Source organism: Pongo abelii, chromosome 4 (genome assembly GCF_028885655.2).
Source record: "Pongo abelii isolate AG06213 chromosome 4, NHGRI_mPonAbe1-v2.0_pri, whole genome shotgun sequence".
In the NCBI taxonomy this organism is placed as follows: domain Eukaryota; kingdom Metazoa; phylum Chordata; class Mammalia; order Primates; family Hominidae; genus Pongo; species Pongo abelii.
Genome location: NC_071989.2, coordinates 99,423,645 through 99,495,733, shown reverse-complemented (window position 1 = coordinate 99,495,733; position 72,089 = coordinate 99,423,645). Strand labels below are relative to the sequence as shown.

The 72,089-nt window shown below is 37.0% G+C and overlaps 1 long non-coding RNA gene across 1 annotated transcript; it reads right to left on the bottom strand.

Annotated features, from left to right (window-relative positions):
• Nucleotides 1-24,459: 24,459 nt before the first annotated feature.
• On the bottom strand, nucleotides 24,460-70,420 carry LOC134761411 (uncharacterized). Its single transcript, XR_010139995.1, has 5 exons — nucleotides 69,013-70,420; nucleotides 65,706-65,841; nucleotides 30,513-30,550; nucleotides 30,171-30,234; nucleotides 24,460-26,490 (listed from the first exon to the last, which is right to left on the bottom strand). It is a non-coding gene; the product is annotated as an uncharacterized LOC134761411 (long non-coding RNA).
• Between the last annotated feature and the right edge of the window lie 1,669 nt (nucleotides 70,421-72,089).

The window sequence follows — 72,089 nt, the reverse complement described above, 5'->3', positions numbered from 1 at the left end:
ACCCAGGAAGTGCAAGGGGTCGGGAAACTCCCTCCCCTAGCCAAGGGAAGCTGCGAGGGACTGTGCCACAAGGGATGGTGGATTGTAGCCCAGATACTACGCTTTTCCCATGGTCTTTGCAACCTGCAGACCAGGAGATTCCCTCCGGTGCCTACACCACCAGGGCCCTGGGTTTCAAACACAAAACTGGGTGGCCATTTGGAGCTAGCAACAAGCAGTTTTTTTGTACCCCAGTGGTGCCTGGAATGCCAGTGAGACAGAACCATTCACTCCCCTGGAAAGGGGGCTGAAGCCAGGGAGCCAAGTGGTCTTTCTCAGTGGATTGCACCCCCATAGAGCCCAGCAAGCTAAGATCCACTGGCTTGAAATTCTTGCTGCCAGCAGAGCAGTCTGAAGTCAACCTGGGACACTAAAGCTTGGTGGGGGGAGGGTTGTCCACCATTACTGAGTCTTGAGTAGGCAGTGTTCCCCTCACAATGTAAACAAAGCCTCTGGGAAGTTCAAACTGGGCGGAGCTCACCACAGCACTGCAAAGCTGCTGTGGCCAAACTGCTTCTTTAGATTCCCAGTCTCCGGCTAGGGCATCTCTGAAAGAAAGGCAGCAGGCCCAGTCAGGGTCTTATAGATAAAACTCCCATCTCCCTGGGACAGAGCACCTGGAGGAAGGGGCAGCTGTGGGTGCAGCTTCAGCAGACTTAAACATTCCTGCCTGCTGGCCCTGAAGACAGCAGCCAATCTCCCAGCACAGTGCTCAAGCTCTGCTAAGGGACAGACTGCCTACTCAAGTGATTCCCTGACCCCCATGCTTCCTGACTGGGAGACTCCATCCAGCAGAAGTCGACAGACACCTCATACAGGAGAGCTCTGGCTGGCATCTGGTGCAAGCCCCTCTGGAACAAAGTTTCCAGAGGAAGGAACAGGCAGCAATCTTTGCTGTTCTGCAGCCTCCATTGGTGATACCCAGGCAAATAGGGTCTGGAGTGGACCTCCAGCAAACTCCAACAGACTTGCAGATGAGGGGCCTGTTAGAAGGAAAACTAACAAACAGAAGGCAATAGCATCAACATCAAGAAAAAGGACGACCATGCAAAAACTCCATCTGAAGGTCACCAACAGCAAAGACCAAAGGTAGATAAATCCACAAAGATGAGGAAAAACCAGTCCAAAAAGCCTGAAAATTCCAAAAACCAGAACACCTCTTCTCCTCTAAAGGATCACAACTCCTCGCCAGCAAGGGAACAAAACTGGATGGAGAATGAGTTTGAAGAATTGACAGAAGTAGGCTTCAGAAGATGGGTAATAACAAATTCCTCTGAGGTAAAGGAGCATGTTATAACCCAATGCAAGGAAGCTAAGAATCTTCATAAAATTTAGAGGAATTGCTACCTAGCATAACCAGTTTGGAGAAGAACATAAATGACTTGATGGAGCTGAAAAACACAGCGCGAGAATTTCGTGAAGCATACACAAATATCAATAGCTGAATCGATCACGTGGAAGAAAGGGTATCAGAGATTAAAGATCAACTTAATGAAATAAAGTAAGAAGACAAGATTAGAGAAAGAAGAAGGAAAAGGAAGAAACAAAGCCTCTAAGAAATATGGAACAATGTGAGAAAAACAAACCTACGTTTGATTGGTGTACCTGAAAGTGACAGAGAGAATGGAACCAAGTTGAAAAACACTCTTCAGGATATTATCCAGGAGAACTTCCCCAACCTAGCAAGACAGGCTAATATTCAAATTCAGGAAATACAAAGAACACCACAAAGATACTCGTTGAGAAGGGCAATCCCAAGACACATAATCGTCAGATTCACCAAGGTTGAAATGAAGGAAAAAAATGTTAAGGGCAGCCAGAGAGAAAGGTCGGGTTACCCACAAAGGGAAGCCCATTAGACTAACAGCAGATCTCTCTGCAGAAACCGTACAAGCCAGAAGAGAGTGGGGGCCGATATTCAACATTCTTAAAAAAAAGAATTTTCAACCCAGAATTTCATATCCAGGCAAACTAAGCTTCATAAGTGAAGAAGAAATAAAATCCTTTACAGACAAGCAAATGCTGAGAGATTCTGTCACTACCAGGCCTGCCTTACAAGAGCTCCTGAAGGAAGCACTAAATATGGAAAGGAAAAACTGGTACCAGCCACTGCAAAAACAAATCAAAATGTAAAGACCATCAACACTATGAAGAAACTGCATCAACTATTGGGCAAAATAACCAGCTAGTGTCATAATGACAGGATCAAATTCACACATAACAATATTAACTTTAAATGTAAATGGGCTAAATGTCCCAATTAAAAGGCACAGACTGACAAATTGGATAAAGAGTCAAGACCCATCAGTGTGCTGTTATTAGGAGACCCATCTCACGTGCAAAGACACACATAGGCTTAAAATAAAGGGATGGAGGAAGATTTACCAAGCAAATGAAAAGCAAATAAAGCAGGGCTTGCAATCCTGTTCTCTTATAAAACAGACTTTAAACCAACATGGATCAAAAAAGAGAGAGGGCATTAAATAATGGTAAAAGGATCAATGTAACAAGAAGAGCTAACTCTCCTAAACACCTATCCACCCACTACAGGAGCACCCAGATTCATAAAGCAAGTTCTTAGAGACTTACAAGAGACTTAGACTCCCACACAATAACAGTGGGAGACTTTAACACCTCACTGTCAATGTTAGATGTATCAACAAGACAGAAAGTTAACAAGGATATTCAGGACTTGAACTCAGCTCTGGATCAAGCACACCTAATAGACATCTACAGAACGCTTCACCCCAAATCCATAGAATACATATTCTTCTCGGCACCACATAGCACTTATAATAAAACCGACCACATAATTGGAAGTAAAACACTTCTCAGAAAATGCAAAAGAATGGAAATCATAACAAACAGTCTCTCAGACCACAGAGCAATCAAATTAGAACTCAAAATTAAGAAACTCACTCAAAACCACACAACTACATGGAAACTGAACAACCTGCTCCTGAATGACTACCGGGTAAATAACAAAATTAAGGCAGAAATAACCATATTCTTTGAAACCAATGACAACAAAGACATAATGTACCAGACTCTCTGGGACACAGCTAAAGCAGTGTTTAGAGAGAAATTTATAGCACTAAATGCCAACAGGAGAAAGCAGGAAAGATCTAAAATTGACACCCTAACATCACAATTAAAAGAACTAGAGAAGCAAGAGCAAACAAATTCAAAAGCTAGCAGAAGACAAGAAATAACTAAGATCAGAGCAGAACTGAAGGAGATAGAGACATGAAAAACCCTTCAAAAAATCAATGAATCCAGGAGCTGTTTTTTTGAAATGATTAACAAAACAGATAGACTGCTAGCCAGACTAATAAAGAAGAAAAGAGAGAAGAATCAAATAGACACAATAAAAAAAATGATAAAGAGGAGATCACCACTGATTCTACAGAAATACAAACTACCATCACAGAATACTATAAACACCTCTACACAAATAAATGAGAAAATCTAGAAGAAATGGATAAATTCCTGGACACATACACTCTCCCAAGACTAAAACAGGAAGACATTGAATCTCTGAATAGACCAACAACAATTTCTGAAATTGAGGCAGTAATTAATAGCCTACCAATGAAAAAAAGCCCAGGACCAGTCAGATTCACAGCCAAATTCTACCAGAAGTATAAAGAGGAGCTGGTACCATTCCTTCTGAAACTATTCCAAAACAATAGACTCCTCACTAATTCATTTTATGAGGTCAGCATCATCCTGATACCAAAACCTGGCAGAGACACAACAAAAAAAGAAAATTTCAGGCCAATATCCCTGATGAACATCAATGCAAAAATCCTTAATAAAATACTGGCAAACTGAACCCAGCAGCACATTAAAAAGCTTATCCACCAAGACCAATTCAGCTTCATCCCTGGGATCCAAAGCTGTTTCAAAATACACAAATCAATAAACATAATCCATCACATAAACAGAACCAATGACAAAAACCACATGATTATCTCAATAGATGCAGAAAAGGCCTACAATAAAATTCAACACCACTTTATGCTAAAAACACTAAATAAACTAGGTATTGATGGAAGATATTTCAAAATAATAAAAGCTGTTTGACAAACCTACAGCCAATATCATACTGAAGGGGCAAAAGCTGGAAGCATTCCCTTTGAAAACTGGCAAAATACAAGCATGCCCACTCTCACCACTCCTATTCAACATAGTACTGGAAGTTCTGGCCAGGGCAATCAGGCTAGAGAAAGAAATAAAGGTATTCAAATAGGAAGACAGGAAGTCAAATTATCTCTGTTTGAAGATAACATGATTGTATATTTAGAAAACCCCATTGTCTCAGGCCAAAAACTCCTTAAGCTGATAAGCAACTTCAGCAAAGTCTCAGGATACAAAGTCAATGTGCAAAAATTACAAGCATTCATATACATCAATAATAGACAAACAGCAAGCCAAAACATGAGCAAACGCCCATTCACAATTGCTACAGAGAGAATAAAATACCTAGGAATAAAACTTACAAGGGATGTGAAGGATCTCTTCAAGGAGAACTACAAACCACTGCTCAACAAAATAAGAGAGGACACAAACAAATGGAAAAACATTCCATGCTCATGCATAGGAAGGATCAATATCGTGAAAATGGCCATACTGCCCAAAGTAATTTATAGATTCAATGCTATTCCCATCAAGCTACCAAAGACTTCCTTCAGAAAATTAGAAAAAAAACTACTTTAAATTTCATATGGAACCAAAAAAGAGCCGGTATAGCCAAGATGATCTTAAGCAAAAAGAACAAAGTTGGAGGCATCACACTACCTGATCACAAACTCTACTATGAGGCTACAGTAACCAAAACAGCATGGTACTGGTACCAAAACAGATATATAGACCAATGGAACAGAACAGATGCCTCAGAAATAACACCACATATCTACAACCATCTGACCTTTGACAAACCTGACAAAGACAAGCAATGGGGATAGAATTCCCTATTTAATAAATGGTGTTGGGAAAACTGGCTAGCCATATGCAGAAAACTGAAACTGGATACCTTCCTCATATCTTATTAAAAAATTAACTAAATATGGATTAAAGATTTAAATGTAAGACCTAAAACCATAAAAATCCTAGAAGAAAACCTAGACAATACCATTCAGGACATAGGCACAGGCAAAGACTTCATGACTAAAACACCAAAAGTAATTGCAACAAAAACCAAATTGACAAAGAGGATCTAATTAAACTAAAAAGCTTCTGCACAGCAAGAGAAACTGCCATCAGGGTGAACAGGCAATCTACAGAATGGGAGAAAATTTTTGCAATCTATCCATCTGACAAAGGGCTAATATCCAGAATCTACAAAGAACTAAAACAAATTTACAAGAAAAAAAAACAAACAACCCCATCAAAAAGTGGGCAAAAGATATGAACAGACACTTTTCGAAAGAAGACATTTATGTGGCCAACAAACATGAGAAAAAAAGCTCATCATCACTGGTCATCAGAGAAATGCAAATCAAAACCACAATGAGAAGCCACCTCATGCCAGTTAGAATGGCGATCATTAAAAAGTCAGGAAACAACAGATGCTGGAGAGGATGTGGAGAAATAGGAACACTTTTACACTGCTGTAGGGAGTTTAAATTAGTTCAACCATTTTGGAAGACAGTGTGGCAATTCCTCAAGGATCTAGAACTAGAAATACCATTTGACCCAGCAATCTCATTACTGGATATAAACCCAAAGGATTATAAATCATTCTACTATAAAGATACATGCACAAGTAAGTTTATTGCAGCACTATTCACAATAGCAAAGAGTTGGAACCAACCCAAATGCCCATCAATGATAGACTGGATAAAGAAAATGTGGCACATATACACCATGGAATACTATGCAGCCATAAAAAAGAATGAGTTCATATCCTTTACAGGGACATGGACGAAGCTGGAAACCATCATTCTCAGCAAACTAACACAGGAACAGAAAACCAAACACCGCATGTTCTCACTCATAAGTGGGAGTTGAACAACGAGAACATATGGGCACAGGGAGTGGAATATCACACAAGGGGGTCTGTCAGGGGGTGGGGGACAAGGGGAGGAATAGCATTAGGAGAAATACCTAATGAAAATGATGGGATGATGGGTGCAGCAAACCACCATGGCACATGTATACCTACATAACAAACCTCCAAGTTCTGCACATGTATCCCAGAACTTAAAGTATAATAAAAAAATATTTTAAAGATTTACTATAATGCTATAGTAATTTTAATTTTAAGATTTACAATACCAATGTCCTAGCTGGTATAAATAAATGTTTAAATAAATAAATAAACCATTTTTCAGAAGAATTAATAGAGATTCAGAAGAATTAATAGACGAAAATTTAAGATCACCATTAGAACACCACAGTAATAACTGCTTTAGGCAATGTCCACTAATGAATGCTATAATTTGTATTGGATGAAACTTTAAGGAGAAACAGGATTGTTTCACAACTTCTAGGTGTCTTTTCAGAAAATTTATAAGTTACTATGGTGGTCTTAATATATATTTTCAAAAATATTTATACTCCTCCCTGAAGGAGGTGAAATTCAATTCTCCTGTCAAGTGTGGGCTGGATTTCATGACTCACTTTTAAATAGAATATGAAAAGGTTAAAAAATAATAATAATTTTACAGTAGAGAAACCTGGCCGGCAGCACTTTCACCAAGTGCTTATGGTTAACATCATCAGTAATAAGGCATGTGATATTAGGTACCCAATACTGTGCAGTGAAAAGGGCCTACCACCTCTGTGGGATTTTTCCAGTAATGCATAACCTCAAACTAGTCATGAGAAAACATCACACAAACCCAAATGGCTACAAAATATTGATCATTACTCATAAAATGTCAAGATCATTGAAGTGATCATTTTCACTTCTTTTGTGATTCTTCAGTTACTTCAGGCCATCTGGGCATATATGTGCAGGTCACAGGGGATGAGATGGCTTAGCTTGGGCTCTGAAGCCTGACAACTACTACATCTCATTCCACTGAACTATTATTATAGAATTGATAAAATCTTAATCATGGAGTTATTTGGGCCCACAGGATGGGGTCTAGAAATGAAATCAACACAGTGGAAAGTAGAGCCAAGGGATGAAATGAATGAGAAAGAAATACCTGGTCTTGATGAGATTTTTTTTCCTTTTATTTTTTTTTGGGGGATGGAGTCTCGCTCTGTCGACCAGGCTGGAGTGCAGTGGTGCGATCTTGGCTCACTGCAAGCTCCGCCTCCTGGGTTCATGCCATTTTTCTGCCTCAGCCTCCCGAGTAGCTGGGACTACAGGCACCCGCCACCACACCCGGCTAATTTTTTGTATTTTTTAGTAGAGACGGAGTTCCACCGTGTTAGCCAGGATGGTCTGGATCTCCTGACCTCGTGGTCTGCCCACCTTGGCCTCCCAAAGCACTGGGATAACAGGCGTGAGCCACCTCGCCCAGCCCTGATGAGATTTTTAAAGCCAGTTTATTTGGCTATGTCTTACGATCATCATCCTTCTGGAAAACTGACCCCAGACTTCTCAGTTTTATAAGATGACAAATTTGTTTATTCTCATTTTATAACTTTTGGCGGGACTGAAGTTAGGTTATATGCAATCTGCATCAGTGAATGTTCTTTCAATTATCGGTGTTAACATATTGTGTAAAATAAACCTGAGGTAGTTGTGTCCATACTTAGACAAGAGATGAAGTAATAATTTATTTTGAATACATTTGATTTATTCCATATCCATTCCATTTAAAGATGGAGTATAACAACCTCATCTTTATTTTGAGTTGCACACAACACACGAGATATTACAAGACAACCCATAACAAGGGTACCAATAAAGAACAATGCAATCAACCAATGCTGTAGAAGTAATAGGTAACTATATGTGCAACATTCAGTAACTAGAGAGAATATGCTGGGCAGCATCTACAAATGAGCCCCAAATGACTTAGCTCAAAGTCAGGAGTCTTTACAATCTCACATAGGTTATAAGTAAATAAATAAACTTCTATTTCTGAACTAAATTAAAGGAGAAGCCATACAAATTGAGGGTTTATAGAAGCAAGACTTTAGGCAAACAAAACCATGCCCTTGCTCTTATACCTCCACCCATCTATTCCACAGAAACCACATGAATTAAGAAGCACGTGTACATCTCCCACTTGCTTTCTTATGATTCTATGCTTTCAGTTCCATCCAATTCCCTGGTTAATCTGAAATGCCACATTAAGTATATAACTCATAAGGTATAAAAAATTGACTTTTCCATTCTTATGTGTTATTTCATGACACACTCAAAAGAAAACAAGTGCTATTGAGAAAAGATCTCTAAACTGAGGATATATATTACTGGACTCCTTACTTAGAAAACCATAGCAGATAGGATAAGATTACATCCATAGCATGCAGGTGACATGATTGTAAAATCAGGGCCTATTGGATTATTTTCCAAATGAATCAATTTATCATTCTTTAAATTTCTTACTCTCAACAAACTCCTTACCCTCCTCTCACCCTTATTTACCCAAATGGTTCATAAATTAAGTTGCATAGAACTCTACATGGAAGATTTACAAAAGGCGTGATAAGAGGACTGGCAGTGCTCTTCAATTCATTATTTGAGAAGGAAGGGCATGTGGAAATGGCACTGATTTGAATGACATTTGGAGTAATGGCCTGCCATTCTGCTGGCACTTTTAGTGTTAAGCAAGTGATCTGCAAAGTAAAGTGGATTCACAGTTAGAGTCAGCACCAGTGCACAGGTCGCCCGTAAAAATAGAAGATTCCATTATTCTTCAGGCTCCCTAGAGGGAGCAAGGTCTCTAGCATCATTACCAGGACTAAATCTGACTTTTCTACCTCCCCTAATTTCCTCCTAGTAATTATAGGTCAAGCACTCTTTTGTAAATTATAAAACCTTTGTTCTTATCAAAAATGAATAGCTGAGGAAAAAATTATAAAAAGAGTCTAAGGAAAAAAAATTTCAATTAGAAAACCAAGCTAATTTGGTATGACCAAAGACTGTCAGGCATACTGACAGTGCTCTATTATGCAGTCATTTGGGCTCTTTCAAATTAGTTATGTTAATGTCCTGTGAGTGAATGTAACACTTGGATGGGACAAGATTTCTGCAATTAATTTCTGCAGTCAGTGGAGAGACAAGCAAATTTATTTTCCCCCTCTCTGGGAATTGGTAGTGGAGGGTGTGAGGTAGCGAAAGTGCATTTAGGAACAGAGTACAAGCTAAACACAAGCCCTAAATAAAGCAGAAACAATGGGAGCCAATGCCTCCTCATTCATTCAATTGACAATGTTTTGCAGCTTAAACCTGTTTTATTAATTATGTTTGACATTTCCTTAATTAGTTTCATTTACACCAAATCAATCCCTACTGCTGTATGGCATCATTTATCATTTTGAAAAATTTGCATACTGAGTGCTGACTTTTCCTACTTAATTATACATTAAAAGTGTCAAGCGCGCTTGCTGCCTGGCATTATCTGCGGCAGAAAGGTTTGTGGCTGGACGGTGATGGTATTAATCATTAAGAGCCCCCAAGTGCTGCTGGGTAATATCTGGGGAGTAGAGTGGCTCTCATTTTAACACTAGAGAGCAGAAGTGCTTTTGTAAAATGACCCAGAGCAAAAACAAAATAAATGACCTAAAACATCCAGTATACTATAATGCTTTGCTCTTTCAATAAAAATATGCTTTGGTTGGAAGACTTACTATTAACTATTCATTTTCTGTAAATTTAAACACTATGAATCCACTAATAGTACATTTGTGGTCTCTGCTTGGACCTGAGAACAAGATATTTGGGTTGAATGTATAATGGTGGCTTGGTAGTATACTTCCAATATATGCCAACTCAAATGTGTTACTTTACAAATGAAAGCTGCAAAATATAGTATACCATTAATACAATGATTGATGTTGCTCATTTCTTTTCTACTTATAAACTTTCAATGAATAAGCAACTACTTTCCATAGAACACAACTGAACACAGAATGTGGTTTACAATCTAATATTATAACAGAACTTCACTTGCATACCATAATCGTTTTCATTGTTATAAATTTTCAGTGAAAAATATGACTGTTCAATTTTTAAGCACAAAGCATGATTGTGAGCAACAGTAATGAAAGAGTTAACAAGAACCTATTTGTAAATTGTATACCAGCTATGCCTTCCTTCATGTCAGAACCCAAACTTAATGCATTTAATATTCAAATTCATTTTCAAATGCTTGCCCATTAACATAATATATGCCACTTTGCAAGCCTGGTCAGAGAAATCTGTAACTAAATAATTTTCAAGTTTCCTTCATATCAGATGCATTATATGCAGTGTGAAATTATTTCCCCACTCTATCCCTTTGCTTAACAGCAGAAAAGCAGCACACAATATAGTGGATATTACTGCAAGTACATTACATTCTTTAGAAGCTACTATACATGCAGGAAAGTTTATAATTCCTAATTTCAAGTGAGCATTTAATTGCATAGTTTGTGTATAATTGTAAAGTTAATATGCAATTGCAATGCAGCACTATTTAGAACTTAGATAAAAGGAATGTATATGGCACAAATATATTTATGCAAATATAATAAATAACTCATTTGTGTTTTCAGTTAAATGTCCTGTGTTTCTAATAATTTCATCATTAAGTGTACTTTTTTCATATAAAAATTCAGTAGTGAAAATATACATCTAATTTAAATGTTTAATGTTGGAAAACACCAAAATGATCCATGTGTCTGGAGACAATTCAGTTCAATTTTAAAATAAGATTGAAACCAATAGTATAGTTTTTATATACCTTGTGTCTCCTAAATTTTATACCTTTAAATCCATATATATATTTTCTTACCATTTTAAGCCATAATCCTTCATTCTAGGTACAGATTTTAAAAGGGCAAATAGCTTTCCTTATCAGGAAAGAATAATAAAATATCATAAATAATAATGATTATGATAATAAGAGATAATGTTTTAACACTTATTATGTTCCAGTCACTATGCTAAATGTTTTCTATTTATTATCCTAATCCTCACAATAATCTGATGAGACAGATATATAATTACCCAATAATCTAATGAGACAGATATATAATTACCCCACTAAGGCTTTCGGCTTTAAGTAACCAGTCTAAGGTCACAGGTCTATTAAATGGCAAAATTCAGGGTCACAAGATTGCCCCTCTAAAGTCCATGTTTCCAGATTTTGCTGAACTACATCTGCTCATAATCTTCCATGAAGCTCTCAATGCATGTGTGCTATGGTAAAAAGGATACCAGCTTTTTGAAACTGACTGATGTGTTAAATCTATCACTTACAATTACATGATTTTGGCAATTTACTTAAATTTCCTGGGTTCTTTTTCATTTATAAATTGGACACAGAGTAACAATTTCACATAAGTATTAGTCACATCATAGTTGGTAAGTGACAAAGCTGATTTGTCCTTTCCCTATCAGATGTAAAACACCTGTTTAAATTTGACCCTTCAATAAAACTTAAGCTCCACTTTGTTGGTTTTGCTCGCTGTGGTCTCCCAAGGGCTTAGAACAAAGTGGCCACATCCTAGAAATTCACAATTGTCCATGATTGAGTCTGTGCACGGTAAATGTTTTATTCTCTGCAAGTGAACCCCTCTGTCATTATCAAATAATCTTCCTCACCCTGGTTCTCACAATACACCCAGAACCTAGTTGGCTTGAGAAAAAAATTACCTTCCTCTTATCCATTTCTCCTCCACTGCATTCTTACTCTATGTCTAGGGCCAGGGTACTTCTATTGCTCCCTCACCTGTGAACCTGCTTAGTGGAAACTGGGTTAAGGGCAGAAATTAATTTATGTTCCTAATCTAATCAGAGCTAACTCAGAGTTAAACCCAATGAGAAAATCGAGACTGCAATTCTTCACAAACGGCATATTCTGTATTATGTAGCGGTGCAATAGTTTTAATACGAGTTGATAACCTGATCCAAAGACAAAAAAAATTTACCCAGGGCAATTAATATCTGATTACAATATTTTGGAAGGTATTTGAAATTGCAAATGTTAAGATTGTAAAAGTAGATTCTTCCTGGCACTGGATTTTATTTCATGTATTTAAAAGAGAAAGTCTTCAACGTGTGAATTGAAATTCAAATAATCACACATTGAAATAAAAGTATGCATGCATGAGTCACATAAATATAAAGTGAGTTTATATACACATCCCACAAAGCTTTACTTGCTTCCCTATATGGAATAGCTCCAGATACATGTGGCCTTTCAAGAACACACGCACACACACACACACACAACACACACACAACACAAACACAGTGTGTGTGCACATATATATGCATATTATATATACACACACACACGTTTTTTATATATATACATATATTCTACAGTTCAGAGACTCTCTCGTTAAAAAATTAGCAAAACTCATTTACTTGGCTCTTATAGGATTCATTAACCTTTGTCTTCTTTTAAGAAACCAGGAACTATTCTAAAACTGACATTGTCATTAAAAACCAATAGGAAATCACCATTTTTAAATTAAAGTCATTAGATAAGTTTTTCAAGAGTTAAAAAAAGATTGGAAAAAAATTCAAATGAGAAAAATAATTTTGCTTTGGGTGTAAAAAGACCCCAAGAGGAATTTCTCAAGTTTTGTTAGAAAGTACTCTTTTGCGATCAGAATATCGCTGTGAAAATTCAACCTAGAATGTTTTTAAGGGTTTAACTCTTTCATGCTTTAAAATGAAACAACTCTTTAATAATAAGTATATGATTACCATGTTATACAATAAAAGAAAAATAAATATTGCAAAATAGGGCTAAAAATATTTTACAGAGACAGACTTCTAAGAACCACATATTTCATAATTTGTTAATAGTTCATTAATTTTTAATTATAGATTGGTATAATAATTACACTCCCATTATCAAAGAAACACTAATGTCCTTCTTATTTTTTTGATAATATAATCCCTTAAATTGTGATGTAAACAAACTATATAATTCTTCATATGTGAACTATCTTTTTCTATTGTCCAAATTATGTCACATTTATTCTAGCACTTTTGCCTAAACCTATCTAGGCTATGAGTTCCTACTCAGAGAAATGGCTTCTGTTTAGATGATGACCACCTAAACCTAGAAGTGTAAGTGGTAATTGTGGAAGTTTTAAAGAGTGCGAAGTTAACCCCAGCCATAGCTTTATAACTGCCATTCTATAACACACTAAACTTGGTAATATTGAACATGACTTTGGAATACAATTTCTACTATTTCTCTTTCATATTGAGTTAGCCAGAGAATCACATAAACTGTAGCATAATAATAATTCCACTGTCAATTTTCTGTATTTGTCTCACTTACTCCTGTCCTATTTCATATCGTTATCCCTTAATGTCACTAAAATAGCCTTCAAAGAAAACATCCTGCCTCTAGGCAGTTTCTCTGTATTTCTATGTATATATACCCACTACTGGATTTCTTTTTTTAATACCATGATCATCCTGCAACTTCCCATCTCAGAAACACTCCCAACTTTCCTTTTTTCTTTTTTCTTTTTTTTTTTTAGACGGACTCTCACTCTGTCATCCAGGCTGGAGTGCAGTGGCGCGATCTCAGCTCACTGCAAGCTCCGCCTCCTGGGTTCATGCCATTCTCCTGCCTCAGCCTCCCAAATAGCTGGGACTACAGGGGCCCGCCACCACGCCCAGCTAATTTTTTGTATTTTTAGTAGAGACGGAGTTTCACCATGTTAGCCAGGATAGTATAGATCTCCTGACCTCGTGCTCCGCCCACCTCGGCCTCCCAAAGTGCTGAGATTACAGGCATGAGCCACTGCACCTGGCCAACACTCCCAACTTTCCATGTGAATTACCAATTGTTTCATTCTCCAGTCAGCTAAAAACACTCTCTCTTAAATATTTTTTCTAGGTTTCCCACATCACTGAGGCTTTTAATATACATTTGCTCTAGCTCTGAATACTCTGCCATTTGCTACCTGCATATCCAGTTTTACTAATTGTGAAATTCTCAATTGAAAATGATATCTTCTTCCTCTGGTTTCCTATAGCATTGCAAGCACCATATATTAGTGTTTATAATTTACCCTATAGCATTGTTTGTTACAGTTTACTGTTTGCATATGCTCTTCCCCATACTGCATCACGAGTTTCTTGGGAGATGATACTAAGATTTATTTTTCTTCATATATCAGAAATGCCATGGACATTGCAATTGATATGTATGTATCTGTATCCTCATCTACTCTATGAGTTCCTTAAGGAATAATACAATGCTTAAAATAATTTCTGGCTCACAATCAACATATATGAGATTCTGTTTGAAAATTAAATAAAACAAAATTTCCCTTTTGAGCTGTTATTTTTTGCAAGACCAGATAAAACTATTATAGAGAGAAAAATAAAGCAAAGTATATTATAAAATGTTTTGTCCTTCAAGAAACTTGCCATTTCAATAAATCTTTAAGAAATTTTATTTGGAAGTCAAACAGCTACATTACAAGTTACTTTTATTATGTAATTACTGTTATGTAATTTTAACATCTTAAAAGTGGAGTACACTTGTATTCAACTCTTTCAATTAATATTTTACAAGAAAAACATAAAATGACTTTTTTCAGCAGGTGACTTGAAATGTTTACGAATGTTTACTGTCTTAACAAAAGGAGACAAAATCAGACATTTCTGAATACAACGTTTTCAAAAGACACAATAGAAATCAAGAATACAATAACACAATCAGGAAGCTTTTGAAACAATTGTATGTCAAATTGTGTACTCAAATATTGCGTGTCATAATTGTAGGTTATTTAATATGGCTCAGTCTATTTCTAAATTCCTGAGTCTTCAAAAGCCAGGTGTAAGTAGTAAGCAATGAAGTATGTCTCAAGAGGTAAGACTAACCAGAGGCTGGCTGCTTTAATGTCAAGAGTTTTGGCAAATAATGCTTTATTAGACAAGTAAGTAGCTGTCCAACATGAACAAAAACAAAAGTAATGAGAAAATAATGAAAAAAACATTTTGGTAGAGTGCCTTTATTTTGCCTGAATAGCTCGCTAAAAATCTGATATATTTTTTTTTTAAATGAAAGGATAAAATAGCCCTTGTTATTCATGAAGGTTAACCTAACTTTCCTGTATGAAAAAAGAGAAGAAGATTTGGCAGATTAAAAAAGAAAAGAAAGGCAAAATAATTACACAATTAAAAAGTTATCACATTTTTTGCCTTTGTTTTCTTTTAAATTAAGTGTAATTAAAAAGTTTTACTAAATGTAATTAAAAAGTTATTAGCATGATTAATATTAAAGTCAAAAGCTACAGATTAAAAATATTTTAAGATAAAACATCAAGTCTAACTTTTAAATTGAGAATGCCAGCTTTTTCTTTAAGTGTGCATGACTTAAATTTATTTTCATTTTCCAAACTATTCCATCCTCTTAGGACTTTTCTGACTAAGACGAGATTTAAAAATTATTCAATTCAATTGAGAGAGAAGGAAGGAAGAAACCAGCCAGGCAGGCAGTTAGGGGAGTCCTTAGCAAAACTCCTTCAAACCAAAAACAGCCTGAAAATCAAACTGCAGGCCCCAGATAAGGAAAAGCCTTATCCTTGAATGGAAACACCTACTCTGTGAACCCAGATGAACAAATTCCACTCCTTTTTGGACACAGTTCTATCTCCTTGGTGTGCCTTAGTATTTTATTTTTCACGTATTTTACATATGTCTACCTTTTTGTGATTGGCCGCAGTCCGAGTTTCCATTTACACAGGGTGAATCATCGCTTCAGCCCCTGATTGGTTGTGGGCCAAGGTCCCAGGTTAAGCCTTCACCTCTGCCTCCAATTGGTTCTTTGCACTATCATACCTCTTTCTGAGTAGTGCTTTCTCCATGACAGCCTGCAGACAAATCAGCACACTCCTCCCCCTTCCCAGTCCATGAAAACCTTGGACTCAGCCTCATAGCTAGCAAACCTCTTTAGGGTCCCCTGTCTTTGCTGAGACCTTTTCTGTCACTTAATAAATCTGACTCTGCCTTACTCTCTGGTGTCCACGGACATTTTTCTTCTTGGTTATGGGACAAGAACCTGGAGCTTACCATTGGTGGGAGTGAAAGAGCTTTAACACTCCCTCCCAGTCACCAAACAACACGATTGAGAAAGCTGCAACACAATTGGACTAGGCAAAAAGACAAGGTGTTGATTTACTATTAAAAGTTCTCTGGTAGATAAGAACTCTGGAACTCAGTGTCTTCAAGATATTCATCACTTATTATGTGGTGGCAAATATGGGCAACAGTGGCTTTATTGAACTTTCTAGTACTCTAAGTAGCTTAGGCAAAAGTTCTAGAGTTCTGATTGTTATAGTTTGTGTCACATACCCAGTCCTGACTCAATCAAAGTGGTGCCCAGGGTAACATAATGTATCCACTGGACAGGTCTGAGAATTTTACCAGTCTGCAGGCAGGGGCTGGGGTCAGCCCCATCTCAACCATATGAAATCAGTTTGATCCACCAAAAGAAACATTGACATCAACAAGATGAACATAAGAGAGAAATAATTTTTAAAAACACATGGAAATTGATATATATGTATATACATATATACAAATTGGGAAGCTTGAATTCCCAATTTAAAAGTTAGCCTTGATGTTTTATAACCTATTTGTTTTATCTGCACTTTTTATCTTAATATGACTCATGCTTTTATATATATATATATATATATACACACACACACACATATATATACAGACACACACACACGGTATATATACACACATTGATACCAGACTATATATATTTATCAAATATATGTATTACAGATAGATAGATTTTTATATATTTCATTCGTTTGGTGATTATGCACATACATAATTGTTTAATAAAAATAAACATTACATTTCATAAAATACCTAAGACTGTACCCACTTTCCTAAATATATTAAACATATTAATAGTATTTTTGTTTCCATATTACATTTGGCTACGTATTAATATCATAAGCTTACTAAGTTCTGAATATAATTTAGGAGTATTGACCAAAAAAAGTATAGTCTAGTCTGTTATTTGACATGGTTAAGAAATAAGGATCTTGCCAGTCACAGTGGCTCACACCTATAATCCCAGCACTTTGAGTGGCCGAAGCAGGTGGATCACCTGAGGTCGGGAGTTTGAGACCAGCCTGACCAACATGGAGAAACACCATCTCTACTAAAAATATAAAATTATCCGTGCGTGGTGATGCATGCCTGTAATCCCAGCTACTCAGGAGGCTGAGGCAGGAGAATCGCTTGAACCTGGAAGGCGGAGGTTGCAATAAGATGAGATCACACCATTGCACTCCAGCCTGGGCAACAAGAGCGAAACTCCATCTCAAAAAAAAAAAAAAAAAAAAAAAAGAAAGAAAGAAAAGAAAAGAAATGAGGATTTCTAAAATAACATTATCATTAATTTCTTTATGTTTGGGCGGTGAAGTCCTCACCTTGAATCATTGCCCTCTGTTGGCCACTTCCAAGATCCAAGCATGCGTAGATATATTTAGAGACTGGGAAAGTTATATTTGCAAGTATGCACAGGAGAATCCTGGGACATAGTTTAAAGTGCGCCCATTCTGGGGTTCTGCTATATGTCTGGCATGTTCTGCTATATGTCTGCTACATGTCTGGCAAACTGGGGATGGGTGGAGAAAAGTTTTAGTGAACCAGACATGATAAATTTAAGTCAACATCATATCACCAGTCATGCCAGATAAGAAGGCATTCAGTACAAGATGGTCATTCATAATTGATCCATTGCCAGTACAGTTCCTGGATGCACGACCAACAAAAGAAGACTAAAATAAAAATTGGAAACCTGTAACACTTTGGGAACACAGGATCACTCCCTCAGGCTCCTTAACAGTGCCATCAGAAAAATATAAAGAAAGCCCTCCCAATTCCACCATAGGCCACTTCTGAGTTTGGGTCCAAGGCAGTCAACAGTGGAAAGGACTGCTGTGAGCACCTCAGTAAAGCAGAGGAAGCATAGACTTGTGCTGTGCAGTGTAATGTGGGGTAGCAGCAGGGTTTGTAAGGGATGCAAAGAACAGGAAGGCGCTGCTGTTGCCTCCTGGAGCTGTGGTTCAGCGATACAGCACATCAGAGCTGGATAAGTATGTGGAGACCTGAGAAATTCATCCATTTCTGAGCAAATATGAGCTTCATTTGGGGATGTACAGAGATATTTAAGGAGCATTTGCACTTCTGCCACTTACTAGCAGTATGATTTTGAGCACATTAGGAATCTCCTCTATGTCTCAGTTTCCTCATCTATCAAATAGAGATAATAATAATATTGGCCAGGTGCAGTGGCTCATGCCTGTAATCCCAGCACTTTGGGAGGCTGAGGCAGGCCAATCACTTGGGGTCAGGAGTTCACGACCAGCCTGGCCAACATGGTGAAATCCCATCTCTAGTAAAAATACAAAAATTAGCTGGGTGTGGTGGCATGCACCTGTAGTCCCAGCTACTCAGGAGGCTGAGGCACGAGAATCACTTGAACCTGGGAGGTGGAGGCTGCAGTGAGCCAGCCAGTGCACTGATTGTGCCAGTGAACTCTATCCTGGGCGACAGAGCAAGACGCCATCTCAAAAACAAAAAAAATACAAAAGAAAACCAATGATAATATTATTATTGTTGTTGATTTGAGGATTGTTTTAATATACTTGTCAAAAACTCACATCTATTATCTATTTTTATTGCTACAACTATTGTTTACATTATTTCTCCAGTAATTTGAGAAATAATTTTGGGTCTTCAGTACCTTTGAAGACAAAGAAATAGAGTGGAAGGAGCATAAACTTGGGAGTTTACAACTCTGTTACTGTCTATGTGAATTGGGGAAACTTGCATATAACACTTTAATCTCAGTTTTCTTATCTATAAAATAATCATAATACATCTTTTCCCCCAGAATTATTAAGGAAAGCCATGATAAAATAACAAAACTATTAAGTAATACTAATCAAAATTTTGTAAGTACTTATTGTGTACCAAACATTGCTCCAAGGGGTTTAATTCATGAATTCACATAATCTTTCCTCATAGGAACATTATGAAGTAGGTACTGTTATTGTCTCTGTTTTATAGAAAAGGTAACTGAGGTGCAAATCACCATCCCAAGGCCTCACAACTAGTAAGGGACTAAAGTAGGATTTGAATAGAGCTTCTGGTTAAAAAGTAAACAGCCTTAAATGCCATGCAATACCACCTCTCAATGTTTGGAAAACTGTAGGTGTTCAGTAAACAGCAGTTGTCATTATTATTTGGGTCTTAGCATATCCTGACTATTCTATAGATGTTCAGAAATACTTGTCAATAAATAAAAGGTATTGAATTAGAATAAAGTATTGTGCTTTATTAGCCAATGTATTTCATATGTACTCGAAATATTCCATTCATGGTGGACATTTTAAAAATATTTGATAATGCATCACATAAATTTTTTCTCAGTGTTTGTTAAAACAGAATTTCAACAGTACTACTCAGGGTCAGATTTGTTTTCATGTGTAGTCAGTCTTTGTCCATTCAGGCTACTATAACAAAATACCGTAAACTGAGTAGCTTATACACAACAGAAATTTATTTCTTACAGTTTTAGAGGCTGGGAAGTGTAAGATCAACGCGCCAGCAGATACAGTGTCTGGTGAGGGCCCATTTCCTGGTCCATAGGTGGTGCCTTCTCCTTGCGACCTCTCATGGTGAAGGGGCAAATGAGTTCCTTTGGTCCCATTATAAAAGAGCACTAAAGCTATTCATCAGGTCAGAGCCTGTCAAAAAGCCCGGCCTCTTAATACTATCACCTTGGGGGTTAGGGTTTCAACATATGAATTTTGGGAGAACATCAGGAGAGATCAGGTAAACATAATAAAAATAGTTTTTTCTAGGTATCTGCATACACTCAGTTGACTCAATCATGTTTTAATAATGAAAAACATCTCTATTGTATATTTATTTCTTTCTAAAATCATCTTGCATTTATGAAATCTCATAGAAATTGTGGCTATTTCAAAATAATCAGTAGATAAAATTTATTTTGGATCTTTCACTTAACAAATATTCTAATTATTAATTTATGACCATATATTATTATGAGTTATTTTTCTTTTAGAAGTTATAAAGAAATATTAATTGTGCCTAAGTCATCTAAAGATGCTCTAGCTATCAAAATAGAGCATTACACAGACACACATTTTCATGCTAAATTAAGATTAATTGTAATAATGACCTAACTCGAGCTTTAATTTGATTTTAAGAATTATAAATTGCATGGGGCATATTTTAGTTGTTCAGTTAACTCTTTAGAAAATAATGCATGAACCAACTAATGAGTATTATTAGACAATTATTTTTTCACAAATAAGTTGTATACTAAAATATTAAATTTAGAGTTTTTGATGTGAAAGTATGTTTAAATATAGGTATTAGGTAAAAAGTTAGTTGAAAAAAATTAGCCCCAAAATGAAAAATATTGATAGAAACATAATTCAGTATATTTAATTTTATATTATTCATATCCTTAGAGGTTAGAATCCACATAGGTAAAGTTAATCATATGCTGGTCTAAAATAGTCCCTAAAATAATTTTAATTATCTTTAACTTCTTCCCTGCTAATATTTACTCTAATTCGATTTGAATTCTCTTCTCTCTCTTCCTGTCTTACTCAGGAACACATAGAAATTCTTTAACTTTAATTTTTGTCCTAAAGAGAATTACTTCTTATTAACTCTTTAAGCATAAAAAAAATAAATTTTGTACTCATAATACAGCTTTTTTTTTTTTTTTTTTTTTTTTGGCTAACTGCTTTGTTGGCACTAAAGTTAAATAGCCTAATGCCAAATTCTCCGTTTTAAAGCAGCTTGTGCAGATTGCCATTTTTCCTACTTGAATTTAGTTTTTATACTAAAAGGAATGTGCTATTAAAAATCAAAATTGATTACTATTAGATGCTCCTAATACAATTTTGAACTTGAGAGCACCCCTCTCTCCTATCAGCACCACCCTGAGGTGATCCACACACTGACCATGGAATACATTTACCAGGCCCCCATACACAGGCTTGGCATTCTGTCGTAATCATTCTTTTCATAGCACAATTTGTGGGTCTCTGTGAAATGCAGCTATTGGTAGTTCTGCCTGAACTCAAATGAAGTGATATTGAATTTCTATTATGCATGTGCCTTGGAAACCTCACAGCTCTCCATAAAGATTTTATTCACACAGCAGATTTGTTGTGACTTAGATAGTTTCAGACAATTTTAGATTTGAATGGACATGGCAGAATCTGACAGTATAAAAAAAAAATCAGGAGAAAGAAACATGTAGAACCAAATGATATATTAAGCAACCTCCAGAACAAAGCAAAGAGAATACTTGTGATTGTAGTAAACAAAACCAGAAAGTATGTCTTTGAAGGGCTTCTCATGGGGCCTAATCTTTGTATATTGCATGTATGAGCTGGTGATGGAACTTGTCAACTCCTTTCATCCTACAAATTAAGTTTTGATAAAGCCCTCTTCCTTGTATAACCTTCATGTGTTTGAAATAGATTGTTCATAATAAGACACATTCTAGTTTTCATATATTTTCCCAATAGTCTAGGACATAAATACAAAATAGAAAATAAATGCAATTGTGAACAAACATTCATTTCTCAACTAGAATTTAAAGGATTTAATTGGAAAAGGACGAAGAGTAATTTTTGTTGTAAATATAATATATGGAAAGTAAATAACAGTAAAATTAATTCATGGCAAAAGGAGGAAGAGATGAGTTAATATATTTAGGTAAAAAAAAATGTAATATGAAGTTTTCTTCATTAGAGAGTGCACCATGCATCAGTCATAATTTAGGCTCTGCAGAAATAACACTGAACAATGTAGACAATATTCATTATTGCATGGAGCTTATTTCCTAATGGGAGAAAACAGTTAATAAATAAGTAAATAAATTAAAGAAATAATAATTCCAGGTAGTAATAAACACTATGACAAATATAAAATAGAGTCATGGGGCAGAATCTATCTGTGATAGCGGCAGGGTATGAGGCGGGGCTACTTTATTTTTGGTGGTCAGGGAAGGTTTCAAAAAGAGATGATATGTATTAAGCCATGAACAAGAAGGCAATCATAGGTAGGTCTATGAGCAGAGCACACCAGATCCACATAATAACACATGCAAAGTCCCTTTTTAGGCTTATTTTTCCATCAGACGGAATTTCTTCAGACCACACATTTACATTACTTTAAAAATATTTCACCTTTGGAAAAGAAGTTGGACAGAGGGTAAGTGAGAACGAGGAGAGAAATACAAAGGAAAATACCTAGTAGCTATTTTAGGTGTGTCAAAACATGTTTGCCTTGATAGATATTAAGAACTAGATATACCTAAGGAAAAAATCAAGATAAATAGTACATTTAGTTATTCACTTTTGGAAGCTTTAGTTCTGACCCCAAATCACTCAGCCATTTTTTTAACCATGATCATTCTCTATTTTCCCAAGTAATGTTTATGTGTTTGATTTCTATGAGTATTCATTTTATGTGAATTATTTAATATAACCCACCCTGACAACACTTACTAGCTCTGCAAAAATTATCCAAGAACTGTACTCTCAACATTCTCCTTCATTCCCTCTGCTCCTCTCTAGATTAGCTTCCCAAAGTTATGAGACTGCCTTCTTCACGTCACAGAGGAGGACTATATGATGTATTACTTCATACTGAGATGTTAGCAGTTTATTTATCATATTTGAAAAGAAAGTGAGAAAAAGGTAATTGTCAAAACAAAGTAACGTATGTCTACATAAGGTATTTCAAACATCTAGCAACCCTGACAGAAAAGATATTTCTAAGTAAAATATCATGCTACTGCCCTTCAAATCACACCATTATTCAGCATGCATGTAAGCATGACTTTGGGTAGAAATTGAGATGAGCTCTGATCCAGAAGCTTTCAGATAAGCATCATCAGTCTAGAGGACCTCTCAATTGGCCAAGTTTGTAGATATGAATTTTAATTACCAATGTTGGAGGTGGAACCTGGTAGGAAGTGATTGGAAGATGGGGGTGGATTACTCATGAATGGCTTAGTACCATCGTCATGGTACTTTCCTTGTGATAGTAAGTTCTCATAAGATCTGGTGATTTAAAAGTGTGTGACACCTCCCCCTCTTCCCACTTCTGCCATGTGATGTGCTTTTGCCTTCCACCATGATTGGAAGCTTCTTGTGGCCTCCTCAGAAGCAGATGTCCTGTACAGCCTGCAGAGCTGTAAGCAAATTAAACCTCTTTTCTTATAAATTACCCAGTCTCAGGTATTTTTTACAGCAATGTGAAAATGGCCTAATACATGAATTACATGGATCTATGATATAGATTTGAAGTTGCCTTTACAATCAATAAATGTTTATAAACTTAATAGTTTTAAGCTCTTTGAGGGCAAGGAAATACCCATCCCAATCATGTCATATATTCCCCAATGAAACAGCATTTGGAATTGTTAAAGAAAAATTCCACTGGACAAGTTAAATACGTAAAGAAAAATTTAATCAAGACTATCACAATAGGGAAGAGAGACTGAACTCACCTCTGCTGAGACCCTGAAACCAAAGATGGGAGAGACTTTAAGCAGCAGAGTGAGCTAATGGAAAAATATTGGCAGATGTTAGGGAGGAGACTGACCAGTGTGATTAAGCCATCCATATTTGCTAATTGGCATTTATTTAAGTAAGGCTCCTTGAGTCCTACAGAGACGGAGAGATAGGGTGCTCTTTCCTGATAATTACATTTCAAAGGGATGGCTTCCAGGTCCTTGAGAAAGACATTCCTCGATTGTAAAACTGGCAAGGAGTTAGGAGAGGATTTATATATCAAAGAGAAAAAATTTACAATTGCAAATTCCCTAAAGTACATGCTCCAGGAAAAAGATGTTTAGGAATCTATAGTCAGGAAGAAACCTCTCTAAAGTTAAGTGAAACGGAGAGGAAACTTAAGGCCAACTCGGTCAAAATGTAGTACTTTCTCAATAAATATTTGCTGAATAAATGAATGAATATACCTTCCAAATATTTTAGGACTCTAGCCAGACTTTGAAAACTTCTAATCACAACATATCTAAGTCATTATTTTAACATGCCCTTAGCTTATGAATTCTGTAAAATCTAAATCTTTCACACCATTTTATTCCATTTATTATAATGCTCAGCACATAATATATATAGATGGTAATTAATACCTTAAATACATATGTGTTGTCTTTTGGGCTTAAATTTTTGTATTTAGGCCTCATTTTTTCCCTTATCTTACTGTGTTAATTTTCTTTTCTTTTTTTTTTTTTTTTTTTGGCATGGCAGCCAATTGTGAGATGTTTTAGGACTAGGATAATTTCAGTTCTCATTTGAAATGGATTATTTTCAACAAAAGTTAATGGAGAGGAAGAAACTTACTTTGTTAAAGTGACCACTCAATCTAAATATTTTATTTGCCCTTCTCCACTGAGAACTATGCCCGGTTACTTAATGAAATCTCAAATTACCAAATAGAGTACACTCTCCAGGGTCTAGAAAGTCAATAAAATGTAATAATTTGCATTTCTTTTTCAAAAATTCAAAGAATAAATGTTTATTTTGGCATGTCAAAATGCTCTCACAATCTCAATTTATTGTTCTTTAGAATAAAACAATGACCTGATGGCAAGACAGAGTAAATGCTTCAACAAAACCCAAAGAGTAATGTAGAGTCACTTTCCTGCCTGATTTACATGAAATAGAACACTGTGTGCCAGGACCATTGAGCTTTACCCTCCCAGTAGTGCATCTGAGAACAAATTATGATAATCTCAAAATCCTATTGATGCTCAAAGACATTTCATCAACTGAAAAAGAAAATTAAGAGTAAAATACAGAAGATTTTTTTTTCACTATTTAGAGGAACTCAAGTTTATATTAATAGGCCTCATGTGGGGAGTCTTTTGAAGCTAGGGACTTCAAAGCAGATCACAGACTTCCAGTGGGTTAATCACTTAATGCAAGAGTGGGTAGATGGAATTACCACCATTCAGTCAAGCTAAACTTATCCTTTTCTTGGGAGATAGCAAGAAAATGCCCATCTTTTAGTTCCCAACAGTTCTCTAGTTGAACATGTCTGTGAAGTTGCTCTGCTTACAAGTTATCTTATATAAGTCAAAATGGAAAGAAGTTCCAAATGGCTACTAGTGCCATTTGATGCACCATTTCACTTAGGGGGCATTATCTTTCTATTTGCTGCAAACATTAGGTTTTGAGCATTATAACACACTCATTCAACACATAACAGATTACCAAAAAAGAGCAGCAAGATTATATAAAGTTACATTAGAAAGAAAGCTGGACTTTCTGACAACAAAAACAATTTTAGAAAGAACGTTGTACACTGATGCTCTAAAATGTAGAAGTCATCTGAAATGCCTAGAAACAAGTAGGAGATGGAAGGGTGGGTATGATGTCCACCAAACTCACATCCAATGATCATCAGTGAATGTAAAAAAATCACTTCATGTGATCATAAATAAACAGGTGGAAAATCAATAAGCCTGTGAAAAATAATTCCATATGTTCCAGCCTCATAGTTTAGTAAAATGTTAACAAGTAACAATAATAACAAAACGTAATCAGAAAGCCCTTAGACAAGGTCTTGAATGGCGACCAGGTGTATGGGGCCAGACTGTGGGTTGATGCCATCTTTTTTATTTACAAGGATGATTAGGTGATACCTTTGGTCAGATGATCTTCGGGAAGGATGAAATTGAGTTTATTTATAGATCATAAAGACCTGTTGATAATGACTAATAAAAGGAAAGACAGAAGCATACTTTAAACATATTACTGCTACATCTGTAATGGAAATGGAATTGTAATAAAAATGGCAGTTGTGTCACAATGTAATATGCAATCAAAAAGTATATAGATATTATCACTTTTACATATTTAAATTATAAATGTTTATAGTTTATGATGTATAACTGTATTATATTATGTGTAGAATATAAATGAAAAATTAAAGTACAAATAGAGTGGGAGTCCTTTGTCTGATACTCTATAAAATGTTTTTTTGTTGTTGTTAGGGGAAAGATTAAGCTATAGTAACAAAGACCCTCCTTCACCCCCACAAAAAAATTCAGTAGCTTAAGTAAGATAAAAGTTTGCGTACCTCCTACATAATAATTCAGATATAAGTAGTCCTGGCTAGCTGAATGGCTCTTCTCCATGAAGTCATTCAGGGACCCAGGTTTCTTCCATCCTGTTGCCCCACGTGTTGTCCTTATTTGAAAACTCAAAGCTGAGCCCCCACAACATCTGTGTTCCAGCCTGTAAGAAAGTAAAGAGACAACCTAGCATATTCTGACTTAATTTTTAAGAAAATGACCTAGTGATGACACACATCACTTCTGCTTATACCTCATTAATGCAAACTCAATGTCATGGCCACACCTAGTATACCAGTTTGTAGAGTTCCACAGCAAAGTACCACAGACTGGGTGACTTCAATAATAGAAATTTATTTTCTCACAATTCTAGAAGCTAGACGTTTGATATCAAAGTATTTGCAGGGTTTTTTTTTTCTGAAGCCTCTCTCCTTGGCCTATAGATGTCTGTCTTCTTCCTTCATCTTCACATGGTCTTTCCTCTGTGTGTGTCTGTGTCCTAGTATCCTTATAAGGACACCAGTTATATTGGATTAGGACCCATGCTAATGACCGCATTTAATCTTAATTACCTCTTTAAAGACCCTATCTCCAAATACAGTCATATTCTAAGGGAATGGGGATCAGGACTTCAATATGTGCATTTTGTGGGAACACAATTCGGTCCATAAAACCTAACATCAAAGGAGGCTGAGAAATTAGTTAGTAGTTGAATGGTCACTTAGCTAGATAAAACTTCCATTCCATTGCTAAAAGGAGGAAGAGAAAAGTAAATATTGGGGAATATTTAGCAGCATCTGTCACACTATTATAGAATTAATAAGTACAAGACCAAGTTTATATCAGGTAAAAACTCATTAACCAAAAAAAAAAAAAATGGGAAGCATATGTAATTGATAACAAAACTCAAAAGCAATGAAAGGGGATTGAACAAAAGAGAATGGCAGAGGAAATCCACAGGTCAGGGCTTTGGAGGAAGAAATTTCTTTCTGGGCCCCAGGAAAGAAATCCAGCTTCAATACAAAGCTCTGCTTAAAAGAAACTCAATTCCAGCAATAGTGAGACCATTTCAAGTATGAAGAGTGGGACCTAAGACAAATGTAACACCTGGATACATTTCTTAAGCATTAGAAGGCACAGGTCTCAGGATGTTAAGACAGTCTCCTCTGATCACCACAAAAAGTGAATGTTATTTGAGTCATCCATAAAATGAATTTGACCAATTCTATTACATTACTCCCTTTCTAAATTAATGTTTGATCATGCATACATGAAATGTTCCCAAGCTAGAAATTTTTTAAGAGTTTTACTAAATGAAATTAAATCTCTGTGCTTTGTGTAAATTCACCATATGAGCAAACTATAGTGATATGTTATTTACAAAAATTATTGGGTGAACATAAGAGAATGAAAGATGGCAAATAAAACTCCTTTCATTTGTTAATCAGAATATTTTCTAGCTAAATTTTGGTGTTTTCTTTTTGTTTCTTAATACATGCCCAAGTGTGTTCAATAGATTTTTTAAAATTCCTCCACAAGGATAAATCTGAAGTGTAATTCAGAAACCTGCACATAACCTTCAATTTCTTTTCCCAAGTCCCATGGCAATTCTATACCGTGAAACCATAAACACGTGAGCCCAGTTACAAATTGTTAATTTATGAAATTTATTTGGATGGATATTTGACAGTTTCTTTCTGCTGTGACTCATGTTTGAGTACATGCCAGGAGCACCCTTTGCCTTTTACTTTACACATACAGAAAGAAAATGGGAGCATAAGGTACTTTTCCTAAGAAATATTGTGATTAAAAAATAGTTATACAGCAAAAAAACAGTTGCAAACACATAGTATCATTCCTTGCTAATGAGTTAAAAGGATACCACAGTGCACATATAAATCACTATACAGTATCTTGCAGTTTATTTAAATTTATTGTGCCTCATTATAACTGAGCTATGCACCTTTAGGTCTGAGTTGATTAGGAATGCGATAGCTCAGAATAGCTTTTAATTCAGAGAAACATGGCCTGACCTTTACCGTAATCCTGTGTGAAACACACTATAGTTTAGACATTAATAATGATGCAACCTTTTTTTCATACTGGTGAGATGCTACTTAAAATTTGGTATTATTAGTTAACAGGCCCAGGCCAATACATCAAAACCAAATTACCCTTCTGTGTATAACTACAGTACTTAATTCCGAGTTCTTCATCTCTCATAACTATTACTTCCTGTTTAAAAATGCTAAAAACCAAAATGTAATAGTGTCATGTCATAGCAATAAGTCACAGATACAAACCAAAGGCACTGCTCCTCACTCCCCATGGACTGCCACTGTATGCCATTAAGGATTTGTGCTTCATGATATACGTTTTAACAGCGAAGGCATTGCTTGTCTTTGACCTTTGTCTCTCAGTTTAAGAATGCCATTTCTTTAAACCACCTTCCAGTAAGTCAACTAGCACAAATAATAGAATTTCCTTACCATTCTGGTTCACATGCAGTTGAAAATGCAAATCGTGGTTACCAATATTCAGTTTCTTTTAAAAAGTTATTTATATCATTTATCACTACAAATACAGCAAAAACAGCAAATAATAAAGACATTTACAGAGTTTAATGGATCTAATAATTCACCAAGGCTCATAATAGAAAACAGCACTTTCCTATGCCACCCATTCTCACCCCTTTTCACTCTTGTTTGTCATTCCCCAGAGGAAACTCATTTTGGTTCTCTTCAATATTTCCCCCGATATTTAGCTTATATTCCCAAATAACAAGTTTATATTATTAAATCTCAATTTTTAAATTTTGGATATTATATATTGACTTTCTGTAATAAGAAAAATAAGATATAGCCCTTTTGGAACACTGTTGCTTCAAAACTTAAGATTTCCCTTTGTTATCATTCCTGGGGATTTCCCCTGCCATTCTCCTGTGTTCAATTCCCTTTCACAGAATCCCTTTCTTTGAGTTAGAATTTCCCTCATCTCTGAAAAACAGAAAAACAACACAAGGGATTAAATGAAATAGGAGTCTACTTATCATGGACAAAAGAATGGTCCTGCAGTGGAATGGAAACTATGTTGTTAGGAAATAAGGACCCTCAGATTGCATTGCTTTGCCATGCTTGCTTTTTATTTCCTGGGACACTAGGTTGTGATACAAGATGGCTGACGGAGCTTCAGCCATTATGTGTACACTACAGAAAAGAAAGAAGAAAAGCAAGTCAAACTCACTACCTCCACTTAAATTCCATAAGTGGAACTTATTCAAATGGCCATGCCTACCTTCAAGGAAGGCATGATAGGAAATTTGTCTTTATTTCAGTTATTCTGTTGCTAAGAAATGAGAGTGGGCAATATTGTGAGATACCGTACCATACTATATCACCTTTCTAGATTATTTTAGTGCAGCATATATTGAAAAAGCTTTGGGAGAAAAGGTAAGCTAGAGATATATTTCTTGAAGCATTGTCTCTTTTAAAATGTCTTTATTTTCACACTCACATCTGATTGAAAGATTGGCTGGGATTTAAAACCAGATTGTACATGTTTTGTAGAATTTTAAAAGGTATTTCATTGTCTTCTAGCTTCCAGAGTTTATGGCGGGAAGTCCAAGTCTGTTCTGATTCTTAATTCTTTGTTTGTGATCCGTTTGTACCCCTGTCAATGGGCTTTTAGTACAATCTCTTAACTTCAGTATTCTACAGTGACACAATAACATGTGTTATGTGGGTTTTGTTCCGTACATTCCTTATACTCAGCACTGGGAGGGTCTTTCAATCTCGAAATTAAAGTCCTCCCCCTCCTCCACTCCTTTCTGGGAAATGTTTTTACCTTATTTCTTTGACATTTTTCTCACTCCTTTTTATCTTCTTTCTCTCCTTTTGGAAGCTGGACTCTAGAATCGATCAAAATGAATTGTATTGTGTTGCAGTAGAAAACCATCCCAAATATCAGTAGTTTAATACAGCAGATGTTTATTTCTCACTGATACTGTGAGTCTAAGAGACTAGCTAAGTACTCAGCTCCACATCATTCTTACTCAGAGGCTAGGGAAACTGAGTCTCCACCCTCCAAAGGATCTCAGGACTGAAGTAGGGGAAAGGCAACATGGCAAGCCACACTCTGGCTATTCAAAACTTCCACCCAGAAAGAACTCACATCACTTTTACTCACATTTTATCAGTCACAGAAAGTCACAGGCCCATGCTGATCTGCAAAAAAGAGAGGAGGTGCAGTCACACTAGGTCCCTGAAAGAGGGACAGCCAGAATCTTGGTTAACAGCCTCGAGAACTGTAACAATTTCCTGGAAGGATACTCTAATTTACTTTTTATTTTCTCTCTTTTTCTTATTATGGAGACTCAGTTTATAAGCGGTGAACTGCATACAACTTAATTATATATCTTGATAAATGTTTGCATATGTAAACACTGTGTACCATAACCCAAATCAAGATAAAAAATATTTCCAACACCTCAAAGACTTCCTGCTGCCTTCTCTCAGTCAACATCTTCATAGGTAACCGATAATTTGACCTCTATCATCAAAGATTAATTATGCCTGTTTTTGAACAGCATACAAATAGAATCATGTATTACGTACTTTTCTGTGCCTGACTTTTTTCATTCAGCCATATATCTGTGAGATTCATCATTAATATTGCAAATAACAGAATGGTTTTCTTTATAATAGTGTAGCAATTTGATTATATGAATATAGCCCTCTTCATCCATTGAACTGTTATTGGGCATTTAGGTTATTTCTTGGGCTATTATGAATCAAACTGCTATAAACTTTACTGTATATGTCTTTTGGTGAATATATGCCCTCATTTTCACTGCCTTTTCATCCAGAGTGGATCATAGTGAGAGGTGACACCGTGCTGGCAGTCCTCACAGCCCTCGCTCGCTCTCGGTGCCTCCTCTGCCTGGGCTACCATTTTGGTGGCACCTGAGGAGCTCTTCAGCCCACCACTGCACTGTGGGAGCTGCTTTCTGGGCTGGCCAAGGCCGGCGCCCACTCCCTCAGCTTGCAGGGAGGTGTGGAGGGAGAGGCGCGAGCGGGAACCGGGGTTGTGTGTGGCGCTTGCGGGCCAGCTGGAGTTCCGGGTGGGCGTGAGCTTGGCGGGCCCCGCACTTGGAGCAGCCGGCAGGCCCTGCCGGCCGGGCAATGAGGGACTTAGCACCCGGGCCAGCGGCTGTGGAGGGTATACGGGGTCCCCCAGCAGTGCCAGCCTACCGGCGCTGCTCTCGATTTCTCACGGGGCAGGCCTCGGGACCACAGCCCGCCATGCCTGAGCCTTCCCCCGCCTCCGTGGGTTCCTGTGCAGCCCAAGTTTCCCCGACGAGCGCCGCCCCCTGCTCCATGGCACCCAGTCCCATGGAACACCCAGGGGCTGAGGAGTGTGAGCGCACGGCGCGGGACTGGCAGGCAGCTCCACCTGCAGCCCCGGTGCGGGATCCACTAGGTGAAGCCAGCTGGGCTCCTGAGTCTGGTGAGGACATGGAGAACCTTTATGTCTAGCTCAGGGATTGTAAATACACCAATCAGCACCCTGTGTTTAGCTCAAGGTTTGTGAGTGCACCAATCGACACTCTGTATCTAGCTGCTCTGGTGGGGCCTTGGAGAACCTGGGTGTGGAAACTCCCTATCTAACTAATCTGATGGGGACATGGAGAACCTTTGTATCTAGCTCAGGGATTGTAAACTGCACCAATCAGCACCCTGTCAAAACAGGCCACTCGGCTCTACCAATCAGCAGGATGTGGGTGGGGCCAGATAAGAGAATAAAAGCAGGCTGCCCGAGCTAGCAGTGGCAACCGGCTTGGGTCCCTTTCTGCATTGTGGAAGCTTTGTTCTTTTGCTCTTTGCAATAAATCTTGCTACTGCTCACTCTTTGGGTCCACGCTGCTTTTGTGAGCTGTAACACTCACCGCGAAGATCTGCAGCTTCATTCCTGAACCCAGCAAGGCCACGAACCCACCAGGAGGAAGGAACAACTCTAGACGCGCTGCCTTAAGAGCTGTAACACTCACCGCAAAGGTCTGCGGCTTCACTCCTGAGCCAGCGAGACTACGAACACACCAGAAGGAAGAAACTCCAAACACATCCGAACATCAGAAGGAACAAACTGCAGACACGCCACCTTAAGAGCTGTAACACTCACCGCGAGGATCCGCGGCTTCATTCTTGAAGGCAGTGAGACCAAGAACCCACCAATTCCGGACACAATAGGGCATTTAGGTATAGGAGTACTATCAGTTTTCCAAAGCAATTGTACCAATTTGTACACCTACCAGCAATATGTGAGAGTTCTGTGCCTCCGTTTCTCCTCCTTGATGCTTTCATTTTCATATTCTGGCAAGCGTGTAGTGATATACCACTGTGGCTTTAAATTTCATTTCCTTCAGGACTAATGAAGTTGAGCAATTTTTCATAGGCCTACTAGCTAGTCATCAAGGAAATGACTCTAGGTGGGAAGGGGCTTATCAGCTGAAGAGCCTCAGTGTGCAGGATTACTGAAGAGAGAACTATATCTAAATGGCTCTCCTCTTGGTTCTTCCAGTTTCCCCTGAGGAACCTTCCAGTCTATACTCTAGGAGATATAAACCTAGGAGTTGAGTACAGATCCACCATGTTCAAACGTGCCCATTGTTCCTGAACCCAGAGTCCTTCTAGTTTGTCCTCCCAGAAAAATAAACATCCAGACCTCTGCTGGAGTTGAGGAGGGAGTCTCCTGCTGGTGGTTTGGAGTGCAGGTAGAGTAAGTGGCTTAATTGCTTTGTGTTACCAACTTCCAATATTCTTCCTGCTTTTGCCCATCACCATCATATCCCAAATGCAGCTGCTGCCAATCCCCAAATCCTTGGAATAAATCAAATTATTTGTTGATTGATCCTCAGCATGAAATCAGAACTACAATTCAGATTTTTCTAGTCTTAGTGAGTTGCCACTTGTCCATTTTACATATAGTTTAAAATATTATGTTGATCTTTATTACATGCTATTTTCTGTACTCTCAACCTTGACTATTTTCTATTGCCTTATATGTTTCTTAATTTTTTTTATTCATGCCATCATTTTAGTGGTATTTGAGTAAAAAAAACATGTTTTCTACATTCATTGTCTAATTTGGATTCATTCTTGCCTCTCTTTGGCACAAGATAAATTACATTCTAGAAGCAAAACAAAGCAACAAATGAGCTGTTTCTCTTAAATTGAAAGTGAAAAATAATTAATCTTCTTCCCTAAAGTTCAACAGTCTTAGTTTATCTATTTTTTCTTTCACATTCATAAAGCAATTTATATAGGTTTTGAGAAAACCAACTCTCAAATTCACTAAATTAAAAATATGACTTTTCAAATGAAAAGTTGGCAAGATATTAAATAGATTATATTGAAAAAAATCATCATTTTTCTAAACTGCTAAAAATATCATTTTCCTAAGTCTCTTCAAATTTGGAGAGTGGTCCTTAAAATTTCTTTTTTAAAAATAGATTGCGTTATTTATTGCCATTAGATTAAATAAGCCAGTCTAGCTGGTCAGGCAATTTTCTCCTTTCACCGCTACTCCATGTTTTATCCCTTCTGAGAATGTGCCCTTAAATGGAAATTTCCCTCTACAAATCGACAAGAAAATGTCTTAAGACTAATATCAAATAATAGCTGAATTCTCCAACTAGCACCACCAAACAACCATTTGAGATCCATTTTTTATTAAGATACAAATATAAAACAGAAAAAAATTATATAAAGCCAGTGGAAATACCATGTATTATTTAAGCCATGGTTTTCAAATAGAGTAAGAGGATAAGAGGAAGGCTGGTAGAGAAATTCATTGGCTACTTACAAAAAAAATTCTGTCATTTCAGAAATGTATGCCACTACTTCCTCTTTCAGTCACCTCATTATAGGAAAAAAAATTAGTTGCAAATAAGTAACTTTTTCAGATTACACAACCATTTGAACCAGAGTAAAAATAATCTTTTCTAGAAATCCCAGCCAAGTGTATTAGTTTTGTTTTTTCCATTTATGAACTATGAACATTTAACATCAATTTTTTCCTCTTTTTCAATTGCTTTAACTAGTCCTCCCAGAAAAATGTTAAATAGCAGTAATTTGGATAGCTATGTCTTGTACTTGACTTAATAGAAATGTTTATTGTATTACCGTATCAGTCATAATTCTGAGTTTTGGGTTGAGATGTACATGTTTTACATCCTATCAACTTAACTATTACTTTATTAAGAACAGATACACTAAAAAGCCCAGACTTCACCACTACACAATATAGCCATTTAACAAAACTGTACTTATATCCCTTAAGTTTATATAAATAAAAAGTAAATAAAGAACAAAAAATAATTTTAATTAATAATTGATGCTGAATTTTTAGCATCTATGAAAAATGATAACATGATTCATCTTCATATGTTAACTTATATTAATGGAATTTCTACTCTTAAACCATCTTTGTATTTCTGCTGTGGATCCCAGATGGCTGTGTTTTAGTATATTTTTAACATGCTTCTGTATTCTATTTGCTAATACTTTATTAAGGCTACTTTAATTGACATTTATTAGTCCATTATATTCTTTCCTGTGCTATTGTTTTTGGGTTTTCTTATCAAGGCTTTGCAGACTTTGTCAATTTGTAGTCTTTTATACGTCACTCCCTTCCCACCTTTCCCCCGAGTCCCTAAAGTCCATTATGGTATTCTTATGCCTTCACATCCTCATAGCTTAGCTCCCACATATGAGCGAGGACATGAGATGTTTGGTTTTCCATTCCTGAGTTACTTCACCTAGAATAATAGTCTCCAATCTCATCCAGGTTGCTGCAAATGCCATTAATTCATTCCTTTTTATGGCCAGGTAGTAGTCCATCATATATGAATAGCAGCTTCTTTATCCACTCATTGATGATGGGCATTTGGGTTGGTTCCACATTTTTGTAATTGCGAATTGTGCTGCTATAAATGTGTGTGCAAGTATCTTTTTTGTGTAACAACTTCATTTCTTCTGGGTAGATATCCAGTAGTGGGATTACTGGATCAAATGGTAGTTCTACTTTTAGTTCTTTAAGGAATCTCCACATGGTTTTCTATGGTGGTTATACCATTGCCACCAGCAGCGTAAAGTGTTCCCTGTTCACTGCATCCACACCAACATCTACTTTTTTTTTTTATTATGGCCATTCCTGTGGGAGTAAAATGGTATCATACTGTGGTTTTGATTTGCATTTCCCTGATCATTAGTGATATTGAGCATTTTTTCATAAGTTTGTTGGCCATTTGTATATCTTTTTTTGAGAATTGTCTATTCATGTCCTTAGCCCACTTTTTAATGGGATTGTTTGTTTTTTCTTGCTAATCTGTTGGAGTTCATTGTAGATTCTGGGTATTAGTCTTTGGTGAGATGTATAGGTTTTGAAGATTTTCTCCCACTCTGTGGGCTGTGTTGTTTACTTGACTGTTCCTTTCGCTGTGCAAAAGCGCTTTAGTTTAATTAATCCCCTTATCTTTGTTTTCATTGCATTTGCTTTTCGGTTCTTGATCATCAAATCCTTGCCTAAGCCAATGTCTACAAAGGTTTTTTGGCTGGGCGCAGTGGCTCACGCCTGTAATCACAGCACTTAGGGAGGCCGAGACGGGTGGATCACGAGGTCAGGAGATCAAGTTCATCCTGGCTAACATGGTGAAACCCCATCTCTACTAAAAATACAAAAAATTAGCCGGGTATGGTGGCGTGCGCCTGTAGTCCCAGCTACTTGGGAGGCTGAGGCAGGAGAACCCAGGAAGTGGAGCTTGCAGTGAGCCGAGATCGCACCACTGAGCTCCAGTCTGGGTGACAGAGTGAAACTCTGTCTCAAAAAATAAAATAAAATAAAAAAGAAAAGAAAGAAAGGTTTTTCTGATGTTATCTTATAGAATCCACCATGATCAAGTGGGTTTCATACCAGGGATGCAGGGATGGTTTAACATATGCAAGTCAATAAATGTGTTATACCACATAAACAGAATTAAAAACAAAAATCACATTATCATGTCAATAGACACAGTAAAAGCATTCAACAAAATCCAGTATTCTTTTATGCTTAAAACTCTCAGCAAAATTGGCATACAAGGGACATACCTCAATTTAATAAAAGCCATCTATGACAAACCCACAGTCAACATAATACTGAATGGGGAAAAGTTGAAAGCATTCTCTCTGAGAACTGGAACAAGAGAAGGATGCCCACTTTCACCACTTCTCTTCAACATACTGGAAGTCCTAGCCAGAGCAATCAGACAAGAGAAAGAAATAAAGGGCATCCAAATTGGTAAAGAGGAAGTCAAACTTTCACTGTTTGCTGATGATATGATATCTACAAAACCCTAAAGAATCCTCCAAAAGCTCCTAGAACTATAAAATAATTCAGCAAAGTTTCCGGATACAAAACTAACGTACACGAACCAGTAGCTCTGCTGTACACCAACAGTGACCAAGCTGAGAATCACATCAAGAGCTCAACCCCTTTACAATAGCTGCAAAAAAATAAAATAAAATACTTAGGAATATACCTAACCAAGGAGGTAAAAAACCTCTATGAGGAAAACTACAAAAACTGTTCCAAAATTCATATGGACCTCAAAAAGAGCCCTCATAGCCAATGCAAGACTAAGCAAAAAGAACAAATCTGGTGGCATAACACTACCTGATTTCAAACTATACTATAAGGCCATAATCACCAAAACAGCATGCTACTGGTATAAAAATAGGCACATAGACCAATGGAACAGAATAGAGAACCCAGAAATAAACCCAAACACTTAACAGCCAACTGATCTTTGGCAAAGCAAACAAAAACATAAAGTGGGGATGGACACCCTATTCAACAAATGGTGCTGGGATAATTGGCAAGCTACATATAGAAGAATGAAACTGGATCCTCATCTCTCACCTTATACAAAAATCAACTCAAGATGGATCAAGGACTTAAATCTAAAACCTGGAACTATAAAAATTCTGGAAGATTTTAAATAGTGAAGAAATTATATGTTACTTTAAGTTTTGGTATAATTAATCTGTAGGAATATCTTGGTGTGATGCTTTTGGGGTGGGAGTAGCTCTTTGAAAGTGTTGTCTCCAATCTTATATAATTTCCCTTTTTGAGTTTTAAGTCTCTTTTGCTATAAATTTTGAAAATTTTTATTTTCCCAGAAAATTTTATTTTCCCAGAAAATCATCCAGATACAGAAATATATCAGTATAGAGTTGAGCAAAATCCCTTATTATTTTGTCATCATCACTCCTTATTTTGTTTTGAGATTTTCTTTTATTATATATTAAGTTCATGTGTATATTCATTTAATTAACAAATATATATCTGCATGAACCAGAAACTGTTTAAGTAGCTAGAATACAATGATGAATAAAAGAAGGTGGAGAAAAAGAGAGAGAAATACTGTATTTTTCTGTGTGTGTGTGTATGTGTGTGTGTGTAACTTGTGTGGGATAAATAACATATATTTGCAGTGTTTTACATATAGTTTCTAAATTTTCTCAAATGAATTTGAATGTCATCAAAATCTGTAGTACTGTTTGGGGAAGGGAGTATAGACAGGAGAAGTATGAAGCTGAGACAGTTTCTTCTAATTAAGAAACCAAGTCTCTCAGTGTCAAATAGTGTAAATGTTTAATATTTTCTGAATTATCTTTCTTGCCTACTGATACAGTTTGAATAGATGCCCCCCACCAAATCTCATGCTGAATTCTAATCCCTAATGTTGGAGGCAGGGCCTAATGGGAGGTATTTTAGTCATGGGTACTGATCCCTCACAGCTTGGTGCTGTCCTCTTGATAGTGAGGGAGTTATTGTGAAATCTGGTTTTTTAAAAGTGTGTGGCACGTCCCTCCACCTTTCTCTTGCTTCTACGTTCACCATGTGAATGGCTTGATCCTGCTTTACCTTCCAACATGAGCATAATCTCCCTGAGGCTTTCCCCAGAAGCCAAGCAAATGCCAGCACTATGCTTGTACAGCCTGCAGAACTATGAGTCAATTAAAACTCCTTTCTTTATGAATTACCCAGTATCAGATATTTCTTTATAGCAATGCAAGAATGGCCTAATATACCTATCTTTGATATTTTTCTCTGGAAGATACCTATCAGGTGCATCCTCCCTCATAGAAAATATTAAAGATATTTTCTGATATGACTTTTGGTCCTTCTGTGTTTTCTAGAGTTTTGGTATTTGATTCACTCCCTGAGTACAGATGCTGGCACCTGCTAAAATACTGCTGATCCTGCTTATTGTTGAGAATCCGTGCTGTTATCCTTTGCTGAAGTCTGCTGATTAGAGTTGACGAGTTCTGCATAATAAGGGTGTGTGCTTTGGAGATGGAGTTGGGGATTGTAATCTCAATTAGCCTACCTCTTTGCTAATCTGACTCCATTTCATTTCCCTCTGGTGCTCTCAGGTCCCCTGAGTCTTACCTACCAAACCCTCACCCACCAAACCCTCATCCTCATCCCTCTACTTATAGCTTTTACAACATAGTCTACCTCTTTCTTTCAAAAACGTGTAGATCCTCTGAAGCATCTGTAATAAACCTATGTCACTCAAAATGCCATTACTTCCATCTAACTCCCCCAATTTATTGAAGATGTCTTTATTTGGTAAACCATCTAAATCTTTCATTCTAGTTCCATCATTAGTCATGGCAAATTCAGGATCCACAGGCATAACCCATCTCTTTTTTTTTTTTTTTTACAGAAAAATGCAACTTTTATTTAAAATAAGAGGTATAGAAAGACTCCATTTTTTACATTTGCTTAAATGAAGAAAATTTAAAAATGTTTATTTAATTCATTTATGTGGTTAGAGCAACAAAGAATGCAAAACAGGAAGGAAACAGCAGGCCTACTTTATACAAACAACACAAGGAAACTCCTTATTTTTGTAAAACTCTACATAAGAAACCCTATAGCAAATGTCATACTAAAAAGGGAATTTTGGAGGCAGTTTCTTTAAGATTGGCTAAAATATAAGGATTCCTATTAGGTTTACACATATTACTAGAGATCTTGTTCAATACAATAACAGAATAAATAGATATAAGGGCTATAAGCATAAGAAAAGTAGACATATATCTGTCATTACTAAGAAAAAATTTTGCCAAGCAAACTACTGGTCACTTAAAGAAATTTTTCCTCTGTTTCTGCATTTAAATACAAAGCATTGAAGTTACTATTTTTGTCTGTTTCTGGAGAGCTAAAACTGATGTTTGTGCTCTTATTAGGAGCACATTTTTACATGTCTTTGATTAAGCTTATTAATTACGTTATTCAAGTTATTCATGATAATTTTGGTCACTGTAAATCTTTGCTTTTAGAGGGGTAGTTAAGTTTCTTAACTAAAATAGATGATTATATTCCTTTCGGAATTTCTATCACAGTGCTTTTATATGTTCATAAAATTGAGTTGCTATGTATAGCTATGTTCATTGTCATTGATAAGAATTTAAAAATAATACTGTCCTTTATCTAGAAACTATCTTAACAAAAAAGGCAAGACAACTGTTATAAACCTGTTCATAACCTACCAAGGAAAATAAAATTAGATATGTTTGTTGAATTTAGTAAATCTGCATGTTTAAAAGTTCTTCACATATTAAAATGTTCTAACATCCTTATTTTTCTGTTACTTAATTAGGACACATGCTACTATTTCTTTTTCCCCTAAAATTATAATGTATCTATATATTTTGATTTATCCCAATTAACATCTAATTAACCCTTTCAACATCAATTTATAATGTGAGGAAATTTTTCATTGTAATTTCTGCAAATATTTTTTCTAACTCATTTATTTTCCTCACTATTTTGGAATCTACATAAGTTAGAGAAGTCTATGATTTAACTGTGCCTTCTTATTTTGAAGAAAAGACTGACAAATGTAAAAAAAAAACCTTCATCTTACCACTAACTAGTTCTCCAGAAATTATTATTTGGTTATTCAAATTACCTAAGTTTTTTATTTTCACTATTATTTCTATTTTTTTAATTATTATTATTATTATTATACTTTAGGTTTTATGGTACATGTGCGCAATGTGCAGGTAAGTTACATATGTATACATGTGCCATGCTGGTGCGCTGCACCCACTAAGTCGTCATCTAGCATTAGGTATATCTCCCAATGCTATCCCTCCCCCCTCCCCCAACCCCACAACAGTCCCCGAAGTGTGATGTTCCCCTTCCTGTGTCCATGTGTTCTCATTGTTCAATTCCCACCTATGAGTGAGAATATGCAGTGTTTGGTTTTTTGTTCTTGTGATAGTTTACTGAGAATGATGATATCCAATTTCATCCATGTCTCTACACAGGACATGAACTCATCATTTTTTATGGCTGCATAGTATTCCATGGTGTATATGTGCCACATTTTCTTAATCCAGTCTATCATTGTTGGACATTTGGGTTGGTTCCAAGTCTTTGCTATTGTGAATAATGCCACAATAAACATACGTGTGCATGTGTCTTTATAGCAGCATGATTTATAGTCCTTTGGGTATATACCCAGTAATGGGATGGCTGGGTCGAATGGAATTTCTAGTTCTAGATCCCTGAGGACTCGCCACACTGACTTCCACAAGGATTGAACTAGTTTACAGTCCCACCAACAGTGTAAAAGTGTTCCTATTTCTCCACATCCTCTCCAGCACCTGTTGTTTCCTGACTTTTTAATGATTGCCATTCTAACTGGTGTGAGATGGTATCTCATTGTGGTTTTGATTTGCATTTCTCTGATGGCCAGTGATGGTGAGCATTTTTTCGTGTGTTTTTTGGCTGCATAAATGTCTTCTTTTGAGAAGTGTCTGTTCATGTCCTTCACCCACTTTTTGATGGGGTTGTTTGTTTTTTTCTTCTAAATTTGTTGGAGTTCATTGTAGATTCTGGATATTAGCCCTTTGTCAGATGAGTAGGTTGTGAAAATTTTCTCCCATTTTGTAGGTTGCCTGTTCACTCTGATGATAGTTTCTTTTGCTGTGCAGAAGCTCTTGAGTTTAATTAGATCCCATTTGTCAATTTTGGCTTTTGTGGCCATTGCTTTTGGTGTTTTCGACATGAAGTGCTTGCTCATGCCTATGTACTGAATGGTAATGCCTAGGTTTTCTTCTAGGGTTTTTATGGTTTTAGGTCTAACATTTAAGTCTTTAATCCATCTCGAATTGATTTTTGTATAAGGTGTAAGGAAGGGATCCAGTTTCCGCTTTCTACATATGGCTAGCCAGTTTTCCCAGCACCATTTATTAAATAGGGATTCCTTTCCCCATTGCTTGTTTTTCTCAGGTTTGTCAAAGATCAGATAGTTGTAGATACGTGGAATTACATCTGACGGCTCTGTTCTGTTCCATTGATCTATATCTCTGTTTTGGTACCAGTACCATGCTGTTTTGGTTACTGTAGCCTTGTAGTATAGTTTGAAGTCAGGTAGTGTGATGCCTCCAGCTTTGTTCTTTTGGCTTAGGATTGACTTGGTGATGCGGGCTCTTTTTTGGTTCCATATGAACTTTAAAGTAGTTTTTTCCAATTCTGTGAAGAAAGTCATTGGTAGCTTGATGGGGATGGCATTGAATCTGTAAATTACCTTGGGAAGGATGGCCATTTTCACGATATTGATTCTTCCTACTCATGAGCATGGAATGTTCTTCCATTCATTTGTATCCTCTTTTATTTCCTTGAGCAGTGGTTTGTAGTTCTCCTTGAAGAGGTCCTTCACATCCCTTGTAAGTTGGATTCCTAGGTATTTTATTCTCTTTGAAGCAATTGTGAATGGGACTTCACTCATGATTTGGCTCTCTGTTTGTCTGTTATTGATGTATAAGAATGCTTGTGATTTTTGTACATTGATTTTGTATCCTGAGACTTTGCTGAAGTTGCTTATCAGCTTAAGGAGATTTTGGGCTGAGACAATGGGGTTTTCTAGATATACAATCATGTCATCTGCAAACAGGGACAATTTGACTTCCTCTTTTCCTAATTGAATACCCTTATTTCCTTCTCCTGACTAATTGCCCTGGCCAGAACTTCCAACACTATGTTGAATAGAAGTGGTGAGAGAGGGCATCCCTGTCTTGTGCCAGTTTTCAAAGGGAATGCTTCCAGTTTTTGCCCATTCAGTATGATATTGCCTGTGGGTTTGTCATAAATAGCTCTTATTATTTTGAGATACGTCCCATCAATTCCTAATTTATTGAGAGTTTTTAGCATGAAGGGTTGTTGAATTTTGTCAAAGGCCTTTTCTGCATCTATTGAGATAATCATGTGGTTTTTGTCTTTGGTTCTGTTTATATGCTGGATTACATTTATTGATTTGCGTATATTGAACCAGCCTTGCATCCCAGGGATGAAGCCCACTTGATCATGGTGGATAAGCGTTTTGATGTGCTGCTGGATTCTGTTTGCCAGTATTTTATTGAGGATTTTTACATCAATGTTCATCAAGGTTATTGGTCTAAAATTCTCTTTTTTTGTTGTGTCTCTGCCAGGCTTTGCTATCAGGATGATGCTGGCCTCATAAAATGAGTTAGGGAGGAGTCCCTCTTTTTCTATTGATTGGAATAGTTTCAGAAGGAATGGTACCAGTTCCTCCTTGTACCTCTGGTAGAATTCGGCTGTGAACCCATCTGGTCCTGGACTTTTTTTGGTTGGTAAGCTATTGATTATTGCCACAATTTCAGCTCCTGTTATTGGTCTATTCAGAGATTCAACTTCTTCCTGGTTTAGTCTTGGGAGGGTGTATGTGTTGAGGAATTTATCCATTTCTTCTAGATTTTCTAGTTTATTTGCATAGAGGTGTTTGTAGTATTCTCTGATGGTAGTTTGTATTTCTATGGGATCGGTGGTGATATCCCCTTTATCATTTTTTATTGCATCTATTTGATTCTTCTCTCTTTTTTTCTTTATTAATCTTGCTAGCGGTCTATCAATTTTGTTGATTCTTTCAAAAAACCAGCTCCTGGATTCATTAATTTTTTGAAGGGTTTTTTGTGTCTCTATTTCCTTCAGTTCTGCTCTGATTTTAGTTATTTCTTGCCTTCTGCTAGCTTTTGAATGTGTTTACTCTTGCTTTTCTAGTTCTTTTAATTGTGATGTTAGGGTGTCAATTTTGGATCTTTCCTGCTTTCTCTTGTGGGCATTTAGTGCTATAAATTTCCCTCTACACACTGCTTTGAATGCATCCCAGAGATTCTGGTATGTTGTGTCTTGGTTCTCGTTGGTTTCAAAGAACATCTTTATTTCTGCCTTCATTTCATTATGTACCCAGTAGTCATTCAGGAGCAAGTTGTTCAGTTTCCATGTAGTTGAGCGGTTTTGAGTGAGATTCTTAATCCTGAGTTCTAGCTTGATTGCACTGTGATCTGAGAGATAGTTTGTTATAATTTCTGTTCTTTTACATTTATTGAGGAGAGCTTTACTTCCAAGTATGTGGTCAATTTTGGAATAGGTGTGGTGTGGTGCTGAAAAAAATGTATATTCTGTTGATTTGGGGTGGAGAGTTCTGTAGATGTCTATTAGGTCCGCTTGGTGCAGAGCTGGGTTCAATTCCTGGGTATCCTTGTTGACTTTCTGTCTCGTTGATCTGTCTAATGTTGACAGTGGGGTGTTAAAGCCTCCCATCATTAATGTGTGGGAGTCTAAGTCTCTTTGTAGGTCACTCAGGACTTGCTTTATGAATCTGGGTGCTCCTGTATTGGGTGCATGCATATTTAGGATAGTTAGCTCTTCTTGTTGAATTAATCCCTTTACCATTATGTAATGGCCTTCTTTGTCTCTTTTGATCTTTGTTGGTTTAAAGTCTGTTTTATCAGAGACTAGGATTGCAACCCCTGCCTTTTTTTGTTTTCCATTTGCTTGGTAGATCTTCCTCCATCCTTTTATTTTGAGCCTATGTGTGTCTCTGCACGTGAGATGGGTTTCCTGAATACAGCACACTGATGGGTCTTGAGTCTTTATCCAATTTGCCAGTCTCTGTCTTTTACTTGGAGCATTTAGTCCATTTACATTTAAAGTTAATATTGTTATGTGTGAATTTGATCCTGTCATTATGATGTTAGCTGGTTATTTTGCTCATTAGTTGATGCAGTCTCTTCCTAGTCTCGATGGTCTTTACATTTTGGCATGATTTTGCAGTGGCTGGTACCAGTTGTGCCTTTCCATGTTTAGCACTTCCTTCAGGAGCTCTTTTAGGGCAGGCCTGGTGGTGACAAAATCTCTCAGCATTTGCTTGTTTGTAAAGTATTTTATTTCTCCTTCACTTATGAAGCTTAGTTTGGCTGGATATGAAATTCTGGGTTGAAAATTCTTTTCTTTAAGAATGTTGAATATTGGCCCCCACTCTCTTCTGGCTTGTAGGGTTTCTGCCGAGAGATCCGCTGTTAGTCTGATGGGCTTCCCTTTGATGGTAACCCGACCTTTCTCTCTGGCTGCCGTTAACATTTTTTCCTTCATTTCAACTTTGGTGAATCTGACAATTATGTGTCTTGGAGTTGCTCTTCTCGAGGAGTATCTTTGTGGCGTTCTCTGTATTTCCTGTATCTGAATGTTGGCCTGCCTTGCTAGATTGGGGAAGTTCTCCTGGATAATATCCTGCAGAGTGTTTTCCAACTTGGTTCCATTCTCCCCATCACTTTCAGGTACACCAATCAGACGTAGATTTGGTCTTTTCACATAGTCCCACATTTCTTGGAGGCTTTGCTCGTTTCTTTTTATTCTTTTTTCTCTCAACTTCCCTTCTTGCTTTATTTCATTCATTTCATCTTCCGTCACTGATATCCTTTCTTCCAGTTGATCGCACTGGCTCCTGAGGCTTCTACATTCTTCACGTAGTTCTCAAGCCTTGGCTTTCAGCTCCATCAGCTCCTTTAAGCACTTCTCTGTATTGGTTATTCTAGTTATACATTCGTCTAAATTTTTTTCAAAGTTTTCAACTTCTTTGCCTTTGGTTTGAATTTCCTCCTGTAGCTCACAGTAGTTTGATCATCTGCAGCCTTCTTCTCTCAACTCGTCAAAGTCATTCTCCATCCAGCTTTGTTCCGTTGCTGGTGAGGAACTGCGTTCTTTTGGAGGAGGAGAGGCGCTCTGCTTTTTAGAGTTTCCAGTTTTTCTGCTCTGTTTTTTCCCCATCTTTGTAGTTTTATCTACTTTTGGTCTTTGATGATGGTGATGTACAGATGGGTTTTTGGTGTGGATGTCCTTTCTATTAGTTTTCCTTCTAACAGACAGGACCCTCAGCTGCAGGTCTGTTGGAGTACCTGGCCGGCCGTGTGAGGTGTCAGTCTGCCCCTGCTGGGGGGTGCCTCCCAGTTAGGCTGCTCAGGGGTCAAGGGTCAGGGACCCACTTGAGGAGGCAGTCTGCCCGTTCTCAGATCTCCAGCTGCGTGCTGAGAGAACCACTGCTCTCCTCAAAGCTGTCAGACAGGGACATTTAAGTCTGCAGAGGTTACTGCTGTCTTTTTGTTTGCCTGTGCCCTGCCCCCAGAGGTGGAGCCTACAGAGGCAGGCAGGCCTCCTTGAGCTGTGGTGGGCTCCACCCAGTTCAAGCTTCCCGGCTGCTTTGTTTACCTAAGCGAGCCTGGGCAATGGCGGGCACCCCTCCCCCAGCCTCACTGCCGACTTGCTGTTTGATCTCAGACTGCTGTGCTAGCAATCAGCGAGACTGTGGGCGTAGGACCCTCTGAGCCAGGTGCGGGCTATAATCTCCTGGGGCACCGTTTCCTAAGCCCATCTGAAAAGCACAGTATTCGGGTGGGAGTGGCCTGATTTTCCAGGTGCCGTGTGTCACCACTGGAAAGGGAACTACCTGACCCCTTGCGCTTCCCGAGTGAGGCAATGCCTCGCCCCTGCTTCGGCTGGCGCACGGTGCACTCACCCACTGACCTGTACCCACTGTCTGGCACTCCCTAGTGAGATGAACACAGCACCTCAGATGGAAATGCAGAAATCACCCATCTTCTGCGTCGCTCACGCTGGGAGCTGTAGACCGGAGCTGTTCCTATTTGGCCATCTTGGCTCCTCCCTCATAACCCATCTCTTATTTGTCTACTATGTCAGAAATTTTGATCTGTGAAATGTCACTCTCCTCATTGTAATAAATATTTTATACCATTGCACTATTTCTGGGTCTTGTTGATTCTGCCTTGTGTATTTTGTCTACTCAAAGACTTATTTCTGAAAATATCGATCATCCATATTTATATGTCTACCTATGCTTCATTCATTTTCACTATTTTATGGAATTTTATCATACAAATATATGTACAATGTTGTATGTGTCCCTTGTCCCTTACCCTGATAGTGTATTGTGAAAAAGAAATCACTTCCAAATTCTTTACTTGGGACTATTAATCAGATGTTTCCCCTAATTATATATACAGGTTAAGTGTCATATTTTTCTTCCTTTGTTTCCTATTTCCCTTTCTTTGCATAATATAATGTTGAAATTGTCCAAGGTCTTTAGTTTTTATACATTTAAAACTTATAGAGATTTCCCTTTGATCTGCATCCACAGTCACCAAGCAACAATGTTATTATTTTGACTCACATGTATTGGCCTTCAAACAGAGAACTAACTTTGGGGCTCATGAAACTATCCAACACATTTTTCTCATTAAAAATTAAGAGACATTCTAGAGAGGCTTGTTTCTGATAAAGATGATGTAACAGGGACTGGATTTACTCCATATGAAATGACAAAATTATAGACAAAATATATGAAGTAATGGCACTTAAGACACCAGAATTCATGTCAAAAAGAACAGTGAATTGTAAAAGATTATGAAAAGTGGAGATAAGCTCTATATTCCCCTCACTTATTGCCTGAGAAAAGTTTCCAGGCTGCAACTTCAAGTAGATAAATATACATGTAACTGGAATCTCTCAAACAATGCATAGAAAGTTAAAGGGTGGAAAAAATAAGTGAAGTAATAATGGCTGAAATTTTTCTAAACGTGATGAAAATTACAAAGTACTAGGCTAAAATGCTCAGCTAATCCCAAGTACATTAAAGATGAAAAGAAAACTACACTGAAACTCATCATCTTCAAATTGCTTAAAACCAGTGATAAAGAGAAAAATCTTAAAAATAGCTGTAGCAAAAGACACACTACATATAGAAAAACAAAGATAAGAATTGTAACATATTTCTGGTCAGAAACAAAAGACACTGGAACATCTTTAAGTACAGGGCAGGGAAAGGAGTTGAAATTTGGCCTGTAATTTTTTTAACCAGTCAAAATATCTTTCAAATATGAAGGTGAAAGAATGACTTTTTCAGATATGTAATATTTGTAAAAGCTCTTCATTACAGATCTGCACTGTAAGAAATACTTTAAAAAGTCCTTTAAACAGAAGAAAATGTGAAATTGATATCTAAATCAACATAAAAAATGACATCAACAGAAATGGTAACTGGATACATATAAAGATTTTTTTCAAGTATTTAAATTTCTTTTGATTAGAATTGACTCTTTAAATAAAAAATAGGAAAAATGCATCTGAGTTTTACTAACATATGTAGATATAAAAGGAATAACAACAATAGCACAAAGTCCAGGAGAGGAAAAATGGGTGTATATTCTTTTAAGGTTTTATTTTGTATACATAAAATATTGTAATATTACTTGGAGGTAGAATGTGATAAGCTAAAGATGAACACAATAAATATTAAAGCAATAACTAAAACATACAATCAATAGTGCTAAAACTGTTTGTTGTGTTGAGTGATTATTTTAGTATAGTCAGTAAATACAATATTGGTTTACTGAAATAAGCAAAAAGAGGATAAAATAAATCAGAGAAGATACTTAATGCAAAATAAGACAGAAAACAAGGAAAGAAAAAACAAAGAACATATGAGACAAATAGAAAATAAATTAAAATATAATAAATTAAAACTCAATCATATCACCAATCACATTAAATATAAATACTATTAAAAGCCCATTTAAAAGGTGGAAATTATAAGATTGGATAAAAAGACATGACCCAGCTATATGATAACTGCAAAAACTGTATTTCCAGGAGTTCCACTCCTGGGATGGGAGTATGAGGAGTGCTGTAGACTGCTCCCCAGCTAAACAAGCGAAGTTGGCAAAAACTATTTTTAAAAAGTATTTAAATTATCAGGAAATTGTCCTACGAGCTTATGGCAAATCAAGAAACATTTATCCAATAAAATCTATAAAATTGTAATTTTATAGATTTTAAATATGTTCCCATTTTTTAGCCACAGTGCACTTTCTCCATATCCCCCTATCTGACTTGCCCCATATCAGTTTCTATGAAACCCCACTCTGGGCAGGTATGGCTAAGAAGAAAGAGCTCCATCTCCTCTCAGTTCTTAATCAAAGATTATCCTATCGCACTGGGAGGGCCAGGCAGCCAGCATTTCTCACCTCAGTCAGCTGCACATTGAGTTGCTGAGGGCGGGTAAGAGGATGAAGACTCCCTTCCTCCACCCAGGCCCCCACCCATAAGACAGAGGCTCTACTCTAAGAATTGCATGCCAAGAAATCCTGGGGACCTGATCACCCTCACCCTAACTCCTTTGTAGAGCAGAGGCTGCATGCAAGAAAGGCAAGTCAAGAAGACCAGAGGCTTCCACCAGTGCCCAGAGTAGTGGCTTAATTTTCTCAGGGGAAATAGCAGTCCATAAAAAAATAGAGTTCCCCAAAGGAACTGATTTTATTTGAAATGGCATGAGGAAAGTTAGGCTAAAGGGTACTGTTGATAACAACAGATTCTCTCAACTAAGAGCAATAAGCTTAATCGTAGACCAGCCAGTTCACCAGGAGAAACAAGGAAAACTAAGAAAAGCAAAGCTCAAAGACTGGCCTCAAAAACTACCTCTGCCAGAATTTAATTGGATCAAACTACCAAGCAATTTATGTCCCAGGACATTATCAAAAACAATGAAATAATCAGCCTGTAATTAGTGGAGACTGAGTACTGGGCATAATACCACATGAGTCAGACACCTCAAAAAATACATAGAGCAAGCAAACAAATAGTAGAAGAAAGACCCATGAAAACCACTGTCTTAGCTTGTGCAAAACCCCAAGACTGCACCTTCTGAGTAGCAACACCAAAGGCTTCACGTTGTGGGGGAACTAGACTTTACTACATTAGTCTAATGAATTAATAAAACAAATAAACAAGAAAACAAGAATTGAAACCAGCCCCAAGAGAAGGAAGCGAATCAGTGTCTAGAGTTGCTACATTACCTAAGATGTCCAAGTTTTAACAAAAATGTATGAGATATGAAAAGAAACAGAAAATTGTACATACATATTAGTATTGACAGATATGCAGTCTAAAGAACAGAGAAAAATAGAATAAAGACAAATGAATAGAATCTCAGAGAAATGGAGGACTCCTTAAAGGAGCACTAGCACACACACAGTGGGAAGAGCAGAAGGAGAAGAGAGAAAGAAAAGGGAGCAGAAAAATATTTGAAGAAATAATGGCTGAATATTTCTCAAATTGGCTGAAAAACATTAATCTACACATAAAAGAAACTCAACAAAATCCAAATAGAAAATTTGAAAGCAGCAAGCAAAACAATGATTCATCATATACAAGGGAACCCCAATAAAATTAACAGCTGACTTCTAATCAGAAAACATGAAGGCCAAAAGGCAATAGGATGATATATTCAAGAAAGAAATATATCATCCTGAAAGAAAATCCTGAAAGAAAAATAAAATTTCCACTAAGAATCTTAGATCCTGGCCAGGTGTGCTGACTCATGCCTGTAATCCCAGCACTTTGGGAGGCCGAGGTGGGCGGATCACCTGAGGTCAGCAGTTTAAAACCAGCCTGCTCAACATGGTGAAACCCTGTCTCTACTAAAAATACAAAAATTAGCTGGGTGTGGTGGTACACACCTGTAGTCCCAGCTACTTGGGAGCCTGAAGCAGGAGAATCGCTTGAACCCAAGAGGCAGAGGTTTGCAATGTGCTGAGATCGTGCCATTGCACTCCAGCCTGGGTGACAGAGCGAGACTCTGTCTCAAAAACAAAAAAAATCTTAAATCCAGCAATACTGTCATTCAAAGCTGAAGACTGAAGATAAACAAAATCTGAGAGAATTCATTGTTAGTAGAATCACTTTATAAGAAATACTAATGAAAGTTCTTCAGACTGAGAACAAGTAACCCTGTGTGGAGGTTCAAATCCATGCAAAAAACAAAGAGCACCAGTAAAGGTAATTATATAATTATAAAAGACAGTATAAATCCATATTTATTCTTCTTATTCTCTTAATTGATTTTAAGCTATTGTATATGTGTATATAATTATATGCATAATTGTGTATACATAAAATTGCGTGTACATAGCATATGTTTATAAACTGTATAGTGTAAAACTACATTTTAAATTTATAAAAATTAATAAAAAATTTTTAAATGTCAATTTTAAGAAAAGTAAGCTAAGCTTGTTTACTTTGTTTTTAAAGAAGGGTTGACTAAAAAATTATTAAGCAGGAGGAAAAATTATTCTTGTACATGCATGAGTTAGTCAGTTTGAGCTACTATAACAAAGTATTATGCATGGGGTGGTGTAAAAATAAGAGAAATTTATTTAACACAGTTCTGAAGACTAGGAAGTTCAAGATTAAGGCACCAGCAGATTTGGTGTCTGGTAAGAGTCCATTTTCTGGTTCATGGAAGACATCGTCTCACTGAGTCATCACATAGCACAAGGAACAAACGAGATCCCCTGGGCCTCTTTTATGAGAGCAGTATGAGGGATTCACCTCCCAAGGTCTCACCTCAATACCATACCTTAGGCATTAGGATCTCAGTATATGAATTTTGGGATGACACAAAGACTCAGACCATAGTAATACTGTATGTCACATACTACATCTTTTTAGATGTTATAGACTTTGTATTTAACTGCTAAACATAAGGCAAAAACAAATCATGATTTAAAAAATAATAATAATAAAGATTTTTCTACCCACACTATTGGCTTGCATTAGATTGATATATTTTGTGAGAAAGGGAAATAACACAAAAACAATCAACTAATAAAATGGCCCAAAAGAAATCCAAAAGAAAATATTCTCTTCTAAAAAGAGTGTTTACAATTATTAATAGATTGACATATTTACAATTTGCTGATTATACTAATGGATCATGAACTATATATACGATAATTACAATGCAGAAGTTCCCTAAAACCTGAAAAATATTAGTTTTTTATCCTAAGGTTTATGGATTTTCTGTAACCTGAGGAAAGCAACTGAATATTTTTAATATGTATGATTTAATTGGTGTTAAATAATTCTCTTTTTTTTTGTCAGGAAATATCTCATTGCATCTTCATCTTTGAAGGATAGTTGCACTCATTTATAAAATTTCAAGTAGTTGGTTGTCTTCTTTCAACACTTAAAAGATGTATTCCCATTGTTTTCTGGTTTTCTTCATTTCTACTGAAAAGGAAGTCCCGGCCGGGGATGGTGGCTCATGCCTGTAATACTTGACTTTGGGAAGCCAAGGCAGGATGATCACTTGAGACCAGGAGTTCAAGACCAGCCTGGACAACATAGCAAGACCCCTGTGTACAAAAAAAATTTTTTTTAATTAGCCAAGCATGGTGGCATGCACCTGTATTCCTAGCTAGCTGGGAGGCTAAGGAGAGAGGATCCCTTGAGCCCAGAAGTTTGATGCTGCAGTCAGCTATGATATCATGCCACTGGGCCACAGAGAAAGACCCTATCTCTAAAAATAAAAAAGAAATTCTTAGTTTTGCTGCTGTGAAGTTTATGTGTTTTTTCTTTCAGTCTGCTATCAGAGTGTTCTTCCTCGTCTTTGCCTTTCAATGTGTTTTAGTGCGATGGGCTTAGCATCTGTTTTTATATCTTTAAATATTACATCTGCCACATCCTGTTCTCTTCTTACAGGACTCCAGTTAAATATATGTTAGATATTCCAACCATGTCCTGTTGTTTCTTCCTCTTTCCTGGTTTTTCAGTAATTTTCCCCTCTGTTCTTCATGCTGGTAACAACAACTGACATTTCAGCTGACACTAGCCATCTTTTGTGACATGTTCATTTTATGTTAAACACAAAAATTGAGTTATTAAATTCAGTTGTTTTATATTTCAGGCTTATAACTTTTTATTCCTTTTATATGGGTATCTGTTTTCTTTTTAGATCAGTCAGGAGCTATGCTGACCCAAGGTTAGGTTGCAGTTTTTTTAAGGTTGATTCTCTAATTTTGATTCATTCAAATTCCTTTCACCAGTCCTGCTGCCAACTTTTTTTTATAAGCTCTAATCACATCATGCCAGAATTATTGCAATACTTTCAAGACTCAAGACTTGCTTCTTCCAATTTGCCACACTGTACAGAGTGCTCTTTAGACAAGGCAAATCTAATCATGTCATCCCCTAATTAAAATGCCATAAGGGCTTCACATTGCTTATAATATTGCAACCAGGACATAACCCTTCAGGTCCAAAAGCATGGGTCATTTGGTAAGGCCCTTCTTCCTTGGCAATTCCTAATCTATATAATTTTTTGTCTTCTCAGCATTTTGAAGTTTCCAAAAACTTCTGTCTGCTTTTTAGAACTTTTATGCTTACCTCTTAGCTTGAGGAATTTAAGAATTCATCAATTACCTCAAGAGAGAAGATTAATGGGCATTGGACATTTTTTTGTACTTGCCATTTATCCAGGATCATGCTCTCTCAAGTCCTGATTGCTTTGGCAGCCCTGAGCTCTATTGTGTTGTGTTTCCAGATATGGGATTGTCAAAAACTCAAATTTTCTGCTTGTCACGGCATTCTCAGTCTTTTGCTTGACTCCAATCCCTCATCAGATTCTTGAAAGCTTCTTCACAAGAAAAATAGAACATCATCAATAATCAATTCTCTCTGCCTTTCTTCTCCTCTAGTTTAACTTAACCATGCGGCAATTTATTTTTCATTACCCCTTGTCTAATCACATGCAGATAATATTTATTTATTATTTGTATATATGACTAAATACCTTTTGAAAATTGATAGACCTTGCCACAGTAGTATCTCTAGAGACTACAGTTATCTCAATTCTTCATAAACACTTACAAATATATAAATACACATATACATATATACACATGTATGGATGTTCTCTCACACACATGCACTGTGATCTGAATCATAGTGTTAGTTCCAGCTTTTATCCATCAACTTTACCCGTTTATATAAAATCCAATTGAATGTAGACTATGGTTGTTCTCTCCATACTCTTATGATTGACTTAGGTCCTCACTGTTCACCTGAAATTGCCCTCAGAAAAGTAATGAATAACATTTTCATCACTAGATAAATGAGAATCTATTTTTTTTCATATTTTTAGTATCTTCTCAATGTCCATGTGGTTAATCTTTATTCCTTTATGTATTCCCTAACATTTCCAAGTTTCTGAGGTTGTGCTGAATCTTGGTTCTTTTTAAAGCAGTCAAAACCTCGTCACTCTTTCTTTCGATTATTCCTACTTCCCCTCTTTTGTTACAGAGCTACATAAAGTTCAAGTGAATGTTTTACAGACTCAAAACCTATTGAAGATCATTGCCATGTCTGATTTGCTTTTGTATCTCAACAGTGTGTTGCAAATTTCAGATATTTATTAAGTGAATTTAATTACATAACAAATACGAACTGCTAAAAAAAACCCTGAGTGTCCTTTATGTACAACAAAATAGTAGTAGAATAAATAATTTCCATTTGGCAACAATCTGTATTAAATACTTAAAATCTTGAACTGGTGAGTAGTATAATCAGAAATAGGTTTTAGAAAAAATCAATTGAAGAATGGTATGTGGTTTAACTAAAATTAGAATGTTAAAAGGTATTTAATGTTTCTTTATCAACACTGAACTATTTCTTCAAAATGAGAAATTGCTACTAAATGTTGGTAACAATGACTTGCCAAGAACTAAGGAGACACCTATCTGGATGCTTTTCTGGTTATTTAAACATTATCTATTCAGTACTGAAATTATTGTCTTCCTCTTCCCACCCACAAGCCTGCTTTTCTTCTTTCTGTGTCTGCATCGGTGAATAATACCACAGTCCAGACAGTAGTCTGAGATGGAAACCTGAGAGTCATACTTGACTATGTTACATACTTTACTTCCTACAACCATCTATCTCTACAGATTCTACTTCCAAAATACTCTTGACTCCATCTTCCATTCCCCATTCTCACTGCTAACTTTTTTTATAAACTCCAATCACATTACACCAGAATTACTGCAATACTCTCAAGACTCAAGACTTACTTCTTCAGACCAGCCTGGGCAACATGGCAAAACTTGTCGCTACAAAAAAATACAAAAATTAGTGTGGCATGGTGGCACAAACCTGTAATCCCCCCTACCTGGGAGGCTGAGGTAGAATTGCTTGAACCTGGGCGGCAGAGGCTACAATGAGCTGAAATCACCCCCACTGCACTCCAGCCTGGGCGACAAAGCGACTGTACCAAGTGCTCTTCAGAAAAGGCAATCTAACCATGTCATCCCCTAATTAAAATGCCATAAGAATCCACATTGTTTTTAATACTAACTTTAATATGTCTTACAAGGCTCTGCCTGATCCGCTTCTCTTTCTCTTTTCTGTATATTACTTGTCACTTCTCCACACTCAGTGTTTCAGATTTAGTGAACTTCATCAAGTTTTCTAAGCCAGTCATGGGCCCTCTAATCTCTGCGATTTTTACATATGCAGTTCCTTTGCCTGGAAGTCCTTTCCCTGCCTCTTCTCTGATTAATTCCTACGCATTCTTCAAGTCTCAACTTACATGGAACACTCTTCAGAAAGCTTTCCCAGACTCTAATGTTGGAGATAGCTGCTTCACAAATTATCTCATAACCAACCTGCCCTTACACATAACTTGGTATAATGCACTGTAATTTTCTGATCACTTATCTTTTCCTCACAATGGTCTTTAAATTTCTCAAAGAAATAATTTATTATAATTATATACATGTGCTAGGTAATGTACATATTTTTATTCATAATCAAATTCATCAAATCATCTTTAGACTCTGCAATATTTATTATCTTACAAATAATAATATAAAAGAAATATATTTCATGTACTTTTATTTTCCTCAAATTATGTATTTTTGTTTAATGTCTCAATAAAACTTTAAATTTATTGGTGAATTTACCAATTTTTATGCTCATTATTTCTTTTTGAATCTCATTAGTTAATTCTAGGTTGAGTTTTGTCTTCCTAAATAGCATCCTTTGCCATTCATAACACCTATTAGGGTGCTTAATACATAATAAATGTAACAGGCATGTTTGGACCATTCTCTTATTTGATGGCCTATCCTCCTGCGGCAATGATTCTAGCAAGAAGAGGCAGCTTCACTTGCCAGGTTTGTACAACTATGATCCTTCACTTCCCTTGTTTGGACCCGAACCATGGGCTGAGCAGATTAGATTCTTTCTTTGCGGAATTTGAATTGTGAGATACAAAGCCTAGGAGTCATTTATTTGGTGGTGGTCCTGAATCAGGAAAGTCATGTTTCTCAAAGAATGGAGTAGCTGTCCTGTTTGAGTCATGTATGCTGAAAAGCTAGTTAAGACAGGTTTACAGGGAAAATGAAAACAATAGAGGAAACACAAAGAGAACACCCGAGGTAAGAGAATTATGTTCCCTCAAGAGAAAAAAAGAGATCAAATAGCTATTTTAGTAATGATGTCTTTGGCTCTGTGTCCCTACCCAAATCTCACTTGAATTGTACTCCCATAATTCCCAAGTGTTGTCAGAGGGACCTGGTGGGAGACAACTGAATCATGGGGACAGTTTCTCCCATACTGTTCTCATGGAAGTAAAGAAGTCTCACAAGATCTGATGGTTTGATAAGGGGAAATCCGTTTCGCTTGGCTGTCATTCTCTCTCTTTCCGCTGCCATGTAAGAAGTGCCTTTCACCTTCTGCCATGATTGTGAGGGCTCCCTAGCCATGTGGAACTGTAAATCCATTAAACCTCTTTCTTTAGTAAATTGCCCAGTTTCAGGTATGTCTATCAGCAGCATGAAAATGGACTAATACTAGTAACTATTTTCCAGTTTCTAATTCTAGCACCTCTTGAAATCTAGATGTATTTCCTCCCCTTGGGTTCCGTGACATGCCCTGGTAGTTCTTTTCCTTAGACTCCTTAATTTAAACCAGCCTCTTTCTGGCATCCTAAAGCTCCCTAAATGAATCTGTAGTTTAAACATATTTACTGAATAAACATGGGAAGGAAGGAAGGAAGAAAGGAAGGAAGGAAGGAAAGAAAGAAGGAAGGAAGGAAAAGGGAAAAAGCTAAGGAAAAAGAGGAGGAAGAAAGAGAAGTAAGAAGAAAGGTCCTTATTTCACAGGGCTTATTAAAATTTAATGGGGAGCCAAAAATAAATGTACAGAAAAATATAGTTTCATAAAGCATAACTTTTATCTTTTTTGAAACAGAACTGTTATAAAACTTCCATACTATTAAATAGGTACATTATATTCTTCAAAATGAGTTAGTTCATTTTTGAGACAGAGCAGAGTTAAAGTATATGTTTGAATTTTGTACCACCAACACTAATGAGCTCAAAATGTAATTGTGGCACATGAAATAACTTTTTCACTTATTTTTCAAGCAGTCTTATTTTCTTTTCAGGTAAATAATTTTATACATTAAATATATTCTGTCAGTGAAATCTTCTCAGGAAATATATTCAAGGTAAGGGCCAAATTAACATTATAAACAAACAAACAAAAAAACCTCTTAGTTCTCGAAAGTAAGTGCTTTTCCCAAGGAGTGGAATCAGAGAACTTATTGAAGAAAATGGGATTTTAGTTATGTCTTAAATTATTTTTATAGGCAAAGATAGGTGAAGACCAAAACTCATATACACAAAAGCTAAAAAAGTACAATGTCTAGGTGTGCTTTCCTTTTATTGAATTTTAAGATTTATGAGTTGGTATGAGATTATGGAGAACCTTGGAGGCTAAATTCAGGAGTTTATTAGGCAATGAGGCAACTTTGAAATTTGAGAGGCAAGGAAGGATGAATGACACATGGTAAAATATAGATTGGATGGAGAAGTCAGTCCGCAAATGCTATAAGTAGAATAAATGAAAATTCTAAAATAATCCTATTAGGAATTTTTTGGACACATATTACCTCTTTGGGGATTATGACCCTTTCCTAGCACTAACTTAAACCCAGTAGCCAAGAGCTAGGCACAATGCACTTCCCTGAAAACGTATTTCTGACTGATATAGTTTGGCTGTGTCCTCACCCAAATCTCATCTTGAATTCCCACATGTTGTGGGAGGAACCTGGTGGGAGGAAATTGAATCATGGGGGCAGGTCTTTCCCATGCTGTTCTCATGATATTGAGTAAGTCTCAGGAGATCTGATGATTATTATAATTGGGAGTTTTCCTGCACAAGCAGTTGTTGCCTGCTGTCATCTATGTAAGATGTAACTTGCTCCTCTTTGCCTTCCACCATGATTGTGAGACTTCCCCAGCCACATGGAACTGTAAGTCCAATTAAACCTCTTTCTTATGTAAATTGCCAGGCTTGGGTATGTCTTTATCAGCAGCATGAAAACGAATTAATACAGTAAGTTGGTACCAGTAGTGTGGGGGCTGCTGAAAAGATACCCAAATATGTGGAAGTGACTTTGGAACTGGATAACAGGCAGAGGTTGGGACAGTTTGGAGGGCTCATAAGAGGACAGGAAAATGTGAGGAAGCTTGGAACTTCCTAGAGACTTGTTGAATGGCTTTGACCAAAAGCATGATAGTGATATGGACAATAAAAGTCCAGGCTGAGGTAGTCTCAGATGCAGATAAGGAACTTGTTGGGAACTGGAACAAAGGTGACTCTTGTTATGGTTTAGCAAACAGACTGGTGGCATTTTGCCCCTGTCCTAGAGATTTGTGGAACTTTGAACTTGAGAGAGATGATTTAGGGTATCTGGTGGAAGAAACTTCTTAGCAGCAAAGCATTCAATACGTGACTTGGGTGCTGTTGAAGGCATTCAGTTTTATAAGGGAATCAGAGCATAAAAGTTCAGAAAATTTACAGCCTAACAATGTGATAGAAAAGAAAAACCTATTTTCTGAGGATAAATTCAAGCTGACTGCAGAAGTTTGCATAAGTAACAAGGAACCAAATGTTATTCCCCAAGACAATGGGGAGAATGCCTCCAGGGCATGTCAGAGGTCTTCATGGCAGCCCCTCCCATCACAGGCCCAGAGGTCTAGGAGAAAATGGTTTCCTGGGCTGGGCCCAGAGTTCCCATGCTGTATGCAGTCTAGGGACTTGGTGCCCTGTGCCCAAGCCACTCCAGCCATGACTGAAAGGGGTCAAGGTACAGCTTGGGCTGTTGCTTCAGAGGATGGGAGCCCCAAGCCTTGGCAGCTTCCACATGGTGTTGAGCCTGTGGGTGCACATTAGTCAAGAACTGAGGTTTGGGAACCTCTACCTAGATTTCAGAAGATGTATGGAAACATCTGGATGCCCAGGCAAAAGTTTCCTGCAGGGCCAGGGCCCTCATGGAGAACTTCTGCTAGGGAAGTGCAGAAGGGAAATGTAGGGTGGGAGCCCACACACAGAGTCCCTACTGGGGCAGCACCTAGTGGAGCTGTGAGGAGAGGGCCACCATCCTCCAGACCACCGACAGGTCAGTGGTAGATCCACTGTGAGCTTGTAACATGTGCCTGGAAAAGCCACAGAAAATGTGAGCCTATTAAAGTAGCCAGGAGGGACGCTATACCCTACAAAGCCACAGGGGTGGAGCTACCCAAGACCATGGGAATCTACCTCTTGCATCAGTGTGAGACAGGGAGTCAAAGGAGATCATTTTGGAGCTTTAAGATTTGACTGCCTCACTGGATTTTGGACTTGCATGGGGCCTGTTGCCCCTTTGTTTTGGCCAGTTTCTCCCATTTGGAACAGCTGTGTTTACTCAATGCCTATACCCCCTTTGTATCTAGGAAGTAATTAGCTCTTTTTTTTTTTTTTTAATTTACAGGCTCATAGGCATAAAAGACTTGCCTTGTCTCAATGAGACTGTGGACTGTGGACTTTCAAGTTAATGCAGAAATGAGTTAAGACTTTGGGGGACTGTTGGGAAGGCATGATTGGTTTTGAAATGTGAGAACATGAGATTTGGAAGAGGCCATGTGCAGAATTATATGGTTTGGCTATGTCCCTACCCAAATCTCATCTTGAATTCCCACATGTTGTGGGAAGGACCAGGTGGGAGGTAATTGAATCATAGGGGCAGGTCTTTCCCTTGCTGTTCTCATGATAGTAAGTTTCACAAGATCTGATGATTATTGTAAGGGGCAGTTTTCCTCCACAATCTCCTTTTGCTTGCTGCCATTCATGTAAGATGTGACTTGCTTCTCCTTGCCTTCTGCCATGATTGTGGGGCTTCCCCAGCCACATGGAACTGTAAGTCCCATTAAACCTCTTTCTTTTGTAAATTGTCCAGTCTTGGGTATGTCTTTATCAGCAGTGTGAAAATGGACTAATACAGTGATAAACCCCACCTCCAACCAGGATGAGCTAAAATGGCTCTCCTTACCATCTGTCCATTCTTTGCAAGGTATCATTAAGACGTATTTAACTGCCTCCCCTCCCTACTAACCTGAAAGCTTTGTGAAAACTACCACTCTAGTTCCAGCAAAGCTTACACTGATTAGATGTGTAATACTTCTTTTCAGTCAGAGATCTTGTCGTTGGGCAAGGTCTGAGACCTCTAAAGAGTAATCTGGAGTCTGCTTCATGTCCTATGGATGAGGCCCATCATACCTCATAGAAGAGATAATAAAGAAAGTACCATACCTTGCTGCTGCTGAAACACCTGCCAAGAACTCTGATGTGGTGGCACTTTGCCTGGTTTCTTTCCTGGAATTCTTCCTCCCCCAGCATACTTGATTTATATTTTAAAATGAGCCATTCTCTTAATTATTGAGCATTTGTAGAACATCTTGTGCTTACAGAGCACTCTAAAATATCCTATAAATTATTTTCATCTATGCATAGAAAGATGATATTTGTGATATATCCATTCTTTAGGTGGAAAAACTAAGTGAAAAGATTACCATGCTATCATACAACTGGCCAGAAAAGGAGTCATTTATTTGTATCTTCTCTTAAGACACAACAATTCTCCAAAAATTATAGCTATGAGTTTTGTTTTGTTGCTTCTGTACAGCCTCGGACAGCCTTTCTTTGTCTATCAAAGTAAGCAATAGAGAAATATGTGTTTTTTCTGAAACATGTGCTGAATAGAAAGTTCAGAATTTCTCCATTCGGTGGCAAGCTGAGCCTTCAACTACTCATAAATATTGAAGCAATGATTATGTAATACATTAGTTTCAGTAAATACTAGTAAGAAATATCTACTATAATACCATAGGCTTTCACTTGACTTTTTTCAAAAGTGTTTTCATCCCATTTTATGTTTAATATGATACTTTTTGGCAGGTATTTTATTATATAAAATATACCCACCACAAAACTTTAAACTGCCTTGAACCCTGAGTTTCACTCATTCGATCAAAAAAATTATTTCTAAGTTTTTGTAATATGTTCCAGGAAAATAAGTCTATAGCTTTTCTACCCTGCCAAAAAAATATTACATCAGGATTCCCACAATAAATCCCACAATAAAATGTTACATCAGGATTCCCACAATAAATAAAAATAAAATAAAAATTTTTATTGCTTCATAAAATTAGCTGTCTCAGCATGTTTCATACACAAATTATTGCTATTTAATAAATAAATTTTTTAAAGTGTTCAAAAATTTAAAAATGTATATATCTGTCAGTGTAAGTATTGTTTATCTTAAGTTTCACATTGCTGTTTAATTTGCATTGTACAGATTTGTCCTCAATGAATGATTTGAGTAATGAGATTAACTCTAAACAAAATCCATTTGGCTTGCTATATATTTAAAGAAATAAACCAATCATCAAAGAAAAAAAAACAGACCTAAAAATGTGTCCTTTTGGTGACTACCCAGGGAACACATTTGGAATTGACTATCCCTTCAATTTCTAAGGCATGTTGCTATTTGCTGAATTTAGTTTTGTGAAAGATGGAATTAGGCTCCACTAAGATTATTCCATACACAAATTCCAGATATATTCAAGACTTCAATGGGTTTTACCCACAAACAAGAAAAATGTGAAAATGAAGTTCAACAACTATTGATATGTCATCAAAACATTTTTTCTCCCAGAAAGCAGAGTCTACTATGCATGTTATCCATCATTACTGTTACTCTGTGATCCAAATCTGAAGCTTGCATCTTCATATGGATCTTTTTTCCTTTTGGTTACTTGACATTAAAAAAATCATACCTACATAATAAAGAATATGGTATTTTTTTTAATCCAGAGATTTTTTAGAATTACCTATGCTCACTAATTTCTAATTCTAGTCAACTCTTCCCTATTCCTGAAGTAGCATATACTGTATTTCAGCTCAAGAACAGAATCCATTGTTTAGACTTTTACTTCAAGTCATGGAAATTATTTTAAGAATATTGGTAATCATCCAATTTTTCACAGAATAATATCAGATGTCTATGGCATATATTTTACCTGTAAAGTATTCTGCTATTAGCTAAACAACTTTTGGTAATTAAATTGAAATATATAAATTTATACAAGACTCTTCTTTTTTAAAAAAATATTTATTTTTATTTTTATTTCCATAGGTTACAGGGGAACAGGTGGTGGTTGGTTACATAAGTAAATTCTTTAGTGGTGATTTGTGAAATTTTGGTGCACCCACCACCCGAGCAGTATATGTTGCATCCAATTTGTAGTCTTTTATCCCTCACATCCTTCCTGCCTTTTCCCCCTGATCTTCAAAGACCATTGTGTCATTCTCATGCTTTTGCATCCTTATAGCTTAGCTCCCACTTATGAGTGAGAAAATACAATGTTTGCTTTTCCATTCCTGAGTTACTTCACTTAGAATAATACTCTCCAGTCTCATCCAGGTCACTATGAATGCCATTAATGCATTCTTTTTATGGCTGAGTAGTACTCCATTACATATGTATACCATAGTTTCTTTATCCATTCATTGATTGATGGGCATTTGGGTTGGTTCCACGTTTTTGCAACTGTGAATCATGCTACTATAAACAGGCATGTGCAAGTATCTTTTTCATATAATGACTTTTCCTCTGGGTAGACAGCCAGTAATGGGATTGCAGGATCAAATGGTAGTTCTAATTTTAGCTCTTTAAGGGTTTTCCACACTGTTTTCCATAGTGGTTGTACTAGTTTACATTCCCACCAGCAGTGTAGAAGTGTTCCCTGTTCACCGCATCCATGCCAACATCTGCTATTTTTGTATTTTTTGATGATGGCTATTCTTGCAGCAGTAAGGTTGGATTACACTGTGGTTTTGATTTGCATTTCCCTGATCATTCCTGATGATGCATTTCTTTATATGTTTGTTGGCCATTTGCATATCTTCTTTTGAGAATTGTATATTCATGTCCTTAGCACACTTTTTGATGGGATTGTTTGTTTTTTCTTGCTAATTTGTTTGAGTTTGTGTAGATTCTGGATATTAGTCCTTTGTCAGATATCAGATATATAGATTGTGAAGATTTTCTCCCTGTCTGTGGGCTGTCTGTTCACTCTGCTGACTGTAGAATACAGCAAAGTTTCTGGATACAAAATTAATATATGCAAATCAGTAGCTCTTCTATACACCAAGAGTGACCAAGCTGAGAATCAAGTCAACAACCCAACCCATTTTACAATAGCTGAAAAAAAAACCCTTAGGGATATACCTAAGGGTTCTCTACAAGAAAAACTACAAAACACTGCTACAACAAATCATAGACAACACAAACAAATGGAAACACATCTCATGCTCATGGATAGGTAAAATCAATATTGTGAAAATGAGCATATTGCCAAAAGCAATCTACAAATTCAATGCAATTCCCATCAAAATACCACCATCATTCTTCACAGAACTAGAAAAAACAATTCTAAAATTCATATGCACCCAAAAAAGAGCCCTCATAGCCAATGGAAGACTAAGCAAAAAGAACAAATCTGGTGGCATCACATCACCTTATTTCAAACTATATTATAAGGCCATAGTCACCAAAACAGCATGCTACTGGTATAAAACAGGCACATAGACCAATGGAACAGAATAGAGAACCCAGAAATAAACCCAAATAATTACAGCCAACTTATCCTCAACAAAGCAAACAAAAACATAAAGTGGGGAAAGGACACCCTGTTCAACAAATGGCACTGGGATAACTGGCAAGCCACATGTAGGAGAGTGAAACTGGATCCTCATCTCTCACCTAATACAAAAATCAACTCAAGATGGAAGAAGGACTTAAATTTAAGAGCTGAGACTATAAAAATTCTAGAAGATAACATTGGATAAGCCCTCCTAGGTACTGGCTTAGGCAAGGATTTCATGACCAAGAACCCAAAAGCAAATGCAATAAAAACAAAGAGAAACAGCTGGGACTTAATTAGAGCTTTCGCATGGCAAAAGACTCTTCTTGCAATGGAATAATCCCAAATACTCAAAAACCCTCAAAAAAGCACTTACCATGGGACATTTTTTCCTCATATTAATATAGCTAAATTTGTCTCAATGTAACATCCAGTTCTTATTTCTACTACTACCTTTTGAAATAAATATCTTCCTTCAGATAAATACTGACAGACATATGTCTAAACATTCATTCATTCCTAAATTAATTCATTAATAAAATATTCAACTTCTACCCTGTAGCAAGAACCATTTTTGAATAAAACAAAAATGGTCTCTATGCCATCAGAGCTTGCTCTTTAATAAAGCATTTATCTATTTATTACAGGTAATTTTTCTTTGAACATGGTTTTTAGAATGTTAGCATACTTTCCATACTCAGTTTTGATTAATTTTACCTTTTCAATATTCCTCTCAGAATAAATAAAATTAAGTCTAACCAAATCTCTAACTTTATTACATTATGCTGTATTATTTATATAAATATGACATACTCTAACATATTATTTTACATTGTATAGTATACATCCCCACTAAAACATACATACATTCAACACAGAATATCAAATCAGTCCACTTCTTATCTGGATGCTGCTTTGATTCATCCAGAACAATGCTCCTAGAAAAACACATTTGGGTCCTTGATGACCACTAGACATGAAGTCAAAATAAATCATTTTGTCTCTCTGAGTTTACATTTACACTTACAGAATGAAATAATTCCTATATTACTTATGGGGTTGTGAGGACCTGATTAAAATTAAGTATGTAAATCAATAGATAGATAGTGATATGGTATGGTTCTATGTCACCACCCAAATCTCATGTTGAATTGTAATTCCCAATGTCGAGGGAGGGATCTGGTGGGTGTTGATTGGATCATGGGGGTGAATATTCCTCTTGCTGTTCTCATAATAGTGAGTGAGTACTCATGAGATCTGGTTGTTTGAAAGTGTGTAGCACTTCCCCCTTCACTCTTTCTCTCCCACTCTGCCATGTGAAGATGTCCTTGCTTCCCCTTCATCCTTCTGCCATGATTGTTAAGTTTCCTGAGTTTCCTGAGGCTTCCCAGTCATGCCTCCTGTACAGCCTGTGGAACTGTGAGTAAATTTAACCTCTTTTCTTTATAAATTACTCAGTCTCAGGTAGTTCTTTATAGCAATGTGAAAACAGACATAGATAGATAGGTGATAGATAGATAGATAGACAGACAGAGAGATAGATAGATAATACATATAGTGTAAGCTGTAATTCGCTACACAAGTATACCAGTAATATGGTTATTGTTACTATTATTATTCTTACTTCTTTAGGAGTTCCATATATCTCTGACATTAATTTATTTTATATATTGCAATTATTATTTCCAATTTTTAAAACAAGGGTTTAATTAAAAAATATTTATTAAGTGCCATATACTAACAAATTTAATTATTATATGTGTGGCCTCCTATGCTTTACTTAACACTCATATCAACTCAGTTAAATAATGACTATTATTTATATGACTACACCTATATTTATATATAATGCTTTATTCTCTTAATAAGATTATACAGGATAAGAGTGCATTAGCTATGTTAGAAAACACATCACATTGTTCACCAAAATGTAACACTATAGCTTTTACTGCTTCTTGTTTTGCTTTATTGATTAATATTAAACACTCACTATAATGTCAGATGTTGCCCTACCCTGTATTTCCGCAGTTGACTTTTTGAACTCAAGTTCAGTATTTACTTATATTTTCATTATACTTACATTTGATTATTTCTAGCCATCATTCCTCTTCTTGAAATCTTAATTTTGTCCTCAAATATTTCCATTATCTCTCCAAGCTTTGATTATGAATATTTTAATAATCTTTCACTCCACATCTTCAACCAACTTGATGGAACTATAAAAAAGAACATCAGCCTTAAGAAACCCTTACACAGTTCAAAATCCCAGATTAATATTGTCTCATCAATAATGTGGTAAATCCTTTTTCCCTCTTCAAAAATATTTTTAATAAAATAATAAATATGACTGGAGTCTGAATAACGAAACAGTAGTAGTTACAGGTGTGTTTGTACCTCTATTCATCTGTTCTCACGCTGCTAATAAAGACATACCTAAGACTGGGTACTTTATAAAGGAAAGATGTTTAATTGACTCACAGTTCCACATGGCTGGGGAGGTCTCACAATCATGGCTGAAGGCAAATGAGGAGCAAAGTCATGCCTTGCATGGTGGCAGGCAAGTGAGCTTGTGTAGGTGAACTGCCCTATATAAAACTATCAGATCTCATGAGATTTATTCACTATCTCAAAAACAACATGGAAAGACCCACCCCCATGATTCAATTACCTCCCACTGGGTCCATCCTGTAACACATGAGAATTATGGGAGCTACAATTGAAGATAAGATTTGGGTGGGGACACAGTCAGAACATATCAGTACCCTATTTGGTGTTCCTCTGTAAAGAGGGGATGTCTTAGAAATATATGCCTAAATAGTGATTTCCTGAAAGTTTGTGATCTAACAGTCAGTATTTTTACATGGTGAAGCAATTGGGTAGGGACAGAGAGTAGAGGGATTGTTGAGGCATGGTGATGTAGTTTGGCTCTGTGTCCCCACCCAAATCTCATATCAAATTGTAGTTCCCACTGTTGGAGGAGAAACCTTGTAGGAGGTGATTAGATCATGGAGGCAGATTTCCCCCTTGCTGTTCTCATGATATCTGGTTGTTTGAAAGTGTGTAGCACTTCTCCCTTCACTCTCTCTATCTCTTCCACTCTGCCATGTGAAGACGTGCTTGCTTTCTCTTTGCCCTTCCACCATAATTGTAAGTTATGCTGAGGCCTCCCAGCAATGCTTCATGTAAAGCCTGCAGAACTGTGAGTCAATTAAACCGCTTTTCTTCATAAATCACCCAGTCTCAGGTAGTCCTTTGTAGCAGTGTGAAAATGAACTAATACAGAAAAGTTGTACCAAATAACTGGGGCATTGCCAAAAAGATACCTGAAAATGTGGAAGCAGCTTTGGAAGAGGGTAACTCAGAGGTTTGAACAGTTTGGAGGGCTCAGAAGACAGGCAGATGAGGGAAAGTTTGAAACTTCCTAAGGACTTGTTAAATTGCTGCAACCAAAATGCTGATAGTGATATGGACAATGAAGTCCAGGCTGAGGTGGTCTCAGATGGAGCTGAGGAACTTATTAAGAACTGAAGTAAAGATTACTCCTGCTCTGCTTTAGCAAAGAGACTGGTGACACTGTGTCCCTGCTCTAGAGATCTGTGGAACTTTGAACTTGAGAGAGACAATTTAGGGTGTCAATTGGAAGAAATTTCTAAGCAGCAAAGCATTCAAGATATGGCCCGGCTACTTCTAAAAGCCTGTGTTCATTTGCATAAACAAAGAAATCACCTGAAACTAAAACTTATATTTAAAAGGGAAGTAAAGCATACAAGTTTGGAAAATTTGCATCCTGATCATTCAGTAGAAAAGAAAAAACCCATTTTCTGGAGAGGAATTCAAGGCTGCAGAAACTTGCATAAGTAAAGCCAAATGTTAATAGCGAAGACAATGAGGAAAGTGCCTTCAGGGCCCCAGTGGCAGCCCCTTCCATCACAGGCCTGGAGACCTAGGAGGGAAAAATGGTTTCACGTTCCAGGGCCAGGGCCCTGCTGCTGTGTGCAACCTTGGGACATGGCATCCTGCATCCCAGCCATTCCAGTTCCAGCCATGGCTAAATGGGGCCAAGGCAAAGCTCAGGACATTGCTTCAGAGGGAGCAAGCCCCAAGATTTGGCGGCTTTTATGTGCTGTTGGGCCTACAGGTATGCAGAAAGCAAGAGTTGAGGTTTGGGAGTTTCCATCTAGATTTCAAAGGATGTATAGAAATGCCTGGATGTCCAGGAAGAAGTATGCTGCAGGGGTAGAGGCATTATGAAGAACCTCTACTAGTGCAGTGCAGAGAGGAAATGTTGGTGTTGGGGCCCCACACAGAGTCCCCACTGGGACACTGCCTAGTGGAGCTGTGACAAGAGGGCCATTTTCTCCAGACCCCAGAGATGGTAGATCGACTGCTAGCTTGCATCATGTGCCTGGAAAAGCCGCAGGTATTCAATGCCAGCCCGTGAAAGCAGCCATGGGAGCTGTACACTGCAGACACACAAGGGCAGAGCTGCCCAAGGCCCTGTGAGGCCTGGATGTAATACCTGAAGCCAAAAGAGATTTAAGACTTAAGGACTGACCTGCTGGGTTTTGGATTTCCACAGGGCCCGAGCCCCTTTGTTTTGGCCAACTTCTCCCATTTGGAACAGGAGCATTTGCCCAATGCCTGTACCCCCATTGTATCTTGGAAGTAACTAACTTTTTATTTTACTGGCTCATAGGCAGAAGGGACTAGCTTTGTCTCAGATGAGACTTTGGACTTGGACTTTTGAGTTAATGCTGGAATCAGGTAAGATTTTGGGGAACTGTTGAGAAGGCATGACTGTCTTTTGAAATGTGAGAACGATATGAGATTTGGGAGGAGCCAGTGATATGGTTTGGCTCTGTGTCCCCACCCAAATCTCATGTCAAATTGTAATTCTCAGTGTTTGGGTGGTGGGGGGCAACTGGTGGGAGGTGATTGAATTATGGGGGTGGATTTCCTCCTTGCTGTTCTCATAACAGTGGGTTCTCACAAGATCTGGTTGTTTGAAAGTGTGTAGCACTTCTTCCTTCTCTCTCTCACTCCTGCCACTATATGGAGATCTGCTTGCTTCCCCTTCACCCTTCTGCCGTGATTTTAAGTTTCTTGAGATCTCTGAGTCATGCTTCCTGTACAGCCTGTAGAGCTGTGAGTCGATTAAACTTATTTTCTTCACAAATTACCCAGTCTCAGTTCTTTATAGCAGTGTGAGAATGGACTAATACACAGGTGGAACTGATTTTTTTTCAGAAGAAGTCACTCATTAAGATTTTAGAGGAAGGGTTGATACAGAAAACCAGTTTAGACAAGGGATGAAGAAATTTTTAAGAGCACAGACAAAGAAGTTATGATGAACTTTCTATGGTCAGAGGCCTAGGATAGGCTTTTACCTTCAAGTTCAGTGAACTACTTCATCTTTAGTCTCCTATAGAACTCAGCACCCTTGTTATTATGGATCTTGCTGTATTGAACCATTGTATCTGCATGTCTGTACAGAATACATACACACATTAGCATTCAGATACTTAAAGGAGAATACTGTTTGATGTAAAAACAGTAGATATCCAAGAGAAAGAACTCTGTACCTTCAAGACAAAGTGATGTGGTAGAAATACTTTTGGCTTTTGGTTGGGTAGAATAGGAGGTAAAACTGCATAATAAATAAAATTTAGAATGACCCAAAGTTCATAGCTGATCCACTTCGAGTTATAGCAGGAAGGGCAATGAAGAGAATCAAAAGCTTTAAAATGAGTAAAGCTGATGAATATGAAAATGTGTACCTCTATAATATGTGTATATTTTGCACCCTAACCTGCCATAATTCCAGTAAAATTACCTGTGAACACTAGTTTTCTATAAGGATGAAAAATACTGAACTAAACATTATTCAAGAAGAAACATTGCAGAAGAAGAGAAAGAAGAAAATCCCTCACTTTTGGGTCATGGGATTGGTGCAAAGCCTTTCTGTTTGCTTTGTTTCACAACTTCTTTACTCCAGATTCCATTTTTGATTGAGTGGTTATTCACTTAGGCAGCTGTGAGGATAGGGTGGGAATTTTTCTACTCCCTCCTATGAGAAAATGAGAAGGTAACTTCAGCTTTAATAGTCCCAAAGAAGTCTAGTGTCACTTTCCCCTGTATGGTGCTGGTGGGTAGTCTACCACAAATGGACCAGATATTGAACTCAGAGGATAGGTCTTGAAATTTTAGGATGATTTGAGTGTGGGACATTGCTATGGTTTGAATACATTCCCTCTAAACTTTATATGCTGCCAATGTAAATATTAAGAACTGTGGTCTTCAAGAAGTGATTACTTACATCATGAGGGCTCCTCTTTCATGAATGGAATTAAAAAGCTTTTAAAAAAGTTCTACTCAGTGTTAGGGCTTTTTGCCCTTTGACCTTCTGCCATGTAAGGACACAGCCTTCCTTCCCTCCAAAGGACTCAGTGTTCAAGACATCATCTTGGAACAGAGAGCAGCCTTCCCCAGATAACAAAACTGTTGGCACCCTTATCTTGGGCTCCTAACCTCCAGAACCACGAGAAATAAATTTCTGTTTTTAATTGTATGTTCTCACTCATATGTGGAAGGTAAGCTATGAGGATGTAAAGAGATAAGAATGATATATTGGACTCTGGGGACTCTGGGGGAAAAGGTGGGGGGTGACAAGGGATAAAAGACTACAACTGTGTACAGTATACACTGCTCGGGTGATGGGTGCCACAAAACCTCAGAAATCACCACTAAAGAACTTATCCATGTAACCAAATGCCACCTATTCCCCAAAAACCTATTGAAATAAAAATAAATTTCTGTTTTTGAACTACCCAATCTCAGATATTCTATTATAGCAACACAAATGAACTGAGATGGGTAAACAGATAAGTATCAGTGTAAAGAGGACGATTACTGAACTCTTATGACCTTGTTAAATATGATAAAATATCCACTATTTATCAGAATTTATTAGAAAATGCTGCAGTATACTTTAATATCTATAGATATATGTATACCTACAATTTTCTATAGTTTAATAATAAGAATGCTTGAAATCCCATGTGTTGACTTACACATTTTTGAGGCTGTTAGAATACTAATTAAAAGAAAGGTATACCTTTACATCTGTTTAAACTCTTAATGTTTGAAAGAATTAAAAACATAGTCCATTATCAAAAATTCTAAAATTTTAAGATCAAATATACAAATAGAGTCCAGAGAATAATGCCAAACTGTTCTTCAGCTTTACTTTTCAGTAAATGATACAAAATCTGTCACTAAGGAAGGACATTGGGAGATTTCTTCTTTCTTGCTCCCTCTTTGTTTCTTTCCCTTCTTCTTACTACCCTGCCGTCCTCATTTGAGTCCTTCTCTCTCTTCCCAGCCCCTAATGCAGATTTTCTGTGATTCTGCTCCTTTCTGTTTTCCACTCCTTACAGATAAAATGAGGCACTAGTCTTCACATCCAGCCTGCTGAAGCGAGGGATAAAGGACACAACTTTTCAAACACATCCTCCTGATGACACGTTTTTGAGACAAATAAACCTTTCTACTGTTACGTTGAACCACTTCTTATACCCTTGTTCCATATGCTGTTTTACTGATAAAAAACAACTTTCTTTTCCCCTGATTCCTAAAGTTGCCAAGTTGGTTTTTAGCATAACTCTGGAGCTTTATTCTGATTACAGTGTTTCTGTTCATTTCCTCATTCTTTTCAAAAATCAATTTTTATTATTTCAGGAATCAAGAAAGAAAGTTGAGAGAAAGCAAATGGAACTCATTTCTCCACAAATATTACACTTGCCCCAAACTAATGACCATGATTTCTTTGTCTATATGATACATGAATGCTTGATTCCATTCTTCATCACATTCTTCAGTGCAATGCCAAGAAAATACTTTAGAGACAGAAACAAAAGGACAGCATAAGTTATAGAGCTATACCTCAAAAAGGACAGTTAACTGATAAATTTTGTGATCAAATCCAAGTCCAAGTCTGCCCCAAATAGTTCATTTCCTCTCTTCAGGAAATCAATGATAATTTTCCAATGATAAGTGAGATAAAAAGAGGCATTTTTTTCTTCTCTGTCACAGTAGCCCATGGCCATTTGAGGCTCTCATTTGATGGCCTGCTCAATCTTAAGCCACAGCTAACTCTTAAGAATAAGAGTCAGTTGTAGGGAAATAACGTCTACCAGCCTAAACACTTTTAGGTTGACTAATCAATGAATTTTCATTCATTTTTTAATAAAAGCATTTTCATGTATATTTTTATCTTCCTGCCCTCAGAATATTTATTCAAGAAAGAGTGCATACGTTTTTTATTGCAGTATAACAATTTACCACAAACTTAGCAACTTAAAACAGTCATTTATTTTCCCACAGTTTCGGTAGGTCAGAAGTCTGAACTCTGCTTATCAGGGTGCACTGCTCAGGATCTGACAAGGCAGCGCTCAAAGTGTGAGCC